Source organism: Rosa rugosa, chromosome 5, assembly GCF_958449725.1.
Source record: "Rosa rugosa chromosome 5, drRosRugo1.1, whole genome shotgun sequence".
Taxonomy (NCBI): Eukaryota; Viridiplantae; Streptophyta; class Magnoliopsida; order Rosales; family Rosaceae; genus Rosa; species Rosa rugosa.
The window spans coordinates 22521898-22593986 of record NC_084824.1 but is presented as its reverse complement, the minus strand read 5'-3'; the positions used below and the strand labels follow the sequence as shown (position 1 = coordinate 22593986).

General features: G+C 37.8%; 2 protein-coding genes, 1 long non-coding RNA gene and 1 pseudogene across 4 annotated transcripts; 1 reads left to right on the top strand and 3 right to left on the bottom strand.

Annotated features, from left to right (window-relative positions):
* Positions 1 to 17936: 17936 nt before the first annotated feature.
* On the bottom strand, positions 17937 to 21309 carry LOC133708930 (probable serine/threonine-protein kinase WNK9). Its single transcript, XM_062134518.1, has 7 exons — positions 20935 to 21309; positions 20774 to 20811; positions 20444 to 20671; positions 20121 to 20341; positions 19832 to 19989; positions 19306 to 19741; positions 17937 to 19208 (listed from the first exon to the last, which is right to left on the bottom strand). The coding sequence occupies exons 1-7, from the start codon at positions 21007 to 21009 to the stop codon at positions 18163 to 18165; spliced, it is 2202 nt and encodes a 733-aa protein (XP_061990502.1). The 5' UTR covers positions 21010 to 21309; the 3' UTR covers positions 17937 to 18162.
* Positions 21310 to 22364: 1055 nt separating this feature from the next.
* LOC133713243 (U6 spliceosomal RNA) lies at positions 22365 to 22478 on the bottom strand (annotated as a pseudogene).
* Positions 22479 to 47405: 24927 nt separating this feature from the next.
* LOC133710333 (uncharacterized) lies at positions 47406 to 52440 on the top strand. 2 transcript variants are annotated; one of them, XM_062136378.1, is made up of 11 exons: positions 47406 to 47660; positions 47759 to 47853; positions 47937 to 48001; positions 48188 to 48231; positions 48577 to 48654; positions 48868 to 49021; positions 49675 to 49845; positions 51186 to 51248; positions 51329 to 51441; positions 52085 to 52112; positions 52343 to 52440. In XM_062136378.1, exons 1-9 carry the CDS (start codon positions 47524 to 47526, stop codon positions 51437 to 51439), a joined length of 918 nt encoding a protein of 305 aa, XP_061992362.1. In that variant the 5' UTR covers positions 47406 to 47523; the 3' UTR covers positions 51440 to 51441; positions 52085 to 52112; positions 52343 to 52440. The 2 variants fall into 2 exon arrangements, with proteins under 2 accessions (XP_061992362.1, XP_061992361.1); XM_062136377.1 differs by having other exon boundaries at positions 47407 to 47660; positions 52085 to 52440.
* A 1420-nt stretch (positions 52441 to 53860) lies between these two features.
* On the bottom strand, positions 53861 to 54988 carry LOC133712775 (uncharacterized). Its single transcript, XR_009847604.1, has 2 exons — positions 54745 to 54988; positions 53861 to 54174 (listed from the first exon to the last, which is right to left on the bottom strand). It is a non-coding gene; the product is annotated as an uncharacterized LOC133712775 (long non-coding RNA).
* Between the last annotated feature and the right edge of the window lie 17101 nt (positions 54989 to 72089).

Sequence of the window (72089 nt, the reverse complement as noted above, 5' to 3'; positions counted from 1 at the left end):
GTGGCATTGAAGAGCTAAGTTGGAATGGCGCTGTAGAAGTTATTGTTGTGCAGGTTGACCGCCGCAGATAGACTAAGTTTCCGAGCTCTACGTTTTGGTTTTTTTTTTTGGTAAAATGGGGCAGAAGGAAAGAAAAAAGAAAAAAAAAATTTATTGGGGGCAATAAATTTGAATTGATGTAGTCTCCTCGTTTTTTTTTTAATCAAAGTTTTATTTGTCTAATTTTAGGGAGATTAGTTCTCATTCAGACGACAGAAAGGTCTATGGGGCAATAAAGGTCTATGGGGCAATAAAGGTCTATTTAGGGGTGGGCGCGGTGCGGTTCGGCCTGGTTTGAGGCCCAAACCGCATCCGCACCGTATTTTGCAGTTTGCCTTTTTTGGAACCGCAACCGAGTTTCTTCAGGCTGTACCGCATTTTTCGGTTACACCGAAATGCGGTTCGGTGCGGGTCGGTTACCGAATTTTTTAAGCCCATTAATAAGACCTTGTTTAATCAGCATTTGAGGCCCTAAAGCCAGGCCCAAACTGCTCAATACATCATCCAAAAATCAATGGGACACTTTCGACACTGGTAGCCTAGATACACGCTTTTCATAACTCAGAGCAATTAAATTACCTCCACTTTCTGCGCTATCAAAGGTCAGGAACTTCTGCTTCTTGTTGGGGACATAAATGGGACACTTTCGACACTGGTGGAGCAAATGGTTCCTCATTGCTGATGTGCCATTGCTTCTGGTGTCGCTGGCGTATGTCTGGGGGCAGTACTTGCACTTTGAACGAGCTGGCTTCATGATACTCCCATCTGGATTCTTGCACTTCTCAAAATGTGCCCACACGACTGAAGTGTTCTTCCTCTTGACTGAACTCCCATCAGGGTCGGTTGGAACTGGTGGTATTGGTGGAAGTCCTGGAACTGGTACTGCACCTTGATCAACTGTAGGCTGAGGAGTTGGTGTAGGAGTAGTTCGACTGGTTCCAATACTGGAATCTGCAGTTGGAGTTGTTGTCCCTGTAGGAGTCGGAGTTGCGCTAATCCCTTCCATAATCTTTAGGAGTGGGCATAATAATCTGCATATACAAAACAGAAGCCCCAATGAGACTCATAAACCCAGAACAACAATGAAGCTCAGAAACCCTAATTTCAAATTTCCATTTTTATCATAAAGCCCCAAATCAATATTGAAACCCAAAACCTTATTAAGAATATCGAAACCAGAGTTTTAATAAAAAGCCCCAAATCGCATTTCGAAACCCTCATTTGATTTTGAATTTTTGATTGTGATAAGTTTTCTAGAAGAACAATCTAAAGTCTATACATCTAAACATCGATCTTCAAGCTCAGTAAATCAATCAGAGATTTAGAGAAGAGATTTAGAGAGCTTACCCTCGCAGGCTCTCGGCCGAGAGAGAAGATAGGATTGGAGCAGATCGGAGCAGATGGGTCGAGAGAGATTGAGAGAGTTGGGAGAGGTCGAGAGAGATCGAGAGAGTTGGGAGAGGTCGAGAGAGTTTTTTTCTTTTCTGAAGAGAGACTGAGAGAGTGTTTTGGCAAATGAGGTCGTGCGGCCAGGTTTTGAGAGTATTAACCTATTAGGGTTTCTGCGGATCGAGTGCATACAAGTCTATGTAAGCTTGGTTTATGACCAATCATAATTAGACAAGTAATAAAATTAATTCAAAAATTAAATTAAATAAAAATGCGGTTCGGGCGATTTAACTCGGGCGGTTTAACACCTGGACCCGATTCCAAACCGTTATGAACCGGTTCGGTTCGGTGAGACGTCAAAACGACACCGTTTTCAGTCGGTTCGGTTACCGAGCCGGAAAATTCGGTGTGGTCGGGTCGGTTACCGAATTTCCGGTTTGTTATGCCCACTCCTAGTCTCAATTGGGGGGCCAATAAACCTCTCTATCCCCTAATGAGATCTCCGACGGCCTCTTTAGGACCTCATACGAGGTTTCATAAACTTTTATTGCCCCCCAATACAGGTCTCTTGGGGGGCAATAATGGTTTATTAGGGGGCAATATATAAACCTCTACCGTGACCTATGAGATCTTTGACGACCTTTGGCTAGATTTTTAGAGAAGTCCGGTGGGTGGCAGCTGATGACCGGATTCCTGCGATCGGTGACGGGACTCCTGCAAAGTCTCCTATGACTTCTCTCTCTTCCATTTTCTCTCTCTCCCTCTATGTAACAAATGGATGAGAGAAAAATAGTCTAAAAAAAAAAATTAATTGGGTGTTAAGAAACACCTTATTAGAGTTTTTATGGGTAAAGGAGAATTCAAAAAACTTAATGGGGTAAGTGGGATAAATGACCCTAAAATTGGAGGAAATGGACTAAAAGTCTAAAACTATATATATATGTCCTCCAAACTCTTGCCTATTCAACGAAAGACTTTTTTTTTGTTTTTTGACGGGGAACAAATATATTAAAAGAATAAAGAAATGAGTACAAAGAAACAACTGTCCCACATCAAGACCAGAAAGAACAAAGTCCTGAGAAGAGATGTGAGAAACATGAGAAGCATCAGACAACAATAAATTTAAAAAGGAGGATTGGAAACACAATCTGATGGACACATCCTCCTGGAAGTCAGAGCAGCAATATAATTGGCTACAAGATTGATTGGCTTGTTTGCTAGACCAACTCCAGCTAACATGTGAATGGGAAGAGGCAAGAGACCGAATTTTCCAGATCAAATGCGCCTCCGTCCAATCCATAGTAAAATTTATAGTAGTAAGAGCTGAGACAAGTTTAAAGAAACAACCAATGTAATGACAAGTGCCGCCTCAGAAGATTTCACCCTGAAATCTGAGGTGGCCCTGTGAGGCTTACTTCAGGAATGCCTCTACCGAAAATTCGAAATAATTACTCCTAAAAATGGACTACCCAAAACTTGTAGAAACATTCGAACATTCCTCTATAGTCATATTCATCCTCATATCCTGGAGTCTACCTCCTCCCAACAATTCATAATCAACTCCCTAACAATTTCAATAAATTTAAATCTACTCAAAATACAAAGTTATACAAATGTTGCTAATTAGAGCAATTTAGATGAAATATAGAAATAAGGTATACGAGTAACCTACAATAAAAATGAAGGTGGTGGACACTATGCCTCGACGCCTATGCACACTCGACCTCAACTAATCTACAGAAGAATTATGGCTATGACGGTCATCCAACAAATTCCTCCTCGAGCTCGATCTACACATAGTCCATGCCGAAATCTTCAATTCTTCGATCCCTTTCCTCATGTTGAATCGAACTATGAAACTTGGAGGGCTTGTAGAAAATCTCCATACGACAAAGTCTAATTGGTCTCACCTTCTAATTAGGCCAGAGTTGGTCGGCATTTGAAGAAAACGCTGGAAAATGATCAAACTTTCTTTTCTTCGATTCGTCATGTACGATGAATAAGTGGTTGCAAGTCTCATATGGTTGGAAAGCTTGTTCCAAGACAAAGATAATGAGACCGGTTTCATGACCTGAGCTGGCCGGAATCGTCATCGACAACGCAGCAAATTTGGAAATTTCTGGGTTTAGGGATGAGTTTCTATTCTGGAAATGTTCTAAAAATGGTTGTTTCTGAAATTGAAAACTGCTAATTATAGCATCAGACATTTTTTGAGAAATTACAAAACTACCAATGACTTGACACCCTTATAACTTCTTTGTTACATTGCCGATTTTAGCATGCAATGCGTCCACAAACTTAGTTTAACATGCTCTACAACTTTCCAGAAGGAAGTTTCCTAAACTGAAAAGTCAACTTTTTGACCTCTAAAACGTTAGAATTAAGGTAAAAGGTGAAACTTTATTCATCTACTGTCTAAATGGCCCGTAAACAGGTAAGTTTAGGTAAGGGGTATAACATGCAAGGCCTGCCAACATAGCCAATGCCTCAGTAGCCACTGCTAAGAAAGCATGGAGATTGGAGAAAATGGTTAGAACCAGCAACAAGTTCCCTAGAAGAGTTCCTAATCCAAAACAACAATATCACAAGAGAGGGAATCCGAATGCTGTAGATACCTCTCACTATGCATGGAGTATTTGCTACATCACCAAGCATAATTAACACCCACTTTGGGACACCCACGAGACATGACAAGGCCCAACCGAGACATGCATCGTGTAGCCCTATGTTCAAGCTACGCCACGGTATCCGGAAGTCACAAATTCGCCACCGGGAAGCCACCTTTCCGCCCTTGCCAAGATGCCACCACAACATAGCTTTCTACATGCTTCTAGGCTTTCTAGACTAGAAATATGTGGAAACTTGTCCCACATCGAAGAATAAGTAGAGGAGATGGCTTCCTTGACTTATAAAAGGAATGCCTCCTCCCACAACTCAACACGATTCATTACATCTCTTGTAATCATGTTAGGCCGCAAGGCTCGACACACACTAGCATAAACATTCAAGTGGACGTAGTCTCCCGCTCATGCGGAGGCGAACCACTATACATCTCGTGTCAACTCTTTCTCTCTCTCTCTCTTTTACTTATAGTTAACTAGAGTCCCCCGGATTCTAACATTAACATTTGGCGCCGTCTGTGGGAAGCCGGCACACAAAGGCTTCGTCACCTACCACGAGCTTTGGCCGATCAACGCTCGTTCAACATCAAATCGGGCTTGGTCAACGCCCGGCGGGGTTGGTCAACGCCCATCAGGGTCCGGTCAACGCTTGGTCAACGCCGAGCTAGCATGGTCAACGCTGATCGTCACCGGTCAGCGCCCATGTCAATGGTCAACGCTGACTGCAAAAAAAAAAAAAAAAAAAAAAAAAAAAAAATTTGGGCGGCAAATTTGCTCTGGACACCCAGAAACCTTCTCTGGGCACCCATCCAGTTCTTAAATTTCCCGCAAGACAATTGCTCCGCCAGCTCTCCTTCTTCGCTGCATCCTCCGCTCCGCCAGTCAAGCACCCAGCCCCTGCAGCTCCGCTAGCTTACCCCTGCTAGTCTCCCTCTGCAGCTCTGCATATCTGCATATCACCGCCGGACATGGCTTCTTCCGCCCAATTCACCGCCGGCAAGGCTCCACCGCCACACTTCTTCAGCGGCCCTTCTCCCTGGCAGCTACTTCCTGGCCAAACAACCTCCGCCAGCTCCAGGCTCCGCCGAGCTCGGATCCTCCGCCGAGATCGGATCCTTCGCCAGCTCCGAGTTCCGCCGAACTCCGTCAGCGACAAAGCCCATTCCCCGCTACACTCAGGCCTGCTGCGAATACCCGCTGAGCTCCGGGTTCCGCCCGCCTCGACGTTCCGCCCACCTGCGCTACCTCCGCTGGCATCACCTCAAGTATGGCAACGCCGAACCTTGAGCCTGCAGCTCCACCTCCACCAATCTTCATAAGCGGAACACCACCGCTAGCTATGCCCAGCGGCGGCACACCGCCGCCCACTGGACCAGGCTCCCCCGCTGGAAATCACCGGCGGCACACCACCGCCCACTGGACCAGATTCCCCCGCTGCGCTTCACCTTCGCTATGCCAGCAGCCATGGCCAGCGGATCCGTTCCGCCCGACTTCGCCACTCTTGAGCACCAGCGGCAAACCTTCGCCCACCAAGACTCCGCTGAGCAAAGGGCAGCTCCGCTTGGCCTCTCCGCTAGCTCGCTACAATCCTCCGCTAGCTCGCTGCGCTCGTTCTGAATATATGGTTGGCGTTGACCTGGTCAATGCTTCCTGTTGACTTTGGTCAACGCTGACTGTTGACTTCGGTCAACGCTGACTGTTGACTTTGGTCAGCACCGAACCTTGAGCTCTTTTCTTCAATCATTCCACCTCCATTACGAGTTGCTGCATGCTTGAAAACACCGCATCCGCCAGATAAGTCGCATTTTCTTATCTCTTACGCTCTTGCACTTTGAGCTACCACCGATGCTATGACTATACATGTCTCTATACCTTTAAGCATGTCTACAATATGTTATTAGCAACTTTCCTACAAGTTCATGCTGCACACATACATGCTTCAATTTCACTTTCATGTGACATTCATCTAGAACCTTGTGACACTTATAGCTCAATTAAACATGCTCGGATAAATGCTTGCGAAACGGTTATGACTCGCTTAGGTATCGAAGCATGGCCGCGACTTGCTTGGGCTACGCCCCGCACGCTCATATAGCGCCTACACCTAACTTGCTCGAACACCTAACTCGCTACACTTATCCAACATGCTTTAATTACGCTCTTGGTTCTCAATGCTTCTTACATGTGGTCTAGCCTCCGGGCACTACACTTGTTCACATTTTCTTATCTATGGTCTAGCCTCCGGGCACCACACTGTTTCACATTTTCTCACATGTGGTCTAGCCTCTGGGCTCCACGAATCTATGGTTGTGCACCCCCGATGTAACTACATATGCGATTTTTTGGTCTTTTGTGATGCAGGATGGCGAGTCCCTTCTTGCTTGCGGAGCTCGGGGACTTGTAGGGGCCGTGCGCCTCTCGGATATTACTTATGCTTGGTGACATCATGTTTATAACTCCCCAACCAAGAAGCTACTCTTACTCGGGGACTTGTAGATACCTCTCACTATGCATGGAGTATTTGCTACATCACCAAGCATAATTAACACCCACTTTGGGACACCCACGAGACATGGCAAGGCCCAACCGAGACATGCATCGTGTAGCCCTATGTTCAATCTACGCCACGGTATCCGGAAGTCACAAATTCGCCACCGGGAAGCCACCTTTCCGCCCTTGCCAAGATGCCACCACAACATAGCTTTCTACATGCTTCTAGGCTTTCTAGACTAGAAATATGTGGAAACTTGTCCCACATCGAAGAATAAGTAGAGGAGATGGCTTCCTTGACTTATAAAAGGAATGCCTCCTCCCACAACTCAACACGATTCATTACATCTCTTGTAATCATGTTAGGCCGCAAGGCTCGACACACACTAGCATAAACATTCAAGTGGACGTAGTCTCCCGCTCATGCGGAGGCGAACCACTATACATCTCGTGTCAACTCTTTCTCTCTCTCTCTCTCTCTCTCTCTCTCTTACTTATAGTTAACTAGAGTCCCCCCGGATTCTAACATTAACAAATGCCAAGCCACATGAATGTTAACTTTAAGAGTACCAAAAAGTGGTGGAGTCCAAAAAGATGGAGAAGTGAGAGTTTGTGTAACAGGATGAACACACTTGGTAAAAGACATTGAATATATTCAAGAGCAGCATCAAAGATTTACAAGCCACCAAATAAGGAGTAGGGAAGTATGATGTTGTTTCCAAATATGGCAAAGAAAAAAAGCAACATGAGTGTGAAGTAATGATTTGTCACCAAACCCATCCACAGAAGAAGACTTCAACTATTGAAATCAACGTGCAAGTGAAATGATAGATTCCAAAGGAAAACGATAATCAAGAGAGTCCAAGAACAAGTGAATAGCACATGCTCAATAGTTTCATTCTCCAAGTTGCCGAGAGGACAAAGTGGAGAACGACTAACATGTCTATGAAATAATGCATCCTTAGTTGCAATAGATCTTGACAGCGCGCTCCAAAGGAAATGCTTTATTTTTGGAAAGCAATTGATAGACCAAATAAAATTTTAGATGCGCGCTAGTATCCATAAAATGTGAAGTATGAGGATGAGTACGAACCACCAGAGAAAAAGCCAAAAAACAAAGGTGATACCCAGAACGAACTGTACACTCACCATGTTTCTCAGCATACCAAACTAAACGATCAGGAGGGGTAGGATCTAGTAAAGAAAGAGCCAAGATTACTGCTTGTTCCACATGATGAAGAGGATAATGAATAGATTGTAGATTCCATGTGAGAGCACCCCGATAAATAAAGTCTGCCACCAAAGAAGAAGAAGGGGGAAGCTGAGCTAGGAAACATTTAGATGGAAGTGAAGGAAGCCAATTCTCACCCCAGAATCGAACAGAGTAACCATCACCAATTTGCCAAAGATCCCCTAAACGCAAAATTGATCAACCTTGTAATAAACTGGACCAAATCCAGGATGGAGATCCATCTTTACTCGCCTGAACAAAGGAAGAATTGGGAAATAACTTGCCTTATGAACCTAAACCCATAAAGCACACTAGTACAAAATCGAAAATAGATAACGGTTCCGCACCGTTGTCTGAAAAAATATATTTTCGTTGTCTAGGTGAGTGTTGTATTTTTACGCTTCACTCCACAATGATACTTCACCGATGTTGAACATAATAAAGTACAACGGTTTTTAGTCAGAAATCGTTGTAGATATACTTAGCACATACCGTTAGCACTAAATACACTGTTGTGTATTTAGTTATTCAATAACGGTTTGCACTCAGATACTGATGAGGTAATATAATTAACACATCACTTTTGGCCTTCAACAACTTTCATACACAACGGTTGTTACCAAAAAAATGTTGACTTCGAGGATTGTATACATCGGTTTTTAGTTGAAAAATACTTTCCAACTTCATTAGACAACAGTTTCTTGTCAAAAACGTTGGAGTTGAGAAACTGTTACATCGGTTTATAAATTGACAACGTTGTCAATGATGATGAAGATAGTAAATTACAACAATTTCTAGAATAAATCCATTGTCTCCTAGCCAGAGAGAGGACGATTTTTTTTCAACCATGATCTAGCGCATCAATTCATGAAATTGCAATATATTAATATATAGAGAAGTATTTCAAGTAATCACATTTACAATGCTTTCTCAGTTGAAATTTTTTGAGTGAAGTTTGCAAAAGTAAAAGAAACTTAAATAGTACTAGCTGTCATAAAGGTACTTAGCTCTCATATAAAGGAAAAGGTAAATTTTGCAACAAATTAAAGAAGTTTCACTAGGTACGGAGTTAAACCATAGAACTAAGGAGTCTAAAGATACTTGTCGCTAACGAATTCTGCCCACTCATCACGAACCTCATCGATTTCTTCTTGAAGATATGTGGTCTCCATAGTTCCTTCCCACTAAGAAAAAAGAAAAGAAAAAGATAATTATTAAACATTGGAGCATAAAACCATATGCAACCCTATTTGAATAATACGCCAACCCTATTTGGCTAATAAAGCATCTTTTTTTTTTTTTTGAATCAAACCTCGCAAATGCGAGGAAAAAGATTTATTAAAAATAAAGGGAAATACAAGCAAGAGGAGAGGACACATCCTGTTTGGCTAATAAAACATCATTAAATTCCTCCAAAAAGTGAAAACCCAAACACCCATCTTTCTTAGAGTGACAAAAATAAGACCACAATTTCCAATGAACAGCTAAATGAGAATCCGAACCCCACCAAAATTTAGCCAAGGTCGAATTAATCTGAGAACATAGAGTCTTGGGGAACTTAAAACAGGACATTGGATATGTCGGAATGGAGAGGCCACAACCTTTAGGGCAACTCCAACCATTGGGTGGCAAACTAGAATTTGGCCAATTATAAGACTTTGCATCTCCAACCATGGGTTTTTGGTGGATCTGGTCTTATAAATATAAGACTTGGGCTCATTTGAAGTCTCATATTTGAGACTTTTCCAAGACCAAAACTCAGTCACTGTACCTGGGGGCCAGCAGATGGGTTGCGTCAGCCCAACTCACAGAGAAACGCGCTGAGGAAGCTGAAGTGAAGGAAACGCACGCTGAGGCTGAAGAGGAGGAAGTGCACGCGCAGAAAAGCGCTGGAGAGAGAAAAAGGAGGTTCATTCCATCTGTTATGGTGGGGCCGCGCGAGCATTCTTGTCCCCTCCCGACTGTGGGAACCCCCAACGGTCATGAAATGGATGGTGGAGATTAGTCCATTTTCAATATGGACGGACCGATGTGAGGTTTTTTTTCTTTCTTTTCTTTTACTCAAAGGTATCTATTTTTAATCCGAGGGCTCAGATTTGATGAAAAAAAAAAAAAAAAGATCAATGCTCTTATTAAATCAAGGGTTATTAATTCCATTTTGTTCCAAAAAAATTTAAAAAATTACCAGAAAATTGAGGGAAAAAAATATACTTGTTGAAAAAAATATACCTTATTTAATTAAATTAACATATTTTTAATATAATATTCATCAACATTATACTTATATTATATTTTAGTCAAGAATAGTGAAAATATATTTTACTTATATTACATTATACTTATATCATTGTTGGAGATGAGAATTGAGTCCTATATGAATAGTGCAACAATGGGGTGCTAAAATGAGAATAGCACCCCCAAATAGAGCCAATGGTTGGAGTTGCCCTTATATGGACCTCCTTACCAGCATAAGAGAGAGAACCCGATTTCCAATCATTAATCTCTTTGAGAATCTGATCCTTCACATACCCCAAAGCTGTAGACTTAGACATGCTCCAAATAATTGGCAAGCCAAGATACTTTCCAGGATTTGAAACCACTTCCATTCCAAGAATTGAACTAAGAAAGTGCACAATATGAGTATTGATATTGGGGCTGAAAAATAGTGAAGAATTCTGTGTATTAACCCTCTGACCTGAAACACTACAATAGTAGTGAATAATCAGACCTCACAATTGGCAAGAGTCGCTTTGAAGAAGAAGATACTGTCATCAACGAAAATACGTGGCTAACAAGAGGACCATTAAGATCAACACTAACAGCATGAAGTAGATTAGCCTGACAAACCCTCCTGATCATGAGGGAGAGCACATCATTAACAAATAAGAATAGATACAGAAACAAAGGGTCTCCCTGACGTACAGTGGCGGAGCCAGAATTTTACGCTTACTGGGGCACAATAAAAAAATATTGAAACATAAAAAATCTCTAAATGAAATTTCTATCTATTATAGTGGTGATTGTCTTTGACAAGATTTCATATTTTCAAATCATTTTAGAAATTAAAACAATCTCCTTATCTACACTAGTAAAAATATTTCTCTCAATAAACGAATTCAGGCAATCATTTATCCACTCGCACCAAGATTTAATTTGATTTTAAATGAATATTAAGTAAAGAAAATATTTTATAATTAATTATTCCATTCATATTTATTTTTGATAATGGAGAAACATAAAACAGAGGTAGATTCATAATTCCAGCAACACAACAGATCACAAATTAGGCCTGGTCATTTTAGCCCGAGAACCTGGACCGGATCGATCCAGACAGTCAGGTCCGGGCCGAGCTTTGAGAGAAAAAATTGACAAAAAAATAAAGCCTGGACCGTTTGAGTTTAACTGGGCTGGTCCCGGGCCTCGATATCCATAATCACAAAAGCCCGAAGATAAGCTCGATTCAATATACCCCTTTGGAAAGGGTTATACTAGCCTTTGTCTTAAGAGTCTTTCAGACTTTCAGTCTACATTTAACCCTCAGCAGTTAACACTCAACACAACACTTGAACCCCGAGTCCTCGGCCCTTTCTCAGTCAACACTCAGTTCGATTTTTTATTTCCTTGGAGCGATCGGAACTTCAGAAGGGTTTCCACTTTCCAGTTTCCCTTTGAAGCTCGAACTCGCAGCCATCCCCGACCCTTTCCCAAACGCAACACTCATTCTCATTGTGAAATTTCCCAATCTCCAGCCTTCATCAGTTATTCGATTCCTTTCGCAATAAGAGCCTATCGCTTTTCCAGTTTCCCTATGTAGCTCGAACCCACTTGAAGCCCTCAATCGATTTCTACTTTTCTACCTTTCCAGATTTCGAATTCGAACAAGAATCCTAATTTCTTCGATTCCCAGCAACAATCCCCTTCTAGCCTTCTTCGATCACTAACTCGAAACCCAATCCCCTTCAGTTTTTCATTTCGAAACCCCAATCCTAAGGTGGAACCCGAAGCCTCTCTTCATCACTTTGGGTCTTTGGCAATGGAACCCGAAGCAGCTATAGTTTGTGGGGACGATCTATGAAGTTTGGATGTTGTTCTTCATTTTGTAGCTTAGTTTGTGATTTCTATGATGTTATTTTCTTCTTTTAAACCCATAAAATCAGAACCATGATCAAATTGTGGAGAAAATGAAGGTAAGCAAAATTGAACTTTTGGGCCCGAAAACCCAGTAGGACCAACCCGTTCATTTACGGTCCAGGCCTTCATGGTCCCTATAACTGAAAAACGTTATTTGAGCCCGGCCTAAAAAAATAGGGCTTGGTCCCGGGCCTAGCAAATTGACATGCAATCCTGACCCGTGCCTAGGCCTATCACAAATTATTGAATAATTTGAACAAAAAAATTTTAACAACACAACATAGCCCGTTCATTTATGGTCCAGGTCTTCATGGTCCCTATAACTGAAAAACGTTATTTGAGCCAGACCTGAAAAAAAAAGGGCTTGGTTCTGGGCCTAGCAAATTGACATGCGGTCCTGACCCGTGTCCAGGCCTATCATAAATTATTGAATAATTTGAACAAAAAAATTTTAACAACACAACATATCACAAATTAGAACATTTTTATGAGAAAAGTAAGACCAACCACTGCACCATACTAGTTCTTCATAAGAGTTGGTAACTAAATGTTATTTACAAGTAAAAAAGTCTCGTGCCCCCACTTGTGGCTCCGCCCCTGTTGACGTAGGCCACGAGTAGGGGACAAAAAATGTCCCAGATTACCATTCACCAAAACTGACAACGAAACTGACCGAACACAATTCATTATTGACCGAACCCAGGGATTTGCAAAGCCCATTTTAAGAAGGATGGCCTCAAGAAACGACCATTCAACACGGTCCTAAGCCTTGGACATATATATCAAGTTTCATTGCAAAGTCACCATCAGAACCACAGCGATGCAACTTTACTCGGTGAAAAGGTTCATGAGCCACAATCAGATTATCCTGGATCTGTCTGCCTCCAACAAAGGCAGATTGATTCTTAGAAATTAACACCGACACAGAAGCAAGAACTGATCCAGAACAAAATGATTTCGAGATAGAGTCAGCAATCACCCCATTTAAAATGTCATAATAATTATGATAAAATACACCAGAAAAGCCATCTGGACCAGGAGCTTTTAAACCACTCAAATCTAAAACAGCTTCGATCATTTCTTGTCACCAAAAATATCGATGGCGTGAAGAAGACTGGAATTCATAGCCGGAGTAACAATGGGATCAACTAAACTCAAAACTTCATCAACATTTGAACAAGCCTCAGAAGTGAAAAACGTTTGAACTGAAGGATTTTATTGTATTGACAGCGCTGCAATGTTGTAAGAGCATGGGCTTCAAAGTCCACCCCTAAATCTCTATTTGATGATTCCCCAACCTCAAAAACAGACCTTGGCAAACCACTATCAACTAGAGGGATCATGTCCGTAATCGGAGGAGAAAACAAAGGAGAAGTGATCAAAGATTCCCAAAAAGGAGCAAGAGACCAACTTGGATCTTCTCGAGAGGCATGATGCAACTGTAATTCAGGAATAGGAGTGGAAAGAGGACCTTGAACGTATTGCTAAACAGGTTCGAAGTCAAGATAAGGAAGCGCCACCACTACATCAAGAAAACCTTTTTGCAGAAGTTCGGGGGAAATGAGTAACTATCTTCACTTGTTCCATAACTACATCTGGGACCTAGACAGGAGTATCATCAGGTGGTGGAGGGGGAATGGCCAGAGGTGGAGCATTTACAGGTTCTCCGTTGGCTTAAATAATATTCTGAGGGGGGGTCAAAAACCCTACCACATGAGTAAGCATATGGACTCTAAAGTCTAAAATGGTGACGAGCATGATGAAGAGGCTATTCAACGAAAGACTTTGCTATGTTACTTTGTGGCAACTGATCACATTCTCAAGTATATATCTCTAACAGAAATTAAAAACAGGTTCATGCTATTTCCATAGTGGATCTTCTATAGTCAGGTAATGAACTTCACTCTAAATTAGTTAGGCTGAGCTTGCAGGTTCCTCATCCATTTCAATTTTTTTCTTTTGTGGCTTCGAACAGAGCTTAATTATGTACTCATTAATTTTGTATCTCAATGCTGTGGAGATGAACTATCCACAACTTAGGTTGCTCGTTTTTAACCTTATCATCAACTACAACAATTCTATCATCAATCACAAGAGTAGTCAAGAGCTGCTTGCACAATAGTAGTATCAATATGCTTACTACAATCATGATCGGTCGACTTTGTTGACTGAACCCTTCCAATATGGAAACCTTCTCACTTAGTTCATCAGGTACAATATCAGTAAGAGAATGTAAATCCGTTAGCACTGACTTAGATGATTTCATTAAGTATAAGAACATACATGGTCTCATTAGAAGTCTGATGTTATACTTGTATTCCCACCGGGAGAGATTAGGGATAAAGCTTCCCAGCTTTTAAGGATCATGCGGTGATTTTAATTAGCTCTTACATTTTGAAACTTGATGCCCAATTGCCTATTCATCTTCTCATTCAGGGACAATATCACAAATGGTTATTCAACTTTTACCAGTCTAATATTTTGATCACGCACTTTTTAAATATATCACTTTAGTCACTCAACTTTAACTCCGTTATTTTTCCGTTAAATTTTTTTTTTGCCACAATATCAATAATATTTTTGTCAAACCAATCGTGGAAAACTGAAAAGTCTGAATTAGATTGATTAGGAGAACGGACTAAAATGAGATTTTGACGAAATTACCCTCTAAAAATGCATATTTACAAAACTATCATCTATCTAACTGAGATTTTGACAGATGATTTAGCAAAGTAACTAAAGTGATTAACAGATTAATAGTTGAGTGACCAAAGTGTTAGCGAGTCATAGTTAAGTGACCATTTGTGATATTCTCCTTCTCATTTAATCATAATATTCTCGAAATAATTTAACATATATAGGTACAATCCTTTCAAAACTTAAGAACTTTAAACTCTTTTGTTCACAACAACATTTTAAGATTCAGATGTCACTCATTTTACTTTTAAGTGTAACACATATTATTCTATGTATAAAGCGTGAATAACACTGTTACACTGTTTCTAAGAGTCGGAAAAAGCGTTTTTGTCCTCACTGTTCTAGGAGAATATCAATTACTACTTAAGGGTTATAGGTTGTAAAGATTATAAAATAAAAGAACTTTTCAATTATTTAAATATCCACATAAACACTTTCTGTTATAATTTTTACTAATTGCTTTGTTGAAATAATGATTAGTTGTCACAATTATACGGCCTGATACTCCTCTGATAAACTTTTCTCTAATATTTTAAGCATGACATTTATACTTTTAAGTTTCTCTAATATCTTATGTTAGATTTGAATAGACGTACGGGACATAATAGTTGAAGATGACACCTATTGTTTTTTTTTTTTTTTTTGAAAGGGACACCTATTGTTTTTAAAGGACTGTGTTTTCATCTCATTAAAAAAATAATTAAAAAATAAATAAAAAAAATGAAAACACCTCCTATGCAAGCTATATGTCTATGTTTGTAACGTTATTTTCAAACTCATATAATGTTTTTTACGTCGAAAGTTAGACTTTAAAGTGCTTCATATCCTATCTAGAGACGGAACCCTCAGAACCCTCGCACTAGGGTTTCTCCAAAAATTTTCTAGCCTCCGTCCGACGGCGCGTCCATGGACGCTGTCGTCGGACGGGTGTTGTTGATGGATCACTCTGGTGCCTCAGATCGAGGCGGTATTGCTCTGGATCGATGGGAACAGGGACAGGTGGGAAGAGAGATCGGGTTCGTTGTCGGGTGGTGGTCCTATTCTCACAGGCGAGGTTGGAGGCTGATGCCGTCACTGGGTCTGCCTGAGGTCGCTGATTCCAGTGCGGTCGGAGTCGGCGGTTCTTGGTTTGCTCTGGTCTGGGTCGGTGCCGTGTTCATGCTTAGCTCCGATCTGGATCTGGTGGTTTTCGGGGTGGATGGAAGGCGCCGGAGGTGGATCGACTTGATTGGGAGAGCGTGGGTGGCGGAGCAACCTTATTGGGACTGTCTGATTGGTGGAGCGCTGGAGGAGGCAACCGAATGCCGGTGGTGGTGCGATAGGGGTAGTGGGCAATCGGAGGGTGGTCTGCGTGAATTGGGCCGGGCCTCACATGGATGTCATCTCTTTGATAACGCTTGGGTCTGGGCTCTCCTATTGGGCCATGCCTGGGCTTTTATTTTATTTCTAAATGTTATTTGTTTTCTGTTATTTAGTTTACTTGCGCAGTTTGCGAGTAATAAATAGGTTGGGCCGGGTTATGTGTGTTGGGCCCTTGTGGGTGGGCAGTTTTTGCTAGGTTTTAGGGTTTGGTCGTTTGGTTTTGTTTTTTGGTAATAAGTTTTAGGTGTTGGGTCGGTGCACAGCAACTATTGGCATAGACAATCTCTTCTTCGGTGGTCTAGAGGGTCGTTCCTGTTCTGGAGTTGGGTCAGCAGCGGTGGCGAACATGTCTGGCTGTGGCATACTAGCATAGACAATCATCCTTGGCCTTCTAGTGGGTCGTTCCTTTCTGGCTTCGGGTCGGAGGTGATGGCGATTTGGAGCATTTGTGGATTGCCGGTGTTGACATTAAGGTGGCAATGGAGTTGGGTTTAGTTTAGTCTCAGGTCTGATGGTCCAGCATTTCAATTTGGTCGGGTTCGAAGTCATAATGAGTGTAGACTTGGTCGATCAAAGGCAGGTCAGGAGGACTCTGGGTGGCGAGTTAGTGTTGACAAAGTTGTGAGTTAGGCATTCACCGCTCCTGCGCATGTTGTCTCTGCCTTTTAGTTGATGTGCAAGTCTTGAGTCTGTAGTTGAGTCGGGGTTTTTTGACCCCATCAGTCAGTCATTCTGGAGTTCGAGTGTGAAGTCCAGTGGCCATTTCTGTGTAAGAGATGTTGCCAAAACTCGTTGTAACCAGTTCATTATTAATGAAGTTTCTTCTTGATCAAAAAAAAAAGTGCTTCATATCCTTCGTGAAGCTAATAAGGTAGCACATAGTTTGGCAAAAACATGTGCTATAGCTCATAGTTAATATTATTATAGCTCATGTAATTTTTTAAAGTGCTTCATATCCTTCGTGAAGCTAATAAGGTAACACATAGTTTGGCAAAAACATGCTTCAAATTCTTAGAAAGTCAAGTATGGTTTGTTATTGCTCCTGGATATACAAGAGATGCCCTTCTAAGTGATTGTATTCATGAGCAAGAGCAAAAAATCTGACCACTTCTTTCATATATAACCAAGCGCGAGAGAGGTCACCTGGTTAAACACACGAAAATTCAACTTGTTCTTCAAATTTTTTTGGTTCATCTTTATGAACCTTTAGTTATATTCATGGGTATTCTAATTAAATTACCTAAATTATGAGGAAAAGGACGTGTACCAGTACTCCTTGTATATATGTGGCCGACGCTTTGCCTCTTCAACATATAGAAGACTTTGCCATATTACTTTTGTGGCATCTGATCACATTCTGAAATATATAGATTTCTCCGGCACAAATTGACAACTGGTTTGATGCTAAGAATCACATGGCGCCGCAGCTAGTTAGGTCATTTAAGCTAGTGGAGCTACCAGACTAACGAGCTGGACCCTTCTACTTTTGTTCTTTAAGGACCGCCCTACAGTTGTCTTAAAGTAAAGCAAGGGTAGGGGGATCTGTGGGAAAAGTAACTAGATCATTAAAGGTTCTGTAGTACACTACAGACTAGGTTATTGGAATGGAAAGGTTGAAAAGGGAAGGCAACTAAACTGCCATTTGCTGAGGTCTAGAAGAGTATAGGAAGGTTTCAGAGATTGGCATCAATGGCACACAATCAATGGAGGATTAATTCTCTGCTTCTGTTTCCTGTGTTGGGTTTGTGAATAGGGTTTTGGCTCTATTTTGGATGGATAATGAAAAGAAACTTAAAAACGACATAATTTTGGACATAGGTGCAATATCTACAAAAGATGGGACTCCAAATATAGAGTTAATGTCACCAGAAGTTGCCTGGATCATTTGGTCAGCCAGTCATCTGCAATGACCATAAATCACATTAATTCAATCTCCAGGAGGGTAAAAGAAATTCTTCTGAGACATGAGAACAGAATTCAGGCAACCTATAGAATTACTTTCATGTTAGGGCGCAATGTTACCGACGTACATTGAATTAATTTTCACCTGGAATTGTTTGCAACTGTGAATTACAGAGCCTACAAGCTATGAATTACATCTCTTGTACAAGTAATATCTATCATACTACTTTCAAAATGTGCAAAGAAAAACATACATAAAAAGAAAATGGCTGCTAGTATTATTTGAGAAGTTGGCAGGCATTAAACATCTATAGCATCCACTGGTAGAGAAGTTGCTCTATGAAGAGACTGAGGAAGCAATGCTCCAGTGTAGAAACTCTTAGCAGTCATGATTTGTTCTGGACTGTAAGCCCCGTCGATTGCCTCACAATTCCGGACACTTGAATTTTCCAAATGTTTCTTTTCAGCATCTACTGGAAAATATGAATTGAAAGGCTTCCCAGAAGATGAGGATATTAGGTAAGGTTTTTTCTTTTCTTTCACCCGCTTGGGTGAAAGGAAAGATATTAAAGATCCATTAGGTTCCCTATGCTCCGAGTGATCAGAAACCGGACTTAGGCTTGAAGCTAATCCTAGCTGTTGATCCCTAATCCCCCTCAACTGCATTTGATATGTAGCTTTGAGCCATCTTAGTTCTTGACGAAGCTCGTTCTCATAAGCATCTAGTGCATCAGAGGTGGATGAATGTTGTTCTGAAAGAGGAGAATTTCTTACCTTGGAGTTGCTCTCATTGTCCATAGTTATAATTTTCTCTTCCCTTCCAAAGTTTGTTACATCCATCGTCTCATGGTTTTCATCACAAGGAATCTCTCTTGAAACTTGTGAGCTTGATTCGGGTCCATCTCGTTGAGCCCAGATATCAGCGTACTGCAAACCATCAGAATGGCTTGATGTTCTCGGTGGACCTTCTGTAGGACATTGTTCTGATCCTTCAACTTGATACGTAATCTCTTCAAACCGGCCATGGACCGCAGCAGATCCATGTTTAGAACACTGAAGAACTTGAAGTTGCTTAACACCTGGACTATTTGGTGATGCATAATCCAAAATGGAACCATATGAAGCACAATTTTGACAGATACTTGCATTTGTACAATGAGGGCTTTCTTCTATACCAGGTCCCATCTTCCACTCTGGTACTAAAGCAGCAATTTCACCGTCAATCATCTCTGCTATTTTTATCACATCTTGGTCTGTGATATCAAGCTCAGCAACCATTTCTGTAGCAACACTCAATGCCGTGTCATTCTCAATATCAAATGGGAAGTAGATGTTTCGGATGCGGCCTGTGTAGAGAAATTAACTTTTAGTTTAATTGCACAAGTTACATAAAAGAAGGTAGTTAGAATATCTACTTTGAGGATATAGATAAAAAAATTTCACCTTCTTTATCTGCAATTCTGAGCCTTAAAAAGATGCCATCGTCTTCTTTCCGTTGCCCTTTGATTGTGAGGTCAATATCTCCCGAATGCTCATCCTCTTGAGTGAAGAGATCAATTTCACTCATTCTGTAATCATCTGGATGGTAATCCAAATCATTTTCAGGTTCATAACCAAGATAATTGGCATAGCCATTGCTCACAGAGCTATTACTGTGATTTACTCCAGAGTAAGGTTGTCTTATCAATGGCCCTACTTCATACAGATCCCTGTGATAATCTATTGGCCTCAAATCATAACCATAATCATCAATCTGAAGAAAAGGGTCTTTCAAAAGCTCCTTAGCTGAGAGCCTATGAGATGCAGACGCTAAGCATTTATCTACAAATCTTCGCAGCTCAGGATCTTTTACTTTGTATAGGGCTTCTGGTTTTTTCCGCTATATCAAAAGGTCAATAGATAAATCAATTGGTGGAATGCTAACAAAAACCAATCTGGAACAAGTAAATTGAGAGTTTTGGGTTCATACATTGATAACTTTCTTGTAGATCTCAGCAGGATGACTGCATTCACTATATGGATATTCAAAGGTAACCATCTCTAAGATGCACATCCCAAAAGAATAAATGTCAACTAACTCATTGTATTCCTCTTCATAAACCTCAGGAGCCATGAATTCTGGTGTTCCTGATGAAGGAAATATTCCAAAGATGAGACTATCACCTTAAAGTGAAAAAACTCTATTCCAGTTACTTGTTTGATGACAAATATACGGCAGTTTCTTATAAATTTTGACTTATTGAAGCTTGAATACTTACCAACACAGCGATCAGCATGGGATTTTCGGAGAACAGCAGCAAGGCCAAGATCACCAATCTTGACTTCACCTTGGTTCCCATTGATGAAAATGTTGTCACACTTGAGATCCCTGTGAATCACAGGGGGTTCATGGCTGTGAAGATAATTAAGCCCTTTCAAAATTTGCCTACACCAATGCTTCACTGCTCTGATGTTAACCCTCTTGTGTTTTAGCCTATACCTATAAATTCCATCAAAACCAAATCAAAACACACCCCACATCTAAATAACCAACAATTTTAAAAGCTCAGATTAGAAAACAAGACAAATTTATAACACTTACTGTCTTAGAGTACCAGAAGTAAACATCTCGGTGACAAAATTAATGTTTCTGTTTGCAGTATCAACCCAAGAAGTGCAGAACTTCATGATGTGATTATGGTTTAAGGTCTTGAGGAGATGAATTTCGCGGTAGAGCCTCTCAAGGTCTTCAGGGTTCCTCAAAAACTCATAAAGCTTCACTTGGTTCCATGCCACTTCAATCCCTTCATACTCATCAAAGGCTCTATATCTGAAACAACCAAAAAACACAACAATGAATACAAAATTAATACTTCTACATCAAAAAGTTTCAAACCTGTGCATAAACTTGAAAAGGGTATTGAAATCATACACTGTCTTTGAAGCTCCTCTGCCCAGAATTTCGTTATACTGCAAAAAGCATTGAACTTAATCAAATTGGGTTCAAACATATGGAGGCAAAAACAAGACCCCAAATTCAATATCAACATAGAACACCATAAAGGCAATGAAAACATGAGAATAGGTGCTTACTCTTCCATATCTTCCAGTAGGATCAACCTCAACAAACTCTGGGTAATCCTCATCAGAAGCATTAACACCATTCATTCCTTGTTTCTATTTGTAGCTAATTTCAAATTTCTATTTTTTCCTCACAATACTATGTTTCTTGCTTTGCTTCTATTATCTCTCACACACAGTCAGAGAGAGAAAGAGAGAGAGAGGGAGGGAGGGAGATGGAAAGAGAAGATGACTCAGCCTATGTTATATAAAGTTAAAATGGTGGAAAGAAATTGAATTAATTGTTTATTGTGGAGGGAAGAGGAAGAGGAAGAGGAAGATGAAAAGAGAGAGCCTTGGAGAGACCATCCAGGTTTATTTTGCCAACTACTCACTACTTCTCAGAGACAACACGGCACACAAAGACTTCATTGTTCAACCCCAAGTCCTTTCAAACCCCCAACACCAAAATTGACAATTGACCAAAACAAACAGCAAAAAATGACAAAACAACCTCTCTTTCAAACACCTACTTGTCTTTTTATCTCATCACGAGCTGCGAGAAATCAATCCCTTTATCCCTGTTGGCTTCTCTAACAGCTTGCAGATACAATGAGACATGGCACAACCAACTAGGTTTGGTAGCTTTTAAATACGTTGAACTGATATTTTCAATGGTCTTGTCACTCTTGTGGGTAGAAATCGGAACTGGGAATGTGGAATTTTTTTCATTTGGGGTAAAATAAAACAATTAATTTCTTATCACGTCATGGAAATCTTGTAAAAGACTTTGCAGTTGGAAAATGGTGTTTATTGGAAAACTTCAAAATGGTGCTTCTTTTTTTTCTCTGGACTTGGCTTCTCTGCTAGAATATGACTTGCTATAATGTGCTTGGATTTTACTCATAGCCCTCAGATATAGATTTAAGGGCAAGATGATGCCACATCAAGAAGTCACTTCAAGTTCATCCCTTGCAGTGTTTTTTCTAGCAAATTATAGTTCTAGCAGAGAAGCCAAATCCTTTTTCTCTCCTCTCGTTTTCCTCCTCCTCCTTCTAGATGTAGCCTAGGGGGGGGATTTAGGACCAGTGTTTTGGAATTCAGTTAGTACTTATTAACAGGAATTTTTTCTTGGTGCTCTATGTAATCTCGGTTCTATTAGTATTTTTAGCCTTTAAGCTAAGCTCTAGTATGAAATTAAATGTTAGATATGAAATATAGATAATGCTCAAACACTTTTATCTTCTTTTGTCTTTGATTATTTCATAATTGATGCGTACTGGGATTCAAATTTGCTCACTACTTTTATTTTGTGGTGATATCACCACCCTATTAAAACTTGCCACGTCATATAGAATTAATTGAATACTTAAAATATAATTTTTTAATAAAACATCATGATAAACTATAATTATGTTTTATAACACGTGGCAGTTTTGTATTGAGTGGTGGTATCACCACCAAAATATTGGTGGTGAGCAAATTTGAATTCTGCGTACTGTCTTTGTGCAAATGTCATGCTAATCTTCTTTGTAATGTTTCAATCTGATCGGATGTTCTGAAATGGATATAATAACCTTTTTTGTCTTATATTTCTTTGATTTATCTTTATGATGTTAAAATCTGATCATGCACATTAGATTTGTTACAAGTTTGGTGCGAGAATGATGGGATTTATTTCCATTTTCTTCGGTCGAATTGACTCTGCACTATATCAACTTCTTTTGATCTATATATATCTTCACAAAATAGGTAATAATATGTTACCTATCCAAAAAATTATTTTCCAGTCGACCTTCCTACCTACATGTTGCTTCGTCTCCACATCTTAGTAATATTTAGTAAATCGAACCGCAATACAAAAAACACTTCAATTTGATAACGTCATTACCTTCTAAGCGTAGGACAATTCACTTCCTAACATGCCTATTAGTGTTAGATTATCATGCAACATGATTCACTAGTTCAGGCGATCTTTTCAATCTTGATTGATTTTATGATTCTGTAAAATTACGTTGTCTATGCTCATGTTAGATATTAAACAAAAAAGCTACGCCATTTTGAACACAAGCTTACCCAACAATTATGAAGTTAATTAAACCACTAACTAATTAAAATCTTGCTCACAACAAAGATTTGATGATAACGATTTACTTTTGCCGTATTAGGGTGCAGTATGAATGAGTACAATCGATCCATACGGACACTACTTTCGTGTTGAAACGGTCCCAAAATCCCCACATTGTTAATAGGTCACATTGCCTATCTAGCTACACCTACATATGTGAACACAAAATTAAATGAAACTAATAAACCTACACGAAATGCTAACCTGCATATATATGATTGCATTCATGAACAGGCTGCTTCTGCAGGCAAAAGCAAAGACTAGAATGAGGCACATGGCAATGAATAGATTTTCACCCAAAATTCTGGGCATCCATTAATTAATTGATGATCAACTTAGGGCTAACTATGACTTAATTAGTTTGCTTTTATGTTGGCATGTTGCCTTCTCTTAGACATTTTGGTGCCATATGGGGTTTCATCATATATTCTGTCTCCTTCAATATCTTGCAGGTCAGGACTGGAACCAAAATCCTATATCAGAATTCAGAAAAGATATTATGAAGGCCCACAACTTATTACACTTAATTCAGTTAATTGGTAGCAACAAATTGTTTGGTATATCCAAAAATCTTGTTTGTCCTAGTTTGGATAACGAATAATGTGCACGCTATGTGTTATTTGTTTACTATGCATCAAGGTCTATATTTATTTTTTTAGTTGTTGAATAGAAACATCTAAATCAATGAAGGAAATCATGAATATCTGCAGACTGTAGTTATGCTTGGGGCATTGTTTGCGCTTTAATAAATGAAGATGTGTACAATATTTTAGTCTAAATGAATCATTGTTTAGGAACCCTAACTTTAACACGCAGAGTGAATATGTAACTACTACCGAATTTAAACTTGTAACAAAAATAGTTGATGCTCGGACCAATTAACAATTAAGAATAAGGATTCTCGATCAATTAATCGAGTTATGATCAAAAAGATTGTAGCTTATGCCTTATGGTATAATGAGAATCTTATTACGAAAGAGTACGTAGCCGATCAACAGTTTATTCATATTTTTGAAATGCAGGGGAGGGAGGAAGTGGTCTAAATAGCACTCATCTGTTGAATGAAAAGCATATATATATATATATATATATATATATATATTCGACACTTGGAGATTGACCCAAAAAAAAAAACCAACACTTGGAGGGAAAATTCAAACAAGAACGCAAGTTTGACCATTTATATATATCCTGTGATCCTGTCTAATGACCCAAAGATGTAGTAAAAATCTTCACAAATGGCTCAACCGAACATTGACACGCTACATAAATAAATAGGAGATCGAGACAAGTTGTTGAATCTCAGAGCAAACTTAAAATTATTGATCCGTGACTTTTTTTGTTTTACCAAACGCGCATTATTCTTATAAAATTCTGCATAATTATTTTTGTTTTTAGATTCTGAGGAAGTCATGCATTTGTAACATAACCAAATAAGCACGCAGGGATAATCTGAAAAGCCTGCGGTAGTGTTATTTATCATGCACAGGTAAATCCATTGGGCAATGTGACATGGTGGTTGGCATGCATGTTCTACAACTAATTGTTTGCAGTTCGAATCCCGGTAATTGCTTTTTGACCAAATTTTTTTTTTTTTTTTTTGTTACAGAAAATTTTATTCTTTTTTTTAGAAGTTTTATATACATATACCCCTAATTACTTAATGCACGCCAAACTTTCATCTTTACCCCTCATTAATAAATAAATAAAAATAAAAATAAAAATAAAAATAAAAATAAAGAAAATTTTGTAAAAATAAAATAAGAATTAAATGCTTTATATATCAAAATATTAATTAAATATTTTTTTTTAGGTTAAATTTTCTTCTTGTATCCATTGTGATATAATCTACCGCATTCTTCAAGATCATACGTGAACGTTCATGATATATGAAATAATTGTAGTCCACATGAGAATTAGAAAGCAACCAAATTGGTTGAATCATATTGAAGAAGGTTATAAAACCATCAAATATATCTTGGATACATGAATACATTATCATCAATCATTTCGTTTGCAAAACAACCACCATGGCTTAAATCCTTTACTATTGACTATGACTATATGGATCATGAAGATATTGACATATATTGAATCTTTAAAAATCTTATGGGTTTTTTACTTCAACAACGTCTGAACTCTTCGAGGACTTTTGAAATAATACCTGAACTTTCAAAGTTATCAATGTGATACCTGAACTCATTTTTTCGTATCAACGTCATACCTGCGGTCGATTTCCATCACAGAACCGTTAACTATGACTACGTGCCCAACACGTGAGGCACAAAATAAGGGTAAAAATGACATTTCCCACTTCCTTTAGTTCTTCACGGGGTTTTTTTACTTCAACAGTGTTTGAACTCTTCGAGGACTTTTGAAATGATACCTGAACTTTCAAAGTTATCAATATGATACCTGGACTCATTTTTTCGTATCAACGTCGTACCTGCGGTCGATTTCCATCACAGAACCGTTAACTATGACCACGTGCCCAGCACATGAGGCACTTAATGAGGTTAAAAGACTAATTTACCCTCAAAAGTATTGTTTTTTATTTTTTTGCTTTCTTTCTTTCTTTTTTTCTTTCTTGTTTTTCTTTTTCGACGTCTTCTTCCCTCTTATTTGTCCCCTCCGATTGGAAGCCATGGCCGCAAATCAGATCTCACCTTCTCTCTCAACCACCCAACCTTTTCCAAGCACTACCTGACTACAACCACATTGAACTCAGCTAGATCCATATGGCTACCTTGCAAAAATTCAAGCTCCTCGCCACTCAATGCCCAGTTGTCGCCTGAAGCCCCACGTGCAGCCCATCTGCCAGCCCCGTCATCCACCTCCGCCGCAGTAAAACCCTCAGATTGTTCCTCACCCGCCCCGACCGCCGCCGATTGCCTCGCCGGAGTACCTCGTCTGATGCTCCCACTAAGTACTGATATTACAGCCACAAATAACCAAAGGCCGGTTCTTTTTTGGACAAATTGATTAGAAGCTGGAATCAGTGAAATGATCATTGCCCTATTGTTCGATAAATCATATACAGATAGATATAGTGATACACAGACACGCAGTCGCGAAAAAATCAGTTTTGGGTTTTCTCCCATCATCACCATCCTTCGCCTTTTCGCCGCTGTTGAGAAAGAGAAAGAGAGTTGCAAAGAGAGAAAGAGAGAGACTCTCAGTCTCCTTCACTTTTGCAGATTTTGATTCAATTACAAAGACACAGACTATTTTTGAAATTCATGAACTTATGCTGTGATGTTAGCTGCGGTGAGGAAGCCGAGTGCCACGACGGCGTGGCCTGCCTCCGTCATATCTCCGGCAAGCTGCACAAGAAGGTCTGGATTACCACCGGATATTCTCTCTCTCTCTCTCTCTCTGATCCCTCTGTCTGAAAGCTCAGGTAAATTCCAAGTCTCAGATCTGGAGGCCAAGAGTCATGAAACTGTCTACACCGCTCTGGCCTGCAATAAATTCAGAGAAACAAAGTCGTTGAGCAAATTGTGCTTGGAGAACTCCGACGAGATGGAGTCCCCGGCGGTGTCCGTCCATCAGAGAATTGGATTCAAGTTTTTCTTTGGGTTTTGCATTTTTCTAGGAAATGTCATCATCCCATCTGATTGCATTTTGCAGATGAAAAAGGAAATAGAAATGGAGAAGAAGAACTGAAGGTACGACGGGACACGTGAAGAACTAAAGGAAGTGGGAAATGTCATTTTTACCCTTATTTTGTGCCTCACGTGCTGGGCACGTGGTCATAGTTAACGGTTCTGTGACGGAAATTGACCGCAGGTACGACGTTGATACGAAAAAATGAGTTCAGGTATCACATTGATAACTTTGAAAGTTCAGGTATCATTTCAAAAGTCCTCGAAGAGTTCAGACACTGTTGAAGTATATACTTTTGAGGGTAAATTAGTCTTTTAACCTCATTTTGTGCCTCACGTGCTGGGCACGTGGTCATAGTTAACGGTTCTGTGACGGAAATCGACCGTAGGTATGACGTTGATACGAAAAAATGAGTTTAGGTATCACATTGATAACTTTGAAAGTTCAGGTATCATTTCAAAAGTCCTCGAAGAGTTCAGACATTGTTGAAGTAAAAAACCCAAAATCTTATAGGTATGAAGTTTTTTAACTTGAAGAACAACAAAAATAAGAAAGTTAAGTTATTCAATCTTCTAGCGATATACTAACCTCATTGATGTGAGAAAGAAGAAATGTAATTAGTACTTACCATATTGATATGTGCCGGAATTAATTAGCTATTAATTCCACAATAAATCAAAAACTTATAGTAAAAAAATGTATTAAATAAAAATTTATGATACATAACCGACCTAATTTTTTAAAAAAAATTTCTCATTTATTTATTTAATGAGGAGGGGCATAGATGGAAGTTTGATGAAAAAATGAGACAAAAATATAAGGGATGTGTATTAAGTAATTGAAGGGGTGTATTTAAATATATATTTTTTGGTTACCAAAAAGAGACTATGACCCAAAGCACCAAAATTAACTAAAATTATCTCACTTGCCCTAGCAACAGATTTTTATTCTCCCTTACCCTATTTAAACTAAATTGACATTTTTGCCCTCAATCAAACTCTCTCCTCTCTCTCTAGCACGCGAAACTCTCTTTCCTCTCTCTCACGTTGGAACTCTCTCTCTCTCTCAGATCGCCTCCTCTGCCATCGTTGGTCACGCCGTCGATTGTGGAGGAAATGCTGGAAATCCATGGGCATCATCTCTCCTCCGCGGCCAACTTCGGTCTTCGTCCCAGAGTTTTCTGACCCAATCTTCACATACGACCCGGAGTTTATCGGTTTTGTTTCAGGGCGAGTCGTACTCCTTCCAGGTGAGTAAAGTGAAGCGACTGCCATCTCCGACTGCAAGGAAAGGCACGCCAGAGTGGAGGAAGGCTTCGACGCCGGCGAGGCGGGATCAGAGTGAGAATTCCAGGCCAATGGAGCAGTACCGATGGCCGGAGAGGTTGAGGCTGGACACTTGTATGACCAGGAGCTTGGATTATACGGTGGAGAGGAAGAAAGTGAATGGATATGGCTCCAATGTGGTTAGGGAATTGCAAAATTAACTGGGGAATGATCTTGATGGTGCTTGACCCAAAGCACCAAACCTCTGACCGAAGCTCGAGCTGCATTTATTGGTATCACAGTCCAGAAGGGAGAAACGAGAAAGATATGTGTGTGCCCAAATCATTTTTTTTTTTAAGTAATGGGACAAAAGGAAAAAAACAAGTTTTGAATGTCTATTATGAAGCAATAGATGTTTCTTATAGGGCAATAAACGTTTTGAATTGATATAATCTCCTCTTTTTTTTTTCTTTAATCAAAGTTTTATTTGTCTAATTTTAAGAAGATTAGTTCTTATTCCGGTGACCGAAAGTTCTATTGGAGAGCAATAGACATCTATTGGGGGCAATAAACCTTTCTGGCGACCTATGAGATCTCCGACGACCTCTTTAGGGACTTCCAACGAGGTTTTCAGAAAAGTCCGATGGGCGCGCGCCCGGTGACCGGAATCCGGAGAAAGTTGGCCCGATTCCAGCAACCGGTGACGGGGCTCCGGCGCAGTCTCTTATGATTTCTCTCTCTTCCAGTTTCTCTCTCTCTCTCTAAGTAATAAAGGAGTGAGGGTTAAATAGTCTTAAAAAAAAAAAACAAAAAAAAAAACTTAATGGGGTATTAGGGAAGACTTCCTTAGAGTGTTTTGGGTAAGGGGGAATTAAAAAAACTTAATGAGGTAAGTGGGAAAAAAAAATCCCTAAAAATGAGGTAAATGGACAAAAACTTTACCAAAAATTCTACTCATTTTGTTTTCTCTCTTTTTTTTTTCTTACTAGAGTTTTTCCATCTCTGGAACTAAGTTTTTTTTTTTGGGATAAAAAAAAAGTTTTTTTTTTTCTTTCAACAACACATGGGGCCCATACTTTTAATTCATCTCAGACCTTTAAATTCTCAGGTCCGGGTCTGCATCCGTGGGTGAATCTGGTTATAAATATGAACTTCTATAATAATTGAGAGGGAGTTGGGTGAATCCAAAACGTATCCTAATTCCTAACCATTCTTTGACCAAAAATTCTTGGGCCAATGATAAAAGAGGTCATTTTGAAGTGTCTTATTATAATTCAGATAACACAAAATACCCTATGATAATTAAGGTCACCTCTTAACGACCTGCCACTAAAGTTAAGTTTAATTACCAAAGCTGCCACTAGCAGCTCTCTCTCTCCCTCTTCCGTTACGTAAGCCCACTCGACTCTTTCCAAAATCTCTCTCTCTCTCTCTCTCTCCAATGGCGTCCAGTACGTCCGATCCCCTACGACGTCGTTTCTGCGTTCTTCGCAGGAGCGGAAGCTTTGAATCGTCTTTGTGGAGTTGGAGATATTTGGTAGCGGCGGCGCGTATTTCCAGGAGTTGCTTCGGAGTTCCTCAGGTCCGGTTTCATTCTTGAGCTTTTCAAGATCTATTCCTGCTTTGTGGTTTTCGGTTTTGGATTTTTCTTTGCTTTTCAAGATCTCTTCCCCTAGATCCCTCCCAGGTCTACCCACTTTGCTCTAGTAATAATAAAGCTCGAGTTTTTGTATTTAATTGATTAATTAGTTAATCGAGTTTCTAGTTTTTGGTTTGATTTAGGGAGGAAGACTGGCTTTCTTGTGGTTAGATCTGATGCCGGAGTTAACCCGAATGCTAGAGCTCACCAGACCGATCAGTTGAGCACCAATGTTGTTGCGGTAATCATCTTTTCAACTCTATATCTTTGGAGTTTAGTTTTCTTTGTTGCTATTGATTTGATTTTGTTATTTGTAGTGGATTGAGTTCTGAATTTTTATTTTTTTTATTTTTTATTACTTGTTGGTTTATGTGTAGACAAAAGCTGCTGCTCCTGTGTATGTCTATGTGAAGTTTTTAGCTTTTTACTGTTATGCTTATGTTGTTTTTGCTAAATTTGATTCTGATATAGTTTTGAGATCGATCACAGGTTTTGGAGATGGTAACTGTGTGGTAGTCAATGTTAAGAATCTATGGTTGTATGATTTCTAGCGTACAAGATTGTGGGGACTTTGGATTACTTCCCAGCATAAAGTTTTGCAGAGCTCATTTATTCCTTTGAAGTTAAAGTCATAAAAGGAGATCCTGCCAACCAGTGAGGCCTAGCTAAAGGTTTTATGTGAAGAGTTACTGCATAACTGGGAGTCAAAAGGACAATGCTGGAAAGATAACTCAGTATCATCACAACTCTATGGGGCCATAGTAATTGCATTTTTTTAACGAATTTGGAGCAGTGAATGGGAAAAAGAACAAGCATGTGCTGAGGTAATTTAGATTCTATGTATACAAGTTTAGACTTCAAGTTTATTTTCACTGACAAGAGTAGAGGATAAGAAATCTCACTTGTAGCATAGTTAAACCCTGCCTTCTAATAGAATCTCAAGATGTCCAATGTTAAAGGTATTTTCTACTAACTTTCATCACTCCATGAGATGTAGATTTAAGGCCATGACATGAACAGATAGCTTTTAAAGAATTTAGCTAGGAAATAAAACTTTTACAGCATATAATATGGACAAATGGTAACTCTAATAGTAAAATACTACTGTATGTAAGCTGATATCACATTGTAGTTGTATTTCCTAGTTAGTATACTACTTAGTATGCTAAGCTGATCATTTTTTTAAGTTGCGTGAAGATATACATTGCTATATTCATGTATTGTATTGATAATTTTCAAGTTGACTTTATACTTTGAGATATGTATTGTATTCATGATTGAGTTTACTGCCTTACTTTTGTTTTCCCCTTTCCATTGAATTTGCTTGTAAGCATTACCACGCATTTTTACCACCTGAATTGTCACTGTGGCATGCTGTAATGTTTGTTGTGAGATTGATGAGTAGCTTATAAGTTAAACTAATATTATGTATGCCAAACAGATCTGCGTCTACATAAAACTATGCCCAGTATCATAAAAGATATTTCTTTGGCCTTGATTCATGGTGATATGGTTCCTCTGAAATTTACTGAGGATAAAACTAATAAGTTATGCATATTATTTTTCTAGGCATGAAATTCTTCTTTTTGAAGCCTTATGAGAAGAATTAGAAGAAGAGATGGCTAGGGATCCCACTGTATGTGTAATGGGTGAAGATGTGGGTCGCTATAGAGGATCGTACAAGGTGCCTGGCTGATAAGGATGGGGATCTCAGGGTTCTTGATACTCTAAGCACATTTGAAATGAAACTTGGATTGTTAATTATGTATTCTTCTGTTTGGTTTCTCTGAACTTTCAATTTGTACTCGCTACCAAGATATACAATTGCTCGCGCCATTGATGTTTTAATAACAAAAGGCGCTAATTCTATGCCAGAACATAATTGGTCTTTTCAAATGGAGCTCATTAGTTCTTGTAGTTTTCTTTTTAAAGATTCTCTGTATAGTCAACCTTACCCATGAGAACATTCAGTAGAAAGTGCTGATCATGAATATTACAAATAACAGTAACATAGCCAGTAACATGTGATTGACAATGAGTTGGCAAGTGACATGTGATTGACAGTTACATGATCAGTGACATGGACAGTAACTTGGTCAGTGACATGTTCATGACTGTGACATAGCCAGTGACTTGAGGTTAACAGTGACCTGGCCGTGTCACTTACTTGAGTTGACCAAATTAACAGTGACTTGGCCAGAGGTTGACAGTGACATGATCTGTGACTTTGTTGGTGACTTGAGGTTAACAGTGATTGACTTAATGAAACATTATTTTTATGGACCTTTTGCAGCAATTCAAGTTTTAGGCATCTTCTGAATTGATCATGTCACTCTCAATTTCTGACCAAGTTACTGGTCATGCCACGAGCTATGTCACTAGCCAAGTTATTGTTAACCTCAAGTCATCGACATGTGTATAACAGTAACATAGCCAGTAACATGTGATTGACAATGAGTTGGCAAGTGACATGCGATTGACAGTTACATGATCAGTGACATGGTTAGTTACTTAGTTAGTGACATGTGATTAACAGTGACTTGAGGTTAACAGTGACTTGGCCAGTGACCTCACTAACTCATTGACCATGTCACTGTCAATCCCTGGCCATGTCACTGTCAATCCCTGACCATGTCACTGTTAACCTCAAGTCACTGGTAAAGTCACTGTTAACCCCAAGTTATTGGCCATGTCACTGTTAACCTCAAGGCACTGGTTATGTCATTGGCCAAGTTACTGGTCAGGTTACAGTTTGTTAGGTTATACACATGTCACTGACCAAGTCATTGACCAAGTAACTGACCAAGTAACTGTCAAGTCACTAACCAAGTAACTGTTATACACGTCATTGTCTAGGCCAAGTCCTTAGTTTGTAAGGTTATTGGCCAGGTCACTGTTAACCTCAAGGCACTGGTTATGTCATTGGCCAAGTTACTGGTCAGGTTACAGTTTGTAAGGTTATACACATGTCACTGACCAAGTCACTGTCAAGTCACTATTAACCTCAAGTCACTGGCAAAGTCACTGGTCATGTCATTGTCAATCCCTGACCAAGTCACTGTTAACCTCAAGTTACCTGCTATGTTACTGGCCAAGTCACTGTTAATCTCAAGTTACTGGATATGTCACTAGCCAGGTTATTGTCAATGTCATAGCCAGTGACATGCAACGTAGGTTTTTGAACATATACCTCGTGTCGGTTTTTGAACCCACAAAAACCCATCAACAAGCATGGCTATAACAAGTTTTTGAGAATAATCTTTTCCCACTAGTTGCATAAAAAGCATACAGTAAGAACAAGGGTGAATCACGGGGAAATGGACCCAAAAAAATACAATTAAAGGGAACATTTAGGAACGATCCTAACCTCTGAAACGTTAGGCATGCACTGTATAATTCATTCAAAAGCCAATTTCCAATTAACATAAAAACAAAAGGAGTCCCAACTCCTAACTCCTAACTGAATGAAATAAAGAATCACTCCATTTATCATTAGACTTAACGATCACTATTTTACATGAACCTAAAAAAAAAAAAAGAGTAAAAGAAAAGACAATTGATTTCATTTCAATACCACATAGTAGTATAGCACCCAACCCTTCTTCAGCACAACATGAGCTTTTTCCACCAAGTCTTTAGCGTCCTCTACTTCCAAACAGTGAAAGTCCTACCCTCCTTTATGATTTTGATCTTTGCTGCCGCGTCAAACTTCTCAAGCTCTATATCAAATGTGATCTTCTCAGAACATGTCTTCGTAATAACTGGAGGTCTTCCTTCAATCCTAAACATCCAATTCAAGCGAGCCAATTTAACTCAAATGGAAAAACACTCTACCGCCGAGAAATGGAAATATACTATAACCCAAAAGAGACTGATGTCATAGATATCATCATTACAAAAGTAAACTTTAGATTCTACTTAGCACGTACAATGGCATAAAAGCATATAAAATTTGGTGCGGATTGTGATTTTTTGTGGTCAACAGTAAAAACTGCCAAAAGGAGCTAAATTGCATCACCAGGCCATATGATGAGGAAACCAGAAAGAGCAAACGTAGTTTACTTATTTTTATAAAAGATTAGGTTACTGACCAGTTAGGTTTGACTCTTTGCATTACTACTGCAAACCATCCAAAAATGCAAGAAATATTAGATCATCCTGAGTTTTTTATTACTTGACAAAATCTCTCCCCACCCTAACTAATAAAATTATGGGGTCGTGACCACTTACCCAATTTTAGTTTAAAAATTGCTCACTTGCTCCACTAAGAGTTTTTTAACCCCAATTACCCGATCTAACATATATTGACTGTATTACCCTCATTTTAATTAACAAATACTCTCTCTCTCCTCCACTTAGCCTCTCTCTCCTCCAGACTCTCTCTCTCTCCTCCAGAATCTCTCTCTCTCCACTGTCGCTGGAAATATGCCAGAAATCAAACTCCAGATCAGAACTCGACGCCGCCATCTCACCAGGGCCTTAGACGATGCCATTTCGCTGAAAAACTCGATTATGATCCACCAAGCGGTAATCTTTCCTCGCCGAAGGCAATAGGGTCCGACCCGTTCTGTGTGTCGCAGCGTGCGAGATCGTCAGAGGGTCTGAGTCAGTTACCATGCCGGCGGCCTGCGCCGTCAAGATGATCCACACCATGTTGTTGATCCACGACGACTTGCCGTGCATGGATAATGACGATCTCCGCCGCGGGAAGCCCACCAACCACAAGGTTTTCGGCGAAGACGTTGCAGTTTTGGCGGGCGAAGCGCTTCTCTCCTTCGCGGTCGAGCACCTAGCCTTGTCCACCGTCGGCATCGAGCCTTCTAGAATCATCCGAGCCGTGTAAGAGCTTGCCCGGTCAATCGGGTCGGAGGGATTGGTAGCGGGTCAAGTCGTGGATATCCACTCTGAGGGGTTATCCGACGTGGGACTGGAGCACCTGGAGTACATACACCTCCACAAAATTGTAGCTCTTCTTGAATGTAAGAAGAAGATAAAAAGGAAAGCCTGAGTTCTTCTAATCCTTCCGGCGTCTGAGTTTCAATATGGGATGTTGCTAGAAGTTATGTATCAATTTTGATTTGTCTGGGATTTGTAGAGTCATGCTGCACTTTCACTTGACCAATATGGGTTTGTTTGATGGTCTATTGGGGGGCAGTAGACACATTATTGGCCCCCGGTAGACTTTGATACGAGGGACAGGGTTCATTATAGTGTGGTGTTTTGATAAGTTACATGTTGTTTTCTGTGTATTAAAGTCAAATTATCTGTGAATCCTACAAAATGGTGCATTTTTGGTGGTCTATTGGGAGGCAGTAGAGACATTGGACTTTGTATTGGGGGGCAATAATATGATTATTGGGAGGCACTAATATGATTATAAATTGATCAATTGTGTCTGTAGTGTATTCATTTTGGTTTTGGGAGTTCATACAATTCACTGGACGGCAATAATATGATTTTTGGGAGGCAATAATATGATTACTGGGGGGCAGTAATATGATTACTGGGGGGGCAATAATAGCCGGATTCCGGTCATCGGTCGCCGGATTTCGGTGACCGGTTCCCGGAATCCGGTCATCGGTCGCCGGAATCCGGTCACTGGTCGCCGGAGACCGCGCCGGCCACTGGTCACCGGAGCACAGCAAGGTGGAGGGTGACTTCTCTCTATAAGTGAAAAAGAAGGAGAGGGCAAAAAAGTCTCAAAAAAAAAGAAAAAAGAATTAATTGGGTAAAGGGGAAATAATCCCTTAGAGTGTTTTGGGTAAATGGGGTTAAAAAACAGTTGGTGGAGCAAGTGGGCAATTTTTAGCCTAAAATCGGGTAAATGATCATTTTCCCTAAAATTATTCATTCATCAGAATACCCAGATACTTGAAAGAAGAAACCTTTTCATGTATACAAACTTATTTAACATACCATGAATGTGACATGGATTTTGAGCTCTTGAGTTGCCAGAGTTACTGGACTCAAACAGACACCTGCAGACACAAATTAGCTCATTAAATTTATTATAGGGAAACAAATTAACAATTTAATTATGATAGATAAAAAAAAAACTATAATTTCATCAGAAAAGGGAATTAGAAACTATAGTAGTGTTCACAAAGCAAAAATAAAACTCCTACAGCATCTTCCATAACATTAAGAAACTAATTGATCAACTATAAGCTATGTACTACTAGTGCAGAAATTAAGGAGAAGGACCATCATTGAAATAACAAGGAAACCCAACGATAGAAAGAGATGTGAACAGTTACCCAGTAGTAATTTGAATCCTACCTTCTTACTTCAGAGAGCCTACCAATCAGAACAAATACAATGGTCCCGCTGGCCTTTTGGGAAGCTTTATCAACCAGCTCACTTTAACTATTAGCAGAGCAAGAACAGATCAAAACTAACATAACCTATTCCTATCACAAATCAACCCATCGAAACATGAACTACAACAATAATTTCCTCAAGCATCCAAAGCCTGCAACACATCAAATGTTGCACCACAGCTTGAATACACAAAAAATTATAAACTTGAGACCTAATTTCCCCTCTAAGTTTTTGGCACTAATTTATAATGTGCCATGAATATCAACTGCAGCGCCTCGGAATTATCGGGATCATTACAGTACACAACCCTAGAGTACCCCCTATCCCCAATTTGGCATGAACATCTTCGAAAGAAGACAGAATACACGAAAACGAGTACAATTTACTGAATTGTATCATTCTCCTTCGCCCTCTTGGCATTTTCACACACCTCAAGCTCTTGAATCCAATCCCTAAACCAAATTCCCCTCAATTTCCCACCAACATTGCTCCTTAACTTTCCACAAAATTCACCAACCAAACAAAAGTCACACCTACTTCTTCAAATCACAGAAAATTCCAACCATCCACGCATTCAATATGAACTACAACACAAAAATCAGTACCGAATCTACAACAACATAGCCACAATATGAACTCAAAAACTCACAACCTCAAATTCAAGCGAGGCTAATCAAATCGGAGAGAGATTGAGAGCATAGTATAAGAGCTAAAGCAAAGCCTAAGGTGTGGAATATACGAAAACCCTAGCTGCGAGAAGTACCTTACTTCGATTTCGGGGTTTGCAGAGATCTCTTCTTGCCACCTGAGCTGCTAAAAATGTTGACTGAGAGAGAGAGAAGAGAGAGAGTGTGTGTGAGATAGAGACCTCTGTATGAATAGGAGAACGAAATTCGCGATGAGGAAGAAGAAGTTGTAGGTACATATAGAGTCTCAAACACCGAATCTCGACAACAGCTCCCGTCGTCTTCATGATTGTTGTCGCCTTCCAGTTCGTCTCTAGGTCGCTTTCCAGTCGGAGATGGAAGTCTAGTGGTCACCGGAGACTCGGCTCCAGCCGGAGAAAGATCGGTGCAAAAACCCCTCAACTTCAGAGACGGCGAGGGGTTCGATGCAGAGGCGGAGAGCAGTGGAAGGGAGTAGCGTAGGGAGGATTCTCTCGATCTGGTTTTGATATTGAAACACAAATTGGGTATATTAAATACTAAGGGTAAAATGGGAAACGAAAATATCACAAACTGACATTTTTTAACATTACTTCATTATTAATAAGGACTAAATTAATATTACTAACAATTCATGATGAACCTTTTTATCAAGTGGGAAACTAGGTGACTTTTTTATCATTTCACACTCTAATGTGACCTTTTCCATCATTTCCCTAAAATTCTTTTCTAATTTTTTTTTTTTACAGAAAATTCTATTCTTTTTTTTTTTGGTTACCTAAAATTCTATTCTTTTTGTTTTCTCTCTCTGTTTTTTTTTTCCTTACTCTAGAGTTTTCCCATCTCTGAAAATAAGTGTTTTTTTTTTCTTTCAAACTACAATACATGGGGCCTATACTTTTAATTCGTCTCACGCCTTTAATCCGGGCCTGGTCAGTTATTCCTTATTAGTTTGTTTTGTCTACGTTGTTTCATGTGCTGTTTTTGTTTTCAGCTCTTTGTTTGTGCTGTTTCTTCGGTTTTGGTTTGTGATGTTGACCCAACACAACTAGTTCTTGGCTCCATACTTCTGTCAAAGCATCCTTGCATGGTGGATGATCATTAGTTGCCCACAACTTCAACGTATATTTCGACGTTCTCCTCAGTGACATGTTCGGCATTCTCCTCGAGCAAACTCTGAGGTTTCTTTATCAATCATCATTGTCTACGACTATATATGGTGACGTTGTCGTGATGGTTTAATGACCGGTGGAGTTTGCAGTCTTTAGGTCGTCATTGCTATACTCCTTACTTACCTTTGTCTGAAATCCGAGTCGTATTCGAATTTAAATATGGGATCTATGTAGCTGTCATATCTAGATTTGGGTCCATGTCGGGTCCTGGTATTGTGCCTGACTTGAATTCGATTTTAAAATTCTATGTTCATTGTATTTCCTCTGTAGCGGATGCTAGTCAAGTTTTTCGTTGGCTAGATCTAATTGTTTGTATTGTCCAGTACCATTTGGTCTAGTGGCATAGTCTCTCCTCTTCGTAAGTGGGAGGTTGTGAGTTCGACTCACGAAAGACTAATTGTAGCATTTGAGTTGTTTATCTGATAAAAAAATAATAATAAAATAAAATATGTGTACTATAATGCTAGAAGTCAAAGCCTTATGTGCCCCTCAATGCATATTTCTTATTTTAACATAGGTCAAAGCCTTATGTTCCAAACCCCTTAAACAATATTCTCAAAAAAAAAAAAAAAAAAGAGGGTATAAAATATGTGTATATATATGTATATTTAGCAGAGATTATCAATTCAACGAAATTATAAATAACTACATATCCGAATATGTCAAATCGACTTTGGAACTAGTTATGTTGGGCAATGGCCGATGTTGGAGGCCTATGGGACATAGGCTTGCTGGCCTTAGGGCTCATACGTCTGGATATACTATGTTTATAGGCACTTCCTACTTAGAGTAATGTTATAGAGTAAAAATTGTTTCGAGTTGATTTTGATTGTTTTTTGCTTTGGAACTTTTCCATAAGCTTAATGTTAAAAAGGTGAGGAAACTTAGGTAGTAAATTTTTTGTATTCTATATAAAGCTTGACGATTTCTTTTTAAAAAAAAAATATGTGTACCCCATATTGAATCTAGACATGCTTGAAGCAAACATACATCACTTATAATGTGGTTCAACGCTCGAGTCTCGAAAACATGCAATTCAGCGTGTTTTATCATATAAAATTAAAATGAAAAATACTTGTAATCAAATAACTACTAATTGTTTTTCAAATTAATATTTTAGTTTTTGGACAATTATCTTAAAATTACGGCTGATCATGAATTATACGATAATGACATAATTTTTCATTTATAAATGAGAAATCTATATGCACTCAAGACTAAAATAGAATATAAGGACTCGAACTCAAGACTAAAATAGAATATAGTTTAGTATGGATGTCGGCAAAAAGATCTCAGCATCCCTTTTGGTCAGAATGAAGGAAGAAGTGGCAGAAGCAATCTTTGTTGAACTGGAATTAATCAATCTGTTTGTGCAGCTCAATTATTAATAATAATTGAGTTTAGAGTGTGTGAATTCATGTTGACAAGTGCAAAAATTTGAATCTTAATAATAAAATCTTGAAAAGTTGAATCCGGAATTGGATAAAAGAAACAATTATACGCAGCAGAAGTTGCAAATTAATGCAACAGGGCTAAAGTGACATTCCAACATTATTCGGTGCCCAAATTATTCCCCCAAAAGGAATCACCACGCACTGGCCGGCCTTTCTTCTCCGGTCAATTTCTTTTGGTCCTTTCCACTTTGGTATGAGGTCAAGCATTTTGGCCATTCAATAAAGGAGGAATATATACATTTAAGAATAAAAAAAAGGCAATTCATGAGAAATAACAGGATCGTTTCTTTGGGGTTTTTGTCAATTTACTCCATTTTTAGAGATTTTTTTTCCCACTTACCTCATTAAGTTTTTTTAATTCCCTCTTACCCAAAACTAGGGCTGTCAATGGGTCGTGTCGGGTTAAGGTATTTGTCATGTCGCAAGATACAAACCCAAACCCAACCCATTTAATAATCGTGTCAAAAATTTAAACCCAAACTCAACCTATTTATTAAACGGATTACCCGTTTCCAACCCGCTTAACTCATTTAACAAATAGGTCGTGTCGTGTTAGATAAAATGATCCATTTAAGGGTTAATAAACCCATTTAACTAAAAAAATGCATAAATTGATTAAATTCACTAAAAACTCCACAAGACGAAGAATATAAATAATTTTCTGGATTAATTACAGTTTACCCCCCTAAGGTTTGGGGGTGTCATCATTTCACCTTCTCTACTTTCAATTTTAATTTTTTACCCCCTAAACTTTCCAATTTCAATCAGCCGTGTCCAATTTCTCCTATTCCGTCCAAATTGGAAGTTAACTCTGACCTTTGAGGGCTAAAATGGTCATTTCAAGACAAAAAAAAAACTAAAAATAATAAATAAATAAATAAAAAATTCTTCTGTTTTTTCGTTTTTTTTTTTGTTGCTTCGTTTTTTTATTTTGTTTTTTTTTTATTTTGTCTTCAACCTATACACCACAAGTTATAATAGGTTTATAAAAACAAAAAAAATACTCTAGGTGGTTGAAAGTCGCTCGCTGGTCTACGATATTTGTGATATATCTCCGATAAAGTGAAGAATTTTAGGATATATCCCCAACAAAGTGAAGAAATATCTGTAAAAAATAATTTTACACTTTATATGTAAATAAATATCTGTGTAAAATCATTTTTGGTCTACGATATTTGTGATATATATCCAATAAAGTGAAGAATTTTAGGATATATCCCCAATAAAGTGAAGAAATATCTGTAAAAAATGATTTTACACTTTATCTGTAAATATTTGTATATCCCCAATAAAGTGAAGAAATATCTGTGTAAAATCATTTTTTACAGATATTTATTTACAGATAAAGTGTAAAATTATTTTTTACAGATATTTCTTCATATTATTGGGGATATATCCTAAAATTCTTCACTTTATCAGAGATATATCACAAATATCGTAGACCAGCGAGTGTGTAAAATCATTTTTTACAGATATTTATTTACAGATAAAGTGTAAAATTATTTTTTACAGATATTTATTTACAGATAAAGTGTAAAATTATTTTTTACATATATTTCTTCACTTTATTGAGGATATATCCTAAAATTCTTCACTTTATCGGAGATATATCACAAATATCGTAGACCAGCGAGCGGCTTTCAACTACCTAGAATATTTTTTTGTTTTTATAAACCTATTATAACTTGTGGTGTATAGGTTGAAGACAAATTTTTTTAAAAAAAATTAATTAAAAAAAAAACTAAGAAACAGGAAAAAAAAAAAAAAAAAAAAAAGGAATTTTTTTTATAATTTATTTATTTTTATCTTGAAATGACCATTTTAGCCCTCAAAGGTCAGAGTTAACGTCCAATTTGGACGGAATAGGAGAAATTGGACACGATTGATTGAAATTGGAAAGTTTGGGGGGTAAAAAATCAAAATTGAAAGTAGAGGAGGTGAAATGATGACACCCCCAAACCTCAAGGGGGTAAACTGAAATTAATCCTAATTTTATATATTCATAAATAATTAAATCTAATAATTATAAAGCAAAATATTTCAAATTATCAAATCCTATGATCAAATACTCCCAACGTCCAAAATTTCAAAACAACGTCCAAAATTTCAAAAATAAGTATAGCATAATCGGGTTATACGGGTTCACTTCGTGTTGGAGGGTTGACCCGTGGCCGACCCATTTATTAAATGGGTCATGGCGGGTTGACCCACGGCTGACCCGCTTTTTAATCGTGCGAGTTCAACCCGCTTTATTTCGTGCGGGTTTCGATTCGTGTTATCGGGTCGTGTCGGAATTGACAGCCCTACCCAAAACACTCTAAGGAGGTCTTCCCTAATACCCCATTAAGATTTTTTTATTTTTTTTTAATACTATTTTACCCTCACCTCTTTGTTGCTTAGAGAGAGAGAGAGAGAGAGAGAGAGAGGGAGGGAGAATGGAAGAGAGAGAAACTATAGGAGACTTCGCCGGAACCGGTCGCAGGCCGCCGGATTCCGGTCACCGGTCGCTGGATTCCAGCCAACTTTCGCCGGAATCCGATCACCGACCTCCGCCCACCAGAATTTTCTAAAAACCTTTATTGCCCCCAATAGACGTCTATTGCTCCCCAATAAAGGGGCAATAGAGGTTTATTGCCCCCTAATAGACGTCTATTGCCCCCCCAATAGAGGGGCAATAAACCTTTATTGCCCCCCAATAGACGTCTATTGCCCCCCAATATAACCTTCGGTTGCGGGAATGGGAAATAATCTTCCTAAACTTAGACAAATAAAATTTTGATTAAAGAAAAAAAATGAAGAGATTATATCAATTCAAAAAGTCTATTGCCCTCCAATAAACATTCAGTTTTTTTTCCTTTCCTTCTGCTACATTACTTAAAAAAAATTCTGATTTGGGCACCCAAGTCAACAAATCGAAATTCTCACTCCCTCCCTCGCATGTCCGGTCAGTCCAGGACGCCAATCTCGGCTTCCAGCAAGGTGCCCTGGGCAGCTTCTCCAATCTCGGCGATATCCAGTCGGCGACATTGAGATCGGAGGGGATGAGATCAAGCTCTCGAATGCTACTGGTGGACCTGTAGTTCGAGGTGTTCGACTAATCGCTGTGGCGGAGGAGTACTTGGGAGTGGAACCGCCGTCATCGTCGGCGGAGAAGTCGTCGACTTCGAAGCTGTGGTCAGCGAAGAAGTGGTGGCTGGAGGAGGAGGAGCGGGGATCGGCGAGGGAGTCTGGCTCGATGGGGGAGGTATCGTCTTTCCGACTACGACGAGGAGGGAGCGACCGGAGGGGGGGGGGGTGAGAGAGAGAGAGAGAGAGAGAGAGAGAGAGAGAGAGAGAGAGAGAGAGACTGAGTTTGACTCCGGTAGCTCAGGCCGGAGCTTCAGGCTTGGACGCCATCGCCGCATGTCGTCCAAGGTCGTGATGTCGGAGTTTGACGCCACGCCGGAGGTGATGTCGGAGTTCGACGCCATCGGAGAGAGAGAGAGAGAGAGAGTCGTGCTGGAGAGTCTGAGTGACATAAAATGTAGTTTGTTAATTATGTGATTACACGCATTTTTATGCGCGTAATTACATCCTAAACACATGAATTAGGTTAATCATTGAGCCAATTGTAATGTATTAATCTTTTTTTCTTTATTTTGTAGTAAATATGTGAAATTGCGGAAATCGAGAGAAAATTGTGGAAAATTGTGTAAAATGGAGTTTCTGACAAAAAGACGAAATAGTTTATTGCAGACAATCATAGTCTACATGAGCAAGGAAGCCGATTCCGGGTATTTCAAGATAATGCCTCCCAATGTGCCTTGAGACCGGAGGAAGAAAAAGAAAAAGAAAAAAAAAAACAATTCATGGATTAATCAGTGGCTTAATTAATTAGTCAATGATTTGATTAATTAACTAAGTGCTTCAGCCATGACCATGACGTACAACAATCAACCCTTGATTGTTTGTTTAATTGTTTTGGACCAATTACACGCCTACACATGGCAGCCTCTCACTAGATTTTTTTTCTTCTCTTCCTCATGCACACTGCACGTGCACATTCTAGGCCACTCATATTCTCTCAGCCATATATATACCCCCATTAGAGCATCTTTAGTAATGCTATCCATTTTTTAGTTAAATTTTAGCTAAAATAGCTAGAAAGTCATTTTGGCTAGCTACTAAAATGGACATACATGCTAAGATATGCTTCGAAAATACATAATTTTGTTCTTTGATTATGTAACTATACCAAATAAAAAAATTTCTCATATATTATTCTTGTACCCTTGGTTGGACCGAATAAAAGATTTATTTTAACTCTTCAATATGCATATTATGTTTTACTATTACACAAAATAAAAGATTATAAGTTATTATTTGTGTAATTCTGGGAGAAAAAAATTTAGGGGGGTGTATTCAATCTAGATTTTAAATGATTCTGTCTGACTTCTTATAATCCGTGGATTCTCGTGAATTCTACAGAATCCACGGATTATTTTAACTCCATATGGATTTATACAGATTCTAATCTATTGTATTAGTAAGATTTGTTTGGATTTTGATAAGTTCATACACTAAATATTTTCTTTTATGCCTTGAATCAAAATCAACTTTCGCACCACATTGGTGATTGGATATATCGTGCCTCTCTTAGAATTTGCTTTCCTAGCTAGCCTTGAAGATCCAATTTATTTTTTTTACATTCCTGATTTCCTTTCATAAAGCAAAGGACTTTACTTTCAGTTCAATCGATAAATTAAGCAGTCAATTTCTTCACCCACTTACCATGTGAGCAACTATTGTAGGTTCCACAAAGTAACTATATGAAATTTTACTACAACAACATACATACATTGATATATTACTTTGATATAAGAAGTCAAATCCTTGTACTAATATTGGCAGCACACAAAAGTAAAGTTCCATATGAAGAAAAAGAAAAACACAGCCGAAGCATACATCAGTTGGAACGCAATGATCATATAACATTAGCTGATGCTTAAAGGGAGCTTAGAAACAAGAAAGCAAATGATACTCGACGATAATAGGTTAATTTAAATGATACTGATAACCATGGTAATTGTCACAATGCCAGTTTACAAGTCCTATTCAATTTCATTGTCTAGTATACAATGAAATCTAACAGCTAAGACAACTTCATCAGCACCATATATTACTAGTTCAATAATACATCCCGCTTCCTCATTAATCAAAAGGTCTGTTTCACTTAAATGCTTCTCGAACTTGCAATCTCTGGGAATCCTCAGCTGTCATAAACTCTTAGTAGACTTCTGAAACTACGACTGTTAGTCATCGTCACATAAAGAGTTTTTAAATGGTTTTGAATGCTGATGCAGAACTCCATCTTGATGGTGAAAAATAACTAGAACCTTGATGATCGTACATTAACATAAACACTTCAGCATCATATCCATCAGAGAGCAGGCAGAGAATCCAGTCCTGGATATCTTTGCTTATTTCAAAAGGAAAAAAAAAAAATACAAACCAAGTAGAATATGATGATCAAAAGTCAAAAAATGCTGTAAATCTTTAAGGTAGAATTGTCGATCATATTTATTGTATCTGGGAAACTTCCCAAAACTCAATATAATCATACCACGTCAAGCTTCCTAGATGTAAAATGATTAGATTAAGAAATAAGAGTGCATGATTGAATTCAGAGTAAATGCACAAAGGTGACAAAAGTGGACAAATTTAGCTTTTCAAGGATAGTGACTAGGTTTGTAGTTCATAGATATATGCAGTATGATGTATGACCACAGCTAGTGAAGAGGAAAGGCTTGAATATTCTTGCATATGTACTAACTAGTTCTATAACCTCAGTTTTATTTATTAACCCCGTAACCCCTTTTTAGCCATCTTGAATTTAAACACACAAAGGCAAAGCTGCTTAAATTTACTTCACAAGGAACGTGGGTATTCTGACCAATCTAAACGTTCTCCTACAAGCACCAATAAGATTCAATAAAGAGCTAGGGACCAGAATATATCAATTTCACACTAGTATGCAAAGGTTGAAATATATACATATAAAAGAACTAGTAGCCAAAAAAAAATACCCAGGTAGCATCATAATCAAAGAAATGAAATCAAAAGGTGAAATAATTGGAGGAACTGGAATTGAATTGAAAAGTGTGAGAATCCTACTTACCCCGTCTCTGTGTGCAGAAATTTGGTACCCAAAATACCACAAATTGACCAACTCTAGAAACAGGGCCGAAGCTAGTTGTTTCGATATGTTGCTACTTGTTCTGTAGGTGACGCATATGGGGAAAATTAAGAACTTTAGAGGAGACAAACAATAAGAAGCGCTGTGAATCGAAGCTTGCAACAACAATATACTGTAAATTTGGGGAAAATGGAGAAGGAGAGGACTTACAGTGAGTTTGATTCACTGAAGACAAACACCTATTGTGTTGTCACTGTGAAGACAAACACAAAACAGAACACTCCATTAAGCACTCACATTATACACAGAAGATTACAGAACTTCAGATGGAATCTGAACAATTTAGAGAAAACAAACATAGAATATATCAAGAGATTTCGATTACAACAAGCTTAGTACCTTACAGAGGAAGCAAATACACACCCTCAACCGTATTGAATCGAACTCCATCCGAACTTCTTTTTATGTGGTTTCAGTTTTATCATTTATTAGGAATATCCATAAAATCCATTCATCAGATCCATTAAAAAAAGTCCACGAAAGTGAATTCACAAACAACCCCAAAACCAAAACTCCCACAAATCCAAATGCAATAAACAAGTACACATAGACAGATACCTAGACAACCATAAAACGGAAAATCTCAGTCCACAAATATCAAGATCACAAATATCAAGTCCACGAATGGGATAATATATGCTGGGAGGAGGAAAAACAAGGAAGATGTGGAGAGCGGTTCTGATGAGGAGCTTACCAAGTACGAAAGGAGGTTGAAGAAGCTGGGGTCCGGGAATGCTTTGGGTTTGGGGCGTGTGGCGGAGGAGCGACGAAATCGAGTTTTGAAGACACATGAGAGATTGATCGATGGGAAGATGTGTTTTGAGTTTTGACGGCAGAGGAGGTTGGGAAGAGAGAAGCTGAACATAACAAAACCCTATCGGAGCGCGGTACCTCATGACCTCACCTCATCCGCGCCAGCTGGTCCGCCGTGATCAGTTCCCGGACCTTGGCCAGAACCTCCGGGTGCGAGTCGAGCGACGCCACCGCCCACAGCAGCGACGATGTGAAGGTGTCCTGAGCAGCAAATAGAAAGTCCAACAGGTTAGCGCCAACGAATTGGGCTGGATGTGGCTTGATAGGGATGAAGAATTGAAGGATGAGCAGCTTGTTTCAATATTCTCAAAGCGCAAGAAAGCAGAGAGCTTTTTTTTTTTTTTAGATTGTGGGCAGAAAGCCAGAAATCCAAGAAGGAAAAAAAAAAAAAAATTGTATTGGGGGGCAATAGACTTTTTGAATTGATGTAATCTCTTTTTTTTTTTCTTCAATCAAAAGTTTTATTTATCTAAGTTTAGGAAGATTAGTTCCCATTTCGGTGATCGAAACGTCTATTGGAGGGCAATAGAGGTGTATTGGGGGCAATAAACTTTTCCGGTGACTTATGAGATCTCCGACGACCTCTTTGGGGACTTCCGGCGAGGTTTTCAGGAAAATCCGGTCGGCGGTGGCCGATGACGGGAATCCGGCTACCGGAATCCGATGAAAGTTGGCAGGTGAGCGATGACTGGAATCTGGCGACCGGTGACTGGAATCTAGCGACCGGTGACGGAGCTCCGGCGAAGTCTCTTATAGTTTCTCTCTCTCTCTCTCTAAGTAACACATGGGTGAGGGTAAAATTGTATTAAAAAAAAAAAAACAAAAAAAAAACTTTATGGGGTATTAGGGAAGACTTCCTTAGAGTGTTTTGAGTAAGGGGGAATTAAAAAACACTTAATGAGATAAGTGGCAAAAATTTGAGGTAAATGGACAAAAACTCAAATTTATTTTCCCTTCCTCTTTCCTATTAGAAACAACAACAATGTACTTGTCCAGTACTATTTGGTCCAGTGGCATAGTCTCCTCTTTGAAAGTAGTGGGAAGTTGTGAGTTCGACTCGCGAAAGACTAATTGTAGCATTTGTTTTATCTGATCAAAAAAAAAAAAAAAAAAAAAAAAACATTGTACTTTCTAAGTTGGTTCGGCGAACCCAACAAAGCCTAATGGGGTATAATAATAATGTTTCACGTTACATGGTGGGTCTGGTCCTGCCACACACTTTAAAACCCCGTCTCTCCCACCACTCTCGTGTCTCGTCCAAATTCCCGGTAAGTACCAAGTACCAACTTGATCAGTTGATTCACGACACCCGAACCAAATAACAATGGCAATCAGCAACTCCGACAAGCCCACCCTGATGATCACCAACGACGACGGAATCGACGGCCCTGGACTTCTTGCCCTCGTCCACGTCCTCGTCTCCACCAATCGCTACAGTGTTCTCGTCTGCGCTCCCGACTCGTACGTCTTCACATCCACCCACCAAAAACCACTCTTCCTCCTCTCTCAAACTTTCAAAACTTCGTTTTTTTCTCATCACAACAAAACTGGGTTTGCAGGGAAAACTCTGCTGTGAGTCACTGCATCACTTGGCGTCGTCCGATTGCCGCCAAACAAGTTGACATCGCCGGAGCAACGGCTTTTGCTGTTTCTGGTACCAAATATATCATATTACTGAATTTCTTTTTCTGGGTTTTTGTAACTAAACGCCAACGTAAAAGCAGAATCGATTTTCAGGGTCTCCAGCTGATTGTGCTTCTTTGGGTGTTTCTAAAGCGCTTTTTCCTTCAGTTCCTGACTTGGTAACTCGGCTCAATTTTCATCTCCGTAGTGCCACCGATCACAATTTTGTTTCTTTTGTGTTGTTTTGTAACTTTTGTTTGTTTGCTAGTTTCGTGTGACAGGGAATAATAGTTTTTATATGTTTAGCACTATTGCTTAGTTTAATTTTATCTTTTATGTTTGGTTTTTTTTGTGATGCTACTTAGGTGATCAGCGGCATAAACAAGGGCAGCAACTGTGGTTATCACATGTATGTAATTTTTCTCTTGTTTCTTTATCCTCAATAATGTAAACTACACCAGCTTTTTTAGTGTATCCTGTTATTTTGTTGTTGGGAAGAAATGAGGTCATGGACACCCAGGTGAAATTAGGGTCAGTCAAACTAAAGTAATCATCTTTATATTTCTTGAACACCAATAAAGTAATGGCATCTTCTCACAAGGATGCAATTTTACCCCAAAAGGCAAACGATTTTAGAGTATTATATGTTGATAAAGTCTCAAGAACACACAATGTGTTTGCTCCTCGCAATCGAACTGCTCTATGTCTGGCTGTTTAACATTATTGACAGGATCTTTTTTTTTTGGAAATATAGTGTTTACTCTGGTACTGTGGCTGGCGCTCGAGAAGCTTTCTTTAATGGTGTACCTGCTCTCTCTGTATCATATGATTGGTATGTATGCATGTTTGAGGGGTAAATATGGTTTTGTTAAATTTCAAATAGTATTGTTTTCATTTCTTCTATGTAAATGGATGCCGACTCTTTCAAACTTTGAACTTTTCAAACTGTTGTGGCAGGTGTTTTGTTTTTGCAAAACTTGTTAAGTTGTCATATGCTTGCTTCTTTTGATCTTCTATAGTACTATGCTGAGCACTGGCCTTTCAGGGTTGAAGGCAAGAGTCACATTAATGACTTCACACTTGCTGCCGAGGCTTGCTTACCTATCATAAATGCAATACTCGTGGAAATAAAAAATCAAACCTTTCCTCAAAGATGTTTTTTGAATGTAGATCTGCCAACAAACGTTGCTACTCATAAGGTAAATTCCAGGATACATGCTGTCTCTGGTAAATATTCAACAATCAACACAGTGACCTTCCTCTTTATTACCTGTCCAATATACTTGTCTTTGTGAACTAAAGTAAAATTTTCTATACTATAAGCTCAATAATTGATTGGATAAAGATTAATGACTGTAAATCTTGGTTAAGGCAAGCAGCTTTTGAAGTTTAAACATTTGGGGTTGGAAATGGGGTATCATTTTGCAAGTACAATTAAGCACAGTGGTATTTGTGCATGGAGATACATCTCAAGAATATTTCACTGCAGCAGTACATTATGTCAGTAGCTTCTCTTTCTTTGCTTTTCTTTGACTCCATTTCAGTCCAAGATTTGTGGAGTTGGCTGGCTGTTTGTATAAATTTTATCTACTCTAGTGAAGTTGATAAGGTCTGTCATCTTTTTTACTATATGAATTAATGGAGTAGCATATTGGAGGAGGCTACTGCATTCTTTATGCACATTGTCTATGGCATTTTTAAAAGCAATTAGCACCCTGTTCCATGCCGTCATTCTAAAATACTTAAATCTGTTTACCTTATTATTATGCATTATATATTCCCTCAACATACTTGTGATTTTCTTAACAGATTTTTAATGTGGTTTTTTTTTTCTTTTGTTGAGCTTGAATAGGGGTATAAGCTGACTAAGCAGGGTAACAGTATAATCAAAATGAGGTGGATGCAAGTTACTTCGAAGATGCCAAAAATGTTGTCATCAATGGAAATGGAGAAAGATTCAGCAACATCTACTGGAATTGATACAGCAACTACGCCAAAAGAAGATCCTTTGTTCTCAAGAGAGGTGGATAGTTCTTCGTATCTTTTTGCATTGTATTCTATTTTTTTCCATGCTTTTTTTTTTGTTCTGTTGAATAAAATTGTTCTGGTTTCCTGTCCCTATGACTGGGACATTGCATTTCTGCTGCCATATATTGTTGGGGCTAAGAGCAATAGATCTTTTTTCCTTTTTTATGATTGTCCTGTGATATCTGTTGTCTACCTCCTTATCGTTAAAAACTGTGTATTTCATTGCAACCTGTCATTAGTGCTGTTGGCTAGATATGTAAGACAGATATTGTACAAAAGTTGATGAAGGAATTAGAGAATAAGAAGTGTGTGTTTTGTGTCACTTTTGAGGCTTAGGCTGTGTTCTTTGGTTCCAACTAATCTGAAACAACACCCAAATTTTTTCTTTTTGGGATTTTTCCTAAAAATCAGGCTATTACACATCTTTCCAGCGACTCACAGATTTATAAAAGATGTTCGTGAGGGGTGTTCTTACTCTGTTCTGGTTACCACAAGTTTCAATTAATTTTATGAGTATAATCAATTTTTTGTGGTTGGCTGCAGGCACATGTGATGCTTCTTTGCTATCCCGTTTAGAAAGAATTAAAGTAATGATTTTAGCTTTCTTTGAATGTCTAGGATAGCAACCTACCTCCCCTAAAGGCTGGGTTTTCAGGGTGGCCAAGGGCATTTTGATACAACTAAAATTTTAGCTCTAATGCAAATGCTAAAGTTTTAGGCGTCGAAATTGTTTAGCACTAAGACTCAAATGCTGGATTATTAATTCTGAAAAACTTAGAACTGAATCAAGTATTCTTTGTGGTTAATACTTTAAAAATAATTGTAGTCAGGTAATGTTGATGGAAAACTGGTTTTTGTTATAACTTGTGACTAAACAAAAAGGTCAATAATAAGTGATTTCGGTGATGAATATGATGGTGATGGTGATGGTGATGGCGATAGTGAAGCCCATGTTTATGGATATACCCGAGGTGGTAATAATGACATTAGTGTGGTTCTTGCAACAACGATAGTAGGTTTGTAATATTTGGCATGATAATAATTTAGATAAAGCTTAAGGATGATATAATAACATGCTTTAATATTTGACCAGCATCTGGTACATTTTATCTACTTTCTTCTCAATACATGAATTACTTAATTGTGATGCATTATGATCATTTTCAACACATTAATGGGTTATCAATCACACCCCAAGGATTTTCTAGTTGATTGTTGGGGTCAGCTTCTCCGCTTCCTTGTTTATGATGAAACCCATGATTGTAGTTGACTTTATGTGCATGACAGAATTTTGAACGCATTATGTTCATGACGATTTTCTTTTCAATTTTGTAGGTAACTGGTTTCCAACATGATACTGATGATGATACCGACCACAAATGTGTTAAAGAAGGATATGTATGCATCTTTCCAATTTATGTATAAGTATTTCTAGAGCGCATCGTTATACTAATTTGGTATGCATGATTCCTATGCAGATTACTATCACTCCTCTAGGTGCCTTCTCTAATGCTGATGTAGATTGCAGCACCTACTTAAAAGAGTGGCTTCCAAATGTGGCTGAGCTCTCCTCTTCATCTGCCCTATAAAGGTACTTGAGCATGTTGTTAGTATATCACTATATTGTCTTATGAGTTTAACTTTCAGCAAGGTTGTGCTACACGCATTACCTGGTTCCGTTTGATGCACTTCATGCATTAGTTTCATATTGCTCTTCACATGGTTTTAATTGAAAACGATGACAATATTCAATATACAATTTGCATCAAAATCATATTTAGTCGTTTGTGATTTTATCCCTTTGAGGATGAATAAATGGCAAGTGTACCAAGTTTTGGATATAGGCTGTACTGGTTTCAGTATTGACTGACAGAACTTTCCAAGTTTTTCAGGGGAGAATACACAGTTTATGTACTAAGTTTTGGGGATAGGCTGCACTGGTTTCAGTTTCTTTAATATATTTATTTCTTTTTAACAGCATTCTTCTACAAAAACTGTTAGTTGTATGACTCAAACCTGTTCTCTGCACCTTTGTCATAGAAGTTGAAAGAATTCTATTTATTGAAGGGCTGATATTAATCACCTTTCCAATCTAAGTGTCACTTTATTTCTCAGTACTGCTTGCAAAGTTCTCAGTACTGCTTGCTAAGGTCTCACTGTTTTGGCAATTGCAAGAGCCATTATGATTTGGTATTTTAGTCGTCATTTAAAAACAGAAATCCTCATTTGTGCAGGATTTGTAAAAGGATTCTTCAAAATCAGGTGCGGCTACCCTAATTTTCTGGATTACTGGTTACTGTTCCCCTGCATTCATTCAGAGTCACAGGGTTTCAGTTGTCTAATATATTCAACACTTCATTGAAGGGTCTTCTGTACCTCTTGTTATAGTGATACACAGGAACCCCTATTCTGTATCAGTGGTATTATTAATCTATAAATGATTCTGGTAGCAATTCATGTCATTCATCTCATAATGTTATAAATGACTACAGCTGAAATATTGTAATCTCAATCAAGTCCCTCAGAAGAAATCAGAACCAGATTAATTTGGGTTGGTGGTGAAAGCTTGGAACCCATCCTTTATGTCATACGACTCGGAGTTTTACCATTTCTTTCTAAATGAAATTCCTGTGTGTCGTTATAGTAATTTCAATGACTATAATAAGAATTAGAACTTTCAAAGGCGTGTCACACCTACCTCATATAAAAGTATAAAACGTGTTGAAGTTACATTAGCCCTCCGTTTTGAAAGATATGATGAAATTTAGTAATTGTTCTACTGTATATTTAATCCCTACTTTCACCAGGTGTCCCCTGCTTTAGTCGCTACTGTATATTTAATCCCTACTCTAAGCATTTTCATCAAGACTTGAATCATACATAAAATAATGAAGTATGGCACTTCTTATTCAATTTGTAAGGAAGCATTTGTTGGTTTGTTAATATATGATTCGTATATAAATATCAACTTTCTCTACGTAGTGGTAGACTATGTTGGTTTAGTTTTAAGTTAGTCTACAAATACATGAAACTGGCAAATCGTTATAAGAAACTGACCTTATTATAAGTATATCAGTAATGTTATTGCATTGTAAGGTTCACTCATATTTGTCTCAGAGTTTCATGAGGTTTATTATTATAATTCTATCAAAAATATCTTTATCAATATTGATATTTTGTTAATATAGTACCTCAGGTTTGATTCAAATATTTTCTTTTTGATCAAAATCTAGTAATTTCTTACAAAAGAGTTAGTTATATGTATTTGTCCATTTGTTGATTGCTTTCTAAGGCATGCCACGATACCCCCATTTCAAATTTAAGACAGTAACACCTCAAAAGTTGTTGACTGCTTTTTATGCTTTTTTTAGAACCAATTCGAGGAAGTCACATTATTAAAGATTGGGATGATAAACTATTTTTTGGCAAAGGGATGATAAACTATATGATTATCTTCTTTTGCCAAGACAAAGGGGTTTAAGCCATGTAAATCATGTGGGTTTCCCATCCATTCTTCCATGGACAAACTACTGAGACAAAACGTGGGCAACCGCTGAAATAGACAAAACAACAAAAGCAACCATACAAGGTAGAAATAGAAAACAACGACCTTTGGTTTTGCCTATCTTTGCAACTTTTGTTCTAAGCATACGATACTTTTTCTTCCAAGACAAATCTCAAATGAGAAAAGTATAGTTAACATTAATAACCTCCATTCTCATGGACAAGAATTGATTTTTAAGTCTCATTTCAGAGTTTTGCATGCGGAAATTCGATCGGCTTAAAAATCATTTAGTCGTTTCATTACCATTTTGTACCGGAACCTATTTTTGTGCAAAGATTGACCTTAAAGATGGACCTAAAACATAGTTCTGATCATTAAGGGTATTTTTTAGCAAGAAGAGAATGAATAAACTTGGTCTAATTTTGTGGTTAACCTCAACATAAAGATTCAGATAAGACTTCTGAAAGTGTACTAGCAATCTGTTTAATTATGTGGAAGAAAAGACTAAATCAGATTGGGAACCACACGAAAACTCCTATATATATGAAAGCCATATTTTAGTGCAATACATTTACAGGTAAATTAAGAACCAAAAAAGTAGGAAAACACCTTTTTACATTGAACACAGAGTATTAAAATACATGTATAAATACTGTATACGTGGAAGCTGGGAATCTGTCGTACACAGCCTTCAAGCTTTAGGAGCTGGCAAAGAAGGCAATGTATGTGTATGTGACTCCACTAGTATCGACCACAAAACATGCACATCCTCGTAGGGGCATGATTTTACATCCTCATACAGAATGTATATCCCTCTTCCTGCAAAATCAAACAAACACAGAAAATAATTATTAGACATAAAGTTATAAACAAATTATGCAGATGCAGCAGCAATATAGTTGATGCGAAGAATGGTTCATCCTAGTATTCGAATATTGATATTTGCGCGGTTCACCTCTTCTTCTCCAACTTGGAGATTTTACTAATTAGTAAAAGATTATATGACTCAGTGGTGTAACTGGCTTTAGCTTAGGAAGATGAATGACCCCTTTGTAAGGTTGAAGAGGGATTTTTGTATAGGGAAGTAGAGAATGGAGGATTTCTTCATCTTTTGTCGAACCAATTTTTGGCATCCACCGATTAAAATGTGCATCTGGGATATGAAGAATGCTTGCAAGGATACTAATGTGGGAAATGAAGACTCACCAAGTGGGGGAATGAAATGAGTGTTTTGTGTGTGTGTGTGTTAGGGAAAGTTTGAAGCAATTAAAGAGCTTCAGACAGACCATAAAGTAGGGTGGAAAACACAGGGTTGTCTTGAATATGCAAACTTTAAGAGAGAAAATGCAGGTTTTGGAGTAATTGATCAGTATGATAAGGAGGACTTACTTTTCTTTTGAGCAGAATGGAGGCGAAACCAGAGCTTCTTCAAAGGAGAGAAGAGCGAGTGAAGCCACCCACCCATTTGGAGAAGTGGGTGTGGCTCATGAAACAATTGGGAATTGAGATATTAATAATGAGAGACACTTGTAGCTAGACAAGAAGAGCTATAAGATGAAAGATAAACTGTAGGTATTGCTTAGACAAGGGTGAAGTTTTCTAAAGTCATCACTATTTGATTGCTAAGACTACAAATTTTACACTCTCCCTTGCAGGCCAATCATGCCTATCACATTTTGCTCTTGGTGCCATGTCCTTGTCAAACCCCTCTCCCCAGCCCCAGGCCCCTTTTATCTTATAGCACAAGGAGCCACCCACCAATCACCAGTGCTTTTCACACTTCTACAAAATTAAAATTAAACTAGCTCTCCCTCCATCTTGCTAGGATCTGGCTTTTGGGGTTTTCTGTGTCGGTTTCTGTCCCTTTTTTTTTGTTTTTTATTTTTTTTATCTTCATCGACTTTATATTATATGTTAAAATATGTGTAAACAAGAGAGTAGTAGTCAATTTTTAACATTTTTTTGCTTTGCATGCGGATCAATTGTAGTGTTTTGTTTATAATACATGACTATAATTAAAATAAAGTAAAACCGACATAGGCAAACAGTCTATTTTCATCCTTAATATCCTTTGTTGTATCTCTTTAATCTCAAACCACTCCGTTTCTCTACTAACATATCTATTTGTGCGCGACTTTTAATCATAGTTGTTTATAAACAAAAAATTATTAAATTCATAACATTTTTTAAGTGTATCGAGAGAGAATATGAATTAATATTTTTGTACTACAAGATTACAGATTCAAACAAGAAAAAAACAGACAAATGCACAATCGATTTTCCTTTTATTGGTAGAGGAACGTGTCCCTTATGTTCCTTATGCCTCAAGCCACACTTGTTTCATTTTACAAGTTTTCATGCATGTTTTTGGAATAGTCATTGCACTCTCACTCGTGGGTTTCTTTCTTTTTTACCAATTTGGGACAGTTCCTGTGTTTTAAGTAAATCCAAGAGCTTCAAACTGGAGTCTTCTACAAGATCTCTCTATGCCTCCACCTGTCTCATACTCCAATTTTAGTTGCCTTAGAAGTGTCTCTGAGATTCAAATCGACTCACTTGGGACTCATCAAATCTCTGGTTTCATGTCATTCCTAATTTGCTTTCCATTAGTTCCAGTTTTCTGATTAGAGGAGTGTTTTGATCACTAATTGGCATGTTTTTCCGAATTCTAGAATGCAGAAGAAAACACGTTGTCTTCCATGAGGTCCTACAAATCTTGAAGTAATGGTGTGATAAATATGGCAAATTTGTTATTTGTTAGTTAATAATAATTGCTAGTCCTAGACGAATAATTATTATGGAACTTCTTACTTATCCGGGTCTTTCTTCGGCTAATTGAAGCAATAACTTTTAGTGATGATGTTTGCAAGAGGAGAGGGCCCTTCAGAATTTGGATCCCTTTTTAACATCAAAATCACATATAAGATCAGATGGTCTGTCCCAATCACACAATGACAGCACCACCATAATGAGCTGACCAGTCCCCAACTCTTTCCTGCTCCCACCTTTTCTCTTCCCTTTGGTTTTGGGTTTTCACCAAGTAAGGCTTAGCATTGTCAAAGCTGGCCCATGATTGTGAACCTAAAGAAAGCCCAAGGCTAAAGGTTGCATTTTGGGAATAAGTTCAAATTCAAGGAGATATTCTCTCTCTCTCTCTCTTTTAGGTACATGCCAACTGCCAACTGCAGTGATATCCACTAGGCAATTTCGCTTGGGAAGTCTAGTTCCAATTTATAATTAAGGAGTCTTTGCCTGCAGATCATCTAGGAGAGTTCATCGACCAATAGCAAATCCACTCTGCGTCCACTACATGCATTAAGAAACTAGAATAGTTAGTTAACAAAATTTTCCACCTTAAACCCTCTCCTTAGGCATTAATTAGCATTAATTAGCGTGCTCCCTCCAAAACAAGTCTTCATGTTCTTGAATCTTGAAGGACCATAATAATTTTCAAGTCACTGAGAATATCCCCAGGAATAGCCTTTAGCTATTTCCTTGAAAAGTTATTCACATGCAATTTGAAGACCATTTTTACATCCATGTTTCCCGGGTTGCTCGTAGAATAGGCACAGGCGGAACTCCACCCATACTGATCATAGGGTTCCAAGCAAGGGTACGTACCCTTTTCTAGCCTTGGCCTTTGGAAAGGTAGCATAACAAGGGTTAATAAGGGTTAACGAATGTAACAAATGCGGGGATAATAAGGGTAAACGAATGTGACAAAAACGAATATATAATAAGGATTAGCGAATATATAATATGGGTTAGCTTTATAAAAGAATGAAAAGTCTCGCATTTAAAAAGTAACATAACAATCTACAATATATTAGGAAGATTCGCACTCTTTGTGGCTGAATTGCATGGTTAAGTTAACATGTGCCTGTTTGAATCTAAATTTGGCAAGGCCCACGTAGCAGATAATTAAGCTAGGACCCACATGAGGCAGGCCTCGGTCATGGTGGCCAGTGACATAATTTTTTTTAGCCAACGTCCGACTCACCTTTAGCTGAGGTTCAACTCACTTTAGCGGAGGTCCAACTCACCTCACCTTAGTCGAGGTCCGGCTCACCTCACTGTAGTCATGGTCCTACTCACCCTAGCCGAGGTTCGACTAACTCTAACCATGGTCTGACTAGTTTTAGATAAGGCCAATTCTAACCAGAGCCTGACTAGCTTAACCAAGATTTAGCTGACTCTAGCCAAGATCTAGCTAGCCTTAGCCGAGACCAACTTTAGTCAAGACCAACCGTAGCTCAGCTAGCCCTAGCCAACGCTCAGTTTGGTCAGTTGAGATCGCTGATGAGCAAATAAAAGTCACTAAATATCAAATTGTATGTTCAGAGCACTAAGTGTGGCCGTTACCAAATGAATTTTAGAGAATGAGCATTAAAGAGTCTTAATGTTCAATTGTCAGTTTCTGCACAACAAATGAATTATATTCTTAAAATTCAATTGTAATCAATATGATCTCGACAGTTACAGCCGAGATTGTATATTTTTCTTTATTAATTTAGTAGTGTTATCATTCACTATAAAAAGGACCATAGACATCTTTGTGAGAGGTCCATGACCAAAATAACAACAGCTCAATACAACTTCAACAATCCCAAATTTTCTATCACATCTCTCTACACTCTATCAATCTACAGTATCTCTCGTGATGAATTATTTTTCTTATTGGTATTGTTCCTGTCTTTCATGCACTTTACATTCTTGCAATTTAATTTCTCATTCTTTATTTCTCTTGCTCATTATTTTGCCTGCACTTAATTTCTTTGCATCTATTTTCTTGCACTTACTTTTTCACAAATCATATTAAGAAAAATCATAAAAACTTTCACAACGGCGTCTAAATTCTATAAACAAGTTTTTAGGGTTCATGCATTTCTTCATCTGCACCAGTATTGAATCAAGACATCAAGATAATACCTTATATTTTGATTTCATTTTTACTATGATTTGTGAATATTTGCATCCCATAGATTTATCCATAGTCACTCGCACGTTCACAATCACTCACCGAGTTGCACGACACGAACACTCCGGATAGTAAAGGCAACTAGTGTAAAGTTCTTGCATCCAAGGTAAAGAGAACCCCGCAGTCGAGATTGATCATTTATCGGCCCACAATCAATTGATTAGAAGTCAGATCAGCTCAGACTCAGTAACTTAGATCAAACCCTCGCTTGGCCTCCGGGCCGTGACATGGCACGCCCACGCACGCGTCACCAAGCCAGAATGACATGTGTACGCCAAGAAGCCCTCGGCCCAGTGATACGTGACCGAGACGATTTTTGAGCAAACAGTGCCAAGTAAGGCACTAATATTGGTATCTAGCTAGTAGACCACGTTTCTCAAATGCTAACAAGATTAACGTTGCTTGATCCGCCATTTAGATGCATTCGTAATACAATCTCCATATTGACCCCTAGGACACGTGCCTCTTTTTGCCAAGGGCTAGTTGTATATATTTTGGCTTTGTATTTATGATCGATCACGCACAGTTCTCTACCAGTTGTTGTCATCGAGCTTCTCTGCCCATGGAAACAGAAAGACAATAATGCTCTAAAGTAAAAAAACAAAAAAAAAAAACAAAAAAACAAGGAACAGTAAACACCAACAAATAATCCAGCATAATGTGAAGTATATATTCCGGAATTTGGCCCCCATCATATCACAATTTCCAAGGACAACCCATTTATAGGGCAAACAAAACATGAATTGCTAGATTCTGCATTTCTACATTCACGAAAATGGACCATAGAAGTCGAATCAGTATCTTCCTGGATATGAATAAGTCCAAAGAAACCTGAAATCCTCTGGCCCAAAAGCTGAAGCTAACAAAAGCAGCTGAGATCTTCCTAAATGGACAAAGAATTTGCATGATATCGATTTCACATAGAGGAAATAAGATGCTCTCGATCGACTCTCCCAATCTTGACCTGTCTATTAGCCTTACGCATATTATGCATCATGAGATGATGTGGATTTAATTTATCATCTAGTGAAACTGGTGCATGCATGTCTCAAGAAGATGAGTATGTAAGTAGTGGCAGACCTAAAATTTTGTTCCTATAAGGTGTAATGCTCACATGAACTACTTGAAAATAGATAGTAAGGATTGAAAACATTACGATCTAGCAAACTTAAGTTTACTATTTGATATCAATCATGAAAACAGATATAAAAGTAGCCCTCACTTAGCTACATGTAGGTCCGCCAATGTATGTCACAGGCATTGCATGTATTAAACCATTAGATTTAGACGAGTGAAGGTAATTGTCCTAATCAGACATTTAGTTATAAACATAGTGTTCGAGAATGCAATAGGGCTAGCTCTTTGTTTTTTTGCCTTAAAATATGGTCGAGATATTTGATTAGGTGCCTTAAAGAAGCTAATGCAATAGAACTAACCATACCAGCAAGTAAAACAAGCTTGCATATATGCAAATATATGCATTTCTTCGTTTTCGCCTCATCAAAGAGCAGATTTTGATAGATCTGCCGCTATATATATAATTGAAACTTGGTTAACATATGATAGGATAATTTTTTATAACACGTACGTTTTTGAAAAGATAAAAGAAAAGACATATGCTGGATAAGTAGATATTGAAATAGATAGGGAGAGGATCTATGTGAGTTGACAATGTTTAACATTTACTTATTAGCAGAGCAAGGGATGCAATATACTACTAGTTTTTTTCACATTCAACTAAGTACTTTTAAATGGATGCCCTTTCATTGATTTTCATTGAGCTTAAAAATTGAATACTACGTGAAAAGTATGGATTCAGAATCTTCTTCTATATGAAAATTGAAACAGACTGTTGTGCATAACGGGTACCAGTAGTAAACGGTTTGAACACTAGGTATGCCAGCAAAGATAGAGCCACAAATTAATCAAAGAAATAAAGTTGGACTTTTACACCTAATTTTCTCCATGCATGGATTCTTTTTCCATTCGTCAACTAAATAGTATTGGTCGCCCGTCACTATATACAAATTTACAGTGTAAAATTTGAATACAATAATAGGAAGGGTTCTGATCCAGTTCTCACTTCTCAGATCTCCTTATATATTACTTTCATTTATTCATCTTTTTTGGTATACGATCAATAATAACATATATTTGTGATGCTAGATTCCTAGAAAGGCATTGTAGAACAAAAGTGTGATGACAAAATGAGTAATTGCATTGTCAATGGTAGTAGGGTTACGAAATGATCAAGTCACACACTGAGACAAAGGGGTCCAACCACCATGTGAGCTGTACATGATCCTGCAGAAAACTCCATCATATTATTCATATCAGCTCGATTCTGGCGGTGAACAATAAAAATAAATTGATATATACCCGCAATTGGCTAATGGCTGCAGAATCATGATAGCCAAAAAAGCAATAATGGAGTCTTTTGCAACGGTTCCTTTCAAGATTTTGAGATAGAAAAGTGATTTCAGTTGTTGTGCTTATGCCACTAAAGTCTAATCCAAAATGATACATCAAATCCTTGTCATGTTGGTTATAGTAAAGTTTAATTGATATATAAATGTTTCAAACGTATTCAAAGGAACACCGAACACGGGTCACCTCATTAGTTGAAATTTTTCTCATAGGTTAGGAGAGGAATATGTGAAAGAAATGATTTATAAATCAGTGAGAATGAGGGTAGATAAACTAGAAGCAGTTAGGGGTTTTGAATTTTCTGATCGAAATGACCAATTCTAACTTCTAAGGGACATGACATTCTTGGTAAACAGTGGCAGAGCTGCACATGCATGCAGTTGAAGTTGTTTAGTTTATGCATTACTCAATCCATGCATACTTTCACATTCTCCAACAGTCAGGGAATGCTTGATAGTGTTTTAACCTTAATTAAATTAACAACTGTGTACTCAAAGTCGTCCCAGTTGCTTTTATTAATTGTTAGCGTTGATAAGAGAGTACCCAAGTCACCCTCAGTGCGAGTTTCAACCTATATTGTATGGAATTTTCTTAGGTATTCCGATATTTGCCATACACTCATTTTGTTAAATATTTTGGACTATTAGATCAGTAATATATATAATAGTTCAAAATATTTAAAATTTGGTAACCTGTTTAGCCCTTAGCGAATTGATTATCAATTGACGATTACGTTTTTTCCTTTCTAAATTTTTTTTTTAAAAAAAGTCCTTTTAACTTAGGCTCACCAAATTAAAATCAGTTCAATAGTCTTTATTACTAATTAGTTTTATCATTAGCCAATTAATGTTTGATTAATACTTGATTATCAATTGACAATTACACAATTGACAATTATAGTTTTTCCTTATTAAAAACAAAAACTTTCTAACCTAGGCTCACGAAATTAGTATTAATTAAATAATCTTTATTACTAATTAATTATATCATAAGTAGTTTCCTTAACCAAATATAATTCTTTTTACATGCATTTTACGACAACTACAACCATTAATGTAAAAATAGATAATTTTTGTTATAGATGTAGTAACTACTTCACGTACAACTTGTTATTACTGCTTTTTGAATTAAATTACAAATGTTATCACAATGTGTTATCATACAGGTAAACCATTATATTTTGACTAAAACTACGTATATCCTCATTGGTGTAATGAAGTTCTCCCTTGCGTAATTAAAGTAGTATATTGTGTAATTTCCGTCGTTGAAGTTATAATTACTTTCAGTTGACATAATTTACCACAAACTACAACAATTGATATAAAAACGATACTTTTTGTTCTAATTGTAGTAATTACTTTACCTACAATCTATGTACTAGTTTATGGACAATTTAACAAGTGTGACAACAAATTTATTATCAGAGTGGTAAATCTTCATGTTTTTATCATTAATGAAATTATTACTTCAATGACCATGTATTTTACCATAATCCACTTCAATTGATGTAAAAGTGGTAATTTTTGTTCTATTTGTAGTAATTACTCCACCTAAACTAATGTACTAGTTTATGGACAATTTAACAAGTGTGATAACAAATTTATTGTCACAATGGTAAATCTTTATGTTTGTATCATTAATGAAATGATTACTACAATGACTATATATTTTACCACGACCCCCAACAATTGATGTAAAAGTGCTCACTTTTGTTCTATTTGTAGTAATTACTTCAAAAACTGCATCATTTACAAGATAATCAACCATTTTACAATTTTGACAACAATTGTGTTATGAACATGGTAAAATTAATATTAGACCAAAAGATATGTAATTACTCTATAGTAAAAAGGTTCTCCATTTGATAATTAATGTTCTCCATTTGATAAAAGTTGTTCGACTATAATATTTAGATCTTTGATCACTCAATTACAATTACTACAATAAGTGTGGCCATAAGTCGTAATTTTAGTTCTACTAGGTGTAATTTATTATTTTGACAATATATGTTATATGTTTCTGAATAGTATTACATATCAAGATAGAATGTGTTGTTAATATAATAATTTTTTTTTTTAAATGATCCATGTCAACATTTAAGTGGATAACATGTTAACTAGTTCAGTAGGTTTTCACTACATTAATTTATTAAAACAGGTTAAAACAGTTTTACTGTAAACATCAAGGTACCCTAGACGACCCCTCTATTGTAATGCAAAAGTTGTAGTTAAACTAATTAATTGTAGCAAGTAATTTTGTATATGTGCTTTGAATTTCAATCATTTCTTATGGATCGGAATTACCTGCAACTCTAGCTATCCGCTCTCAAGATAAACAGAGTTGGCTACTTCATCCATCAGGTTTTAGAGTTTAGGATTTAATACTTTAATGTACGTAGTAATACATTTTAGCTTCAAAACGAGAGCATTTTTCAGTAGCTTCAAAGATAATTTATTTCCTATTCTCAAATCGATTTTTACAGCAAAACTGTTTTAACCTGCAGCAACTGCTTCTCGTTGTTTTGTTGCGAGTTCACACAAAAATCTCTACCATTTTCAAAATGAAAACACGTCAGAAGTGATGTCAGAGCATCTTGGAACCATATGTGATCCATGCAATCGATCTCTCCCAAACTCTCACTTTTGTTGGACCATGCAGGTTTTATATAAGATGGGCTCATCGGTTTCACACGAGTAGTTTATAAAATTAACGACTAATAAGGATGAAATATTGTCCCAGTGTCCTCATTTTATATTCACACAAGAATGAATAAACGTTCAACGTACTGTTCATACTTGATTACTGTTCGACAATGCTGTTCATACTTACTGTTCGAAAATGCTTATTCTCCAATTTTGGCCCTCATTTTGCGAGTGTTCTAAGTAAGTTTTAGGGGATGCGATGAAGAACTAGTGATGGAAATAAAAACTCCTAAATTGTGACGATGAAATAGTTGGGGTTGAGTTAGTTTGCTACCAAGTCCAAGCAAGCTAGAAAGTATCAATTATTTGAATAACGACATCCAAAACATGACTCAGATTATTAGAATTAATTTCAACAACTTGGAATAATCCACTGCAACTAATAGTCAAGAACAGTTCAAATGAATCATCTATATAAGTAGGTATATATGTACACTCGGCAAAAATAGAGGAAAAATTGTTTTGTTAGTGCAGATTGCTATCGTGGTCTAGTTTCATATAGACAGAGATACTAGCAACTTCTGCCCTAATAAGTTAGAAAAACAGGACAAATGATATAGATAGGACCTACTCGTACCCCATGATATTTCAATTTGGATATTGGTCCAAGTCCTTATTCATCCTCATTAGATTTAGAAAACTCCTGTAACCCTTTTCACCTTATAATCGATTTTATATATATGAACATCTGGGGTTAGAGTACAGACCAGCCAGAGAGGAAAGCAATACATTTTTTTGAATTTAAATATGTAATGATTCTTTATATATGATATGATAATGTTATGGACCTGGTGTTAAAGGGTCATGCGTGCCAAATAGTAGTGTTCATGTGGGGTTTTAGCGTTTGTGAAACTAGTGGTGTGTTTCAAAATTTGAATCACCAAAAAAAGAGATTAAAGGGTAGGTGAAGAACTGGAATATACTTGACATACTTTAGTATACATGACCACGTGGGGGGGTTATGAAGCAACACCATCATGTTCATCTTCCCCAAATTCATAATCTCATGCCCAGCTAAGAAATTATATCAATGTGTCATACATGTTTTTGTTTATCTTTGAGGAATAGATTAAAAACTAAAAGGAAAAAGGAAAAGGAAGAATTAGAAAAAGGGGAAAGGGGGAATTGGGTAAAGTGGGATGGAGAATCTCTCACACATTTGAAAGAGGACAAGGGAAACAAATCTTTCACTAAGTACCAGTTTTCTCTGTATTAGTTTAATTATCACGATAAAGCTTACAACTTCGTCTTTGGGAAACAACAAATTAACCAGCTTAAACTACGCTTAGTTTGGCTTTTCCTCGACTTTATATATATTTTCACAGTTGCTCACTCTGTACGTTCTTTTAGTTAAGAGACAAGCAATGGCTTTTACTTATATGGAGCCCAACGATGAACGATCTTCTCTTATGGTGCGCGTGAAACTCCAAGCATAATTCTCATTCCTATATTCTCTTGCTAGCTGCATAGTCTTGCTCGTTGGAAGCAGCCTCAAATATGTTCAAGCAACTTAACACGATGCTAACTACCACATATATTTTGAGCTCAACAAACAATTATAATTTCGGGTTCACTTTTAAGACATGTTTATAACACCCAACCGATTGCAACTGAAATTTGTTTTTCACACATTTTTGTATGTTTAATTTGATTGAGTATTTTTCATGACCTAATCTAATGAATACAAGTTGTATGAATTATGCAATGACGTAATATGATGACCCTGATTCTGAAATAGTTAGAGATGTACGTATCAAGTACTTGATTGAGTATTTTTCATGACCTAATCTAATGAAAACAAGTTGTATGAATTATGCAATGACGTAATATGATGACCCTGATTCTGAAATAGTTAGAGATGTACGTATCAAGTACTCACTAAATTGTCTCTATCAATAGTTGATCAGGTCGATCATGTTCAAGAATAATATCGATATACAATCTTCATGAGCAGTTATAGTGAGGCTCTTATATACAGTATTAGTAGCATCTTGAAAATGACTGAATTGGTAGAAACCGTAGATTATATGAGAAGGGTTGCACAGTTAGTCATGATTACACCTAATCAGTCGTAGAATTCTAGCATAATATCTCAGAAGATGTGCAATAAAAAAGAAATGAGGAGAAAAGTTTGCTCCCCAGACTCCAATAAGACGCTTGGGAGAGTTAGGTCAGAATACTAAAATGTATAGTACTAGTACGTTGATATTATTATAAGTTATAAGAAGGCACAGAGAATCAATCTTAACCTCATTTTGACTTTGTTCGTAACTCGATTCAAAAAATGGTAAGCGGCTAAATAGTCCTCACCAGTCGCAACATCTAGAGGAGATCGAAGCTTTGCCATTTGCATAAAGAAACAAACCTTAAACACTTATTTAAAAGGACTAGTGGAAAATATGATTAATCAAGAAAGTGATTAACGTGAGGAAGGGTGGAGGTGGTGGTGGTGTTAAATTATTTAATGCATGTAGATGATAGACTACTAGGACACGTGGGGGAATGTCAGCAACATTGTGGGTGTGTGCCGAGTATGATGGAATTAGAACTTTAAAAGGGTCTCCGCCGTAGCAACGACGGAGTTGGACTGGAATGATATTCATGTAAGCCAAGTATCAAGGTAGGTTTTGACTTGCCCTAGCTGCATGGGACTCTGTGTTTCATTTCGTGTGTTAATGATGTTTAGATTTTGCTCACGTCTATATAACAATGTTCCTGGAAATTGTGGCGCGCGCGCATATATAAGGACGGTGCCATATTCATTGTCCTTCTATAATATTTCTCGTGCATAATGCACTGATCTAGTAATCCCATACAATAAGAATAATACAAGTTTAGAACAGATATAATAGTATTCTTACCTGATATTTTATGTTATTGAAGTCTGTTTAGTCCCTGTTGTTTATTGGAGCCAAACACCTGTACTATGCCTCTCTCATCGTTTCAGTCCCTGACATTCCAATTTAATCTGAAAAGTCCATGATGTCTCAATTTCCGTCTAATAGGTCATTTCCGCGGGAAATTAGGAATTAGTCTTGGGTGAAATGTCTAATATACCCCTCAGTTATTTCTTTTTTCTTTCTTTTCCTTTTTAATTTCTTTTTTTTCTTTTTTCTTTTTCCTTTTTAATTTCATTTTTCCTTTTTTTATTTTTATTTTTTTCCTTTTTCCATTTTAATTTCTTTTTTTTTCTTTTTTCTTTTTCCTTTTTAATTTCTTTTTTTTCTTGTTTCTTTTTTCTTTTTCCTTTTTAATTTCTTTTTTTTTCTTTTTCCTTTTATTTTTATTTTTTTCCTTTTTCCATTTTAATTTTTTTTCTTTTTCCTTTTTAATTTCTTTTTTTTCTTGTTTCTTTTTTCTTTTTCCTTTTTAATTTCTTTTTTTTATTTTTCTTTCTTTCCTTTTTCCATTTTAATTTCTTTTTTCTTTTTAATTTCTTTTTTCCTTATTTTATTTATCTTTTTTCTTTTTTAATTTTTAATTTTTTTTTTCTTTTTTCTTTTTAATGACCATCGTATACTGCTGCATCAGTAGCGCCACGTCGGCGAACCAATCCAGATCAACCCGAAACCCCAATTCTTGTTCTCCACGCCAGTGGCCATTTTTCTTTTCCATCACTATTCTTCTTCTTCACTTCTGGTTTTTGTCAACTTGGCCATCAAAAACCACCATTTCAACCAAACCCAAAATCCAAATCACGATTTTGAGCAAGACCCAAAAATCTCAGAGTTTGAAAAAATGGTAGTTTTCAGTGAAAAGTAAAAAAATTGTAATTTTCAGTGAAAAGTTTCCAAATTAAGGCTTGATGTGGAGAGAGAAAGTGGGATTTGAGTGGGGAGAGAGAGAAGCAGGCTATGAAAACCAAGAGGGGAGTGGTTTAGCGGCGAATTTCGGAGCTGATTGGGAAACAGATGGGTTGTGGAGTTTGATCGGAATGGGATTGGTAGGTTGAGGAAGTAGAAAGTAGGCAAAACGAAAAAGAAAAAAGAACAAGAAAAAAAGAAGAAATAGCAAAAAAGAAATTAAAAAGGAAAAAAAGAAATTAAAAAGCAAAAAAGAAATGAAAAAGAAAAAAGGAAAAAAAGAAATTAAAAAGGAAAAAAAATTAAAAATGAAAAATGAAAAAAAAGGAAAAAAGAAATTAAAAAGGAAAAAGAAAAAAAATGAAAAAAATAAATTAAAAAGAAAAAAAAATTAAAATGGAAAAAGGAAAAAAATAAAAATAAAAATAAAAAAAGGAAAAAAAATTAAAAAAGAAAAATGAAAAAAAAGGAAAAATGAAATTTAAAAGGAAAAAGAAAAAAGAAAAAAGAAAAAAGAAAAAAGAAAAAAAAGAAATTAAAAAGGAAAAAGAAAAAAAGGAAAAAAATAAATTAAAAAGGAAAAAAAAGAAAAAAGAAATAACTGAGGGGTATATTGGACATTTCACCCAAGACCAATTCCTAATTTTCCGCGGAAATGACCTATTAGACGGAAATTGAGACCTCAGGGACTTTTCAGATTAAATTGAAATGTCAGGGACTGAAACGATGAGAGAGGCATAGTACAGGGACTAAACAGACTTTAGCCCTTATTAAAAATAATATAACAATTATATTAAGACTTGAGTATATTGATGGTCTTATCTAACCTAGCACTCTGCTAGGGCTTATTGTCGACATTCCACCTTCGGCGAAATTTTCAAACCTTGATGGTCATGGCCAACTGTCTCTTTTTCCTTGTTGCGTTCGATCAGTCGCTTGGACTGCCGCCTTAGATTGCGATCCTTGCGGTTGCTATATGGGATGGCAATGCGGGTGTTTTGGTGGCTGATCTGAGGCCGAGTTCTAACTGCATGGATTTGAGTGGGTCTGCTTTGGATCGGCGCAACTGGGTCTCGGATCAAGGTCGTTTGACTGGCTACATTAGTGGGAGTATCACAGTCATCGTTGATGGTGTTTGCGGGCGGAGGGTTGTCTGGGCCTCTACTGTTCGTATCGGTAGCAGCGCATCGACCTGATTGTCGAGTCTAGAGCTGCGTTATTGACGAGGGCTAGTAGCGGAGACTCTGTTGCGACTTTCTAACGGTTTCCGTTTGGGGCTTTTTGGCCTGGAGTGTGTTTTTGAAGATGGCGACGGTGATCCGGTGAAGGTGCAGGACAGCGATCTAGCTCAGTGTACTTTCATTGGCAATGTCGAAGTCTGGCTGAGTCGACTTGGTTTGGCCTGGCATATTTGGCTGAACTAGGCCGAGCCAAACTTTTCCAACCGAACCATGTGTCTCGATCCACCAAACTTCGATAACCAATTTCTCAGTTTCAGAATACCGAACTGCACTCCTACACTTGGTACGATATCAGTTAGACAAATGATAGAGGTTCGGTATGTCGAACTGTACCGATATTATAAATAAATTATATTTTTATGTTATTTTTAATACATGGCGCTCTAATAGCCGTTAGATCATGATTATCGTGTGCCTTCACACAATAGATTACTAACGACGACCTCAAATCATCTAGGGTTCGAGAATTCCCTCATTCAGTCTGCAGACCTCATCTCTGTCACTCCTCTCTCTCTCTCTCGACTCCCCTAACTGAAACTATGCCGATCTTGCCAATCTAAGCAAAACTATGCTGATAAATCGCTTGCAAGAACTCATATCCCAAATCCCCAGCCTTATTTCTCCACAATTTCAACAGATTCACCCAACATTTTAGAAACACACAAATTATGCAGATCCCTTCATCGAAAGCTATACATATTGGAACGTGAGGTAATCTATATCACTATTCTTAATTTCTTATGTTGTTGTTCACTTTTTCTTGTCGATTACTTGATTTTGACCGATTTCTAACATCATCTCTTCACCCATAATACCTATTGATTTGCTAGGCTTCTACATGATTAAATCCGGTGGATTGCGCGAATTTTGAAGATTGAAGAACATAGAGTGGTTGTTCAAAGGTCAGTAAGCTTTAGCTTTATTGATTGAGTTTCGATTTGTTTGTGCTTTGTTTACTCTTTTACTGAGAGAATATGAGAGCATTATGACCCTAAGAGCTAACTCTCTTGGTTTGTTTAGTTTATTAACTGCAAGGAGGTTTGCATAGATTGTCATCCAGAAAGATAGTACAAGAGGCATACATGTTCGACGTGCTGGATAACATCAGAAGGTTTGCATTCATGCTTTTGTGCTCTTTTACTGAGAGATCATAAGATGCCATTGAGTAGACTATTTTACTGATTGATATTGTGAATGGAATTTGGTTATTTGTTATGACTTTCCTGGTATATGGTTTGAGCTTGGTAAATCTTGGCACAAATCGTAACAACATAAAATGTTTTTAGCATTTGTGTATGAGCTGCTATTAACATTCTGGTATATGGTTAGAGCGTACTGATAGATATATAGTTGCTATTTGATCAATATTAGTTGCAGTAGTTGATTTAATTATACAGTAGTTGCACCCTATGTTGGCGTCTTGTTTATGTGGTTGATAATGGATGGTTTGCATCTTTTCTGTGTTTACTCTTTAGATATGGAACCAACATTGTCTGCTAGTCTCTCAACTAGTTCAAGTACCTCCATAACCTCTGCCCTTTTTTTTTTTGGATAACTGAAACATTTCATTGATAACGGGCGAAGCCCAGAAATAGCCCAGTAGAGAAAGAGGCCCATACATAAGAAATAGGAGTAGTTATCTCCCAACTAAAACCAGTTGGAATTAGCAGAAGGGGATAAAACCCAGAAATAGAAACAAGAACACAAAAGTATCGAGTAGTCAGCTCGTTAGTCTTCAAACATACGGGCAAGGAAGACCATCATTCCGAAGGACCATTGTCATAGAAGGTGGTGGCTGGTTGGCCCATCTATCAAGACCCACCCTCCGATTAGCAAGCAAAGCTGCTACATAAGCTGCTTGATTCGCTTCACGGGGAATCCATTCCCAGATAATCTGATCAAAATACACACTCCTTTGACGGATTTCTCCGATTATAGGAGCAATAGACCAGTTCTTGCAAGTAGTATTACCCTTGAGATCAATGATTACATCTAATGAATCAGATTGTACTCTTACTCTCTTTAGGTCATTTTCATATGCTAAATTCAGTCCCAGAAGAACTGCTTGAGGTTCTACAATTATCATTGAGCTATTGCAGCAATGTTTGGAGGCACCACAGATCGAGCTCCTATCCTCCGACCTTATAACAACTCCCAGACCACTATCCGACGGGCTAGTCCAGGTTGCATCAAAATTAATCACAGCTATCCCAGTTGGAGGAGGTTTCCAAGTTTTTTCAGCAGAGACACCATTGGGATGGAGCTTGGGACGAGGAGCAGAAATATCCCAATATTCAAAAGCCAAATTGACGCCATATTGGAGAACATGTGGAGGAGAAAGCTGCTTATTTTGGTACACAAAATCGCACCGAGATTTCCAGATAGCCCAGCACAGGAAACTAATCAAAGTGAGTACCCAATTCTTCTCAGTTGTACTATATGAGACTTTGAAATCTCCAGTAACCATATATCAATAAAAGAAACTTTTTGCTTATCAAATTTTAGTCCCAATGGTGATCTGAACCATATTAGGTCCACCCACAGGCATAATTGAAGAATATGCTCAAATGACTCATCAAAAGTCCCACAGATTGGGCAAAGAGGAGAGGAGATCAATCTTTTATGGTAGAGATTTAGGAAAGTTGATGCTGCTCCATTTAGGACTTTCCATAGGAACATTTTGATTTTTGGGAGGGTTTTAATCTTCCATAAGAGTTTCCAGCACTTGGAAGTAATAGAATGAGAGGATCCAGTCCTCAACACATAAGAAACTAAATCTTGGGAATAAACCCAATGGTATCCAAACTTGACTGAGTACTCCCCATTTTTGTTCCGCGGCCAAATAAGTCTGTCCTCCGCTTCTCCAAGACCAATAGGTTTAGTCAGGATCTTATCTACCTCTGTAGGTTGAAGAATGTGTAGAATACTGTCAAGTGCCCAAGAATGCATGTCCCAGTCAATCAAATTATGCACCAACCTAGGAGCATTACCTTGATCAATACCAGTAGTTGAAAGAGGTCTGGTATCCCGTGGAGGTAACCAATTATCCTCCCAGATGTTAATTTTGTAGCCATTGATGACTTGTCAGCTTGCTCCTTTAAACAGTATGTCTTTAGCCTCTATAAGACTAGATCAGCCCTAAGATGCTCTGTAACCCTTCTATGCTTTGATGAAGTCACATCCTAGGAAATATCTAGCTTTTAGAACTTTGGCCCAAATAGTGTCAGGTTGTTGGATGAGGCGTTAACACTGTTTTGCCAAAAGGGCAAGGTTAAAGTGATAGAGGTCACGAAAGCCCAGTCCTCCCTCATTTTTAGGTTTTCCTAAGTGATCCCACTGCTTCCAATGGATCTTGTCGCCTGACTCGTTAGAACCCCACCAAAAGTTACTGAGAACTGAATTGATATCATCATAGATTTTCTTTGGGAATTTGAAGCAGGCCATAGGGTAGGCCGGTACAGCCATAGCTACTAATTTGATTAGGACTTCTTTGCCGGCAGTAGAGAGTGAACTAGCTTAATACTAACCCTCTCCCTGATGTAAGATAAAGCTTCCTTCTTTGACCTACCCCAAATTGTAGGAA

Coding starts and splice junctions, on each gene's coding strand:
- LOC133710333 (XM_062136378.1), top strand. CDS start 47,524: ATGGCAATCAGCAACTCCGACAAGCCCACCCTGATGATCACCAACGAC. Junction 47,854..47,936: donor AACGGCTTTTGCTGTTTCTG/GTACCAAATATA, acceptor ATCGATTTTCAG/GGTCTCCAGCTGATTGTGCT. Junction 49,846..51,185: donor ATCCTTTGTTCTCAAGAGAG/GTGGATAGTTCT, acceptor TCAATTTTGTAG/GTAACTGGTTTCCAACATGA.
- LOC133708930 (XM_062134518.1), bottom strand. CDS start 21,009: ATGAATGGTGTTAATGCTTCTGATGAGGATTACCCAGAGTTTGTTGAG. Junction 20,812..20,934: donor CTACTGGAAGATATGGAAGA/GTAAGCACCTAT, acceptor TGCTTTTTGCAG/TATAACGAAATTCTGGGCAG. Junction 20,342..20,443: donor ACTTCTGGTACTCTAAGACA/GTAAGTGTTATA, acceptor TGGAATTTATAG/GTATAGGCTAAAACACAAGA.